This window comes from Hyaena hyaena, unplaced genomic scaffold (genome assembly GCF_003009895.1).
Source record: "Hyaena hyaena isolate Hyena2069 unplaced genomic scaffold, ASM300989v1 scaffold_192, whole genome shotgun sequence".
Taxonomy (NCBI): domain Eukaryota; kingdom Metazoa; phylum Chordata; class Mammalia; order Carnivora; family Hyaenidae; genus Hyaena; species Hyaena hyaena.
In genome coordinates, this window is record NW_024080825.1 from 167,447 (window position 1) to 237,008 (window position 69,562).

Consider the following 69,562-nt stretch of genomic DNA (forward strand, 5'->3'; position numbering starts at 1 on the left):
GTATTTTGAAATACTGAATCTATCAGGATGCGTCCTGCTACAAGCAACATATCTCATTTTTTTTTTAAGAAAAAAAGAAAGAAATAGCTCATGTAACAAGGAACCAGAGGTAGGCAGGCTCTACGACTGATTGATTGAGCAGTTCAATGATGCCATCAAGGATCCAAGTTATGTCCAAGGTTCTACTCAGCCTTCCTCCTTGAAACTTTGTCTTTGGGATCCTTCTCCTCATGGTCCCAAGATGGCTGCCAGTAGCTACTGAGTGATGATCCTCTCTTCACATCCAGTGGAGGAAAGAGAAAAACATCCTGCCAGGTATGAGATACAAGTACTTTCCTTTAGACCATGTGGCTAAGGTCATTAGCATGACCAATCCTGGAGCAGTAACAGTTGCCAGGGAAAGCTATTGATTGGCTTAGGCCAATCATCTGATGTGGAGCAGACGCTGAGGATCAACTGCAATGTCCATCACAGGTATTGTTCGGGCTTCCCAGCACCATCACCCTGCACACATGGATGCACATGTACACACATTGTTTACAGCCCTTGCTTCCTCTCCCTTTCATTCAGTGGTACTTACTACCTCAAAGGAGACATAACACTGCAGAAAAACAGACAAAAGCTTTGGATTTCAATGTTTAGATTTTCAGGTGAGCACAAGTTTAAGTTTGGCAACTGTCACATCTGTGGCCTATGATTTGTACTGGATGTAAGGAAGAGCGATTGAGCTGAAGAGAAGTGCATGGGACCTCCCTGGTGTCCCACATGAGAAAATATGAAACCACTCAAGAACAGTGTATAAAGTGACAATAGAGAAGGGCCTTGAGGAGACTCCTAGAGTAGCAGTGAAGAGAATCTTGACAATGAACCAGCAGAGATGGAGGAAGATGACTAGGTGAATGTGGACTAGGTGAAAGCCAAGGCAGGAGAAGGCTTTCAGGAGGAAGTGACTGGCAGCACCAGAGGATGCTTGGAGCCTGGGGTTAGACAACAGTGTGAAAATCTGGGGTCTATCAACAAGCAAACCGTTAGAGACCTCAGGGAGGGCTGCTTCAGGGCAGGGGGGTGTCAGAAACAAAACATGGCCAACTGAAGAGTGAATTTGAGATCAGGAAGTGGAGAACTGACTAGTCTCTCCAGATATTTGATGAAAGACAAGAAAGAACCAGAGCAAAGGAAGACCTGTGTTTGAGAAGTGAAATTTTGAAGAAAGGAAAAACTAGACCCATAATTTTCAAACTGTGCCTCATGAACCATTGTGATATAAATTACTGGGTCAAGACCAACATTTCTAAAATGTTTATTTACTTTTGAGAGAGAGAAAATGGGCATGAGCAGGGGAGGCACAGAGAGAGACGGGGACAAAGGATCGGAAGTGGGCTCTGTGCTGACAGCTCAGAGCCTGACACGAAGCTCGAACTCATGAACCATGAGATCATGACCTGAGCTGAATTCAGATGCTTAACCAACTGAGCCACCCAGCTGCTCCTAACCCAAGACCAACATTTTTATTTTTTATTTTTATTTTTTTTAATTTTTTAATATTCATTTATTTTTTTCCCCAAGAATTTTTTTTTACAAATAATTTATTGTCAAATTAGTTTCCACATAACACCCAGTGCTCATCCCCAAAGTGCCCTCCTCCATGCCCATCCCCCCTCGCCCCCACATCCATCAGTCCTCAGTTTTTGTCAGCATTCAAGAGTCTCTCATGGTTTGCCTCTCTCCCTTTCCCCCACCATTTCCGCCCTTCTTCTCCCCCTTGTTCCTCCGTCAAGTTCCTCCTAATCCTCCTATACGTGCAAACATATGATATTTGTCCTTCTCTGCCTGACTTATTTCGCTCAGCATAACACCCTCAAGGTCCATCCATGTTGCTACACATGGCCAGATTTCATTATTTCTCAATGCCATGTAGTATTCCATGGTATAGATAAACCACATCTTCTTGATCCATTCGTCAGTTGATGGACACTTAGACTCTTTCCATGTTTTAGCTATTGTGGAGAGTGCTGCTGTGAACATTGGGGTACATGTGCTCCTATGCCTCAGCATTTCTGTATCCCTTGGGTAAATTCCTAGCTTTGCTATTGCTGGGTCATAGGGGAGTTCTATTGTTAGTTTCCTGAGGAACCTCCACACTGTTTTCCAGAGGGGCTGTACCAGTTTACATTCCCACCAACAGTGTAGGAGGGTGCCTGTTTCTCCACATCCTCGCCAGCATCTAGAGTTCTCTGATTTGCTCATTTTAGCCACTCTGACTGGTGTAAGGTGGTATCTCAGTGTGGTTTTGATTTGTATTTCCCTGATGAGGAGGGATGCTGAGCATCGTTTCATGTGTCTGTTGGCCATCTGGATGTCCTCTTTGGAGAAGTGTCTGTTCATGTCTTCTGCCCATTTCTTCACTGGGTTGTTTGTTTTTCGGGCGTGTAGTTTGGTGAGTTCCTTATAGCTTCTTGATATTAACCCTTTATCTGATATGTCATTTGCAACTATCTTTTCCCATTCCGTTGGTTGCCTATTAATTTTCTGGGTTGTTTCCTTGGCTGTGCAGAAGCTTTTAATCTTGATGAGGTCCCAACAGTTTATTTTTGCTCTTGATTCCCTTGCTTTTGGGGATGTAAGACCAACATTTTTAAAGAATATGAATAGGTGTTATGGTGGGGTGAGACTTTGCAATGTCTTTATATACATGTGTATTGACTCATCATATAAAATGCATTTTTTAGAATCTTGGATTGTGGTTAAAAATCTTTTTGGAAAAAAAATCCCCACAACAGATGTGAACATGTTTAAATGCTGGGGAGAATTGGAAAGAATCAAGTTGTCATGGGCAGGCCCAGCCACATACTGAAATGACACAAACTCAGACTTGGCTATGATTGAAGAGTTTCGGGGAAACTCCAAATCCAATTCTAACCAAGGAGATCAGATGTTAACCTCAGGAAGACAGGGATGGGATTTCACTGTAATTAAGAAAGCTTATACCACATTGATTTTATTGTACTCAGCTTGTTGGAAGCGGGGAGATAGTTCCATGACATCTATTAGAAGGTCATCTCAGAAGCAAGGATGTGGCCACGTTTATTTAGTAGCTCCTAGAGGGAGCCAGATGTGGTGGGCACGTGTCCGAGGCCCCAAGGGCCCCAGGGAGGTACCCACAACTGCAGCCAGGAGATTTCCTCAGGGGACACCTGCAGTGGTAAGGAGGAGTTCAGTTATCTGGGTTGCAAGGAACAAGAGACTAACCAAATGTCTCAGGCAAGGGGGAGTGAATTGCGGGCTTACACATGGAAATGAGGGGGGATGAGAATTGCAGCTGTCTGGGGCGGAGCATTGCAGGAACCCAGAAACACCTGGGTGACCTGGCCTCCCAGGGAGAATGGACTCTGTAGCCCGCAGGCCTCAGTGTCAGGGGAAGTGACAGGCCCCTCTGCAGCAGGAGCACACTGCTTCCATTGCTCCTGTCACAACGAGTAAATGTCCTCATCCTCCACCGTGGCTTTTGCCTGCTACAGTTCCTTCTTACTTCTGGCTTCAGTTGTCCTATGGCTTCCACGGCCTAATAGCAATTACATGCTGACTTCTGGGACTTTCTTTGGTTCTGCTTTCTCTTCCTTTCACAGAAGATGCCCACTTTACTGGCCCTAACAGATTAATTGACATTTCTCATTTCCTCTCTGAGAGGTACCAACAAATGTCCCCAACACTGAGCTCTTGGGGCCGACAGGCTGCTCTCGTCCGCTGTGCACTTCCCTTCCCACCGATTTACAAATGTTGATGCATGCATCACAGTTGTATGCGGTATTTGTTCCTAAACTTGTTTTGACACTTAAGCTTGTTATATAATTCCATAGTTTAAGCAAATATTTTTTAAACTAATAAAAGAAGGTGAAAAGTACAATTTTTATGTTAATAGAGGGCATGGTGATTAAGAATCTGCATTTAGGGGCATGTGGGTGGCTCGTTTGGTTAAGCGCCCAACTTCAGCTCAGGTCATGATCTCGCGGTTCATGGGACTGAGCTGCCAGGTGGGCTCTGCACTGACAACACAGAGCCTGCTTCGGATTCTCTGTCTCTCCCTCTCACTGCCCCTCCCCCTCTCTCAAAATAAATAAACATTTTAAAAAATTAAACAGGGGGCACCTAGGTGGCTCAGTCAGTTGAGTGTCCAACTCTTGATTTTGGCTCAGGTCATAATCTCATGGTTCATGGATTCAAGCCCCAGGTCAGGCTCTGCACTGACAGGGCAGAGCCTGCTTGGGATTCTCTCCCTCTTTCCCTCTGGTCTCACACACACACACACACTCTCTCTCTCTCTCTCTCTCTCTCAAAATAAATAAAATAAACATTTTTAAAAAATAAAATGGGATGACAGATCTCCTGGCAGCTCTAGAGAAGCCTTTTTAGTTTCTAAAGACAGCCCACGCTCAGTGGACAGACCATCTTCCATCTTCAAAGTGAGCCATCTCATCTCTGATCTCTGCTTCAGTTATCATGTTCTCTCCCTCTCCGAGCCTCCTGCTTCCCTCTAATAAGGATCCTTGTTATTACACTGGGTGCACCCAGATAATCTAGCATAATCTCTCCATCTCAAAATCCTTAATTTACTCACGTCATTAACATCCCTTTTGCCACATAAGAAAGTACTCACAGGTTCTGGGGATTGTGGTACAAACAGGGGAAGGCATTACTATGCTTACCACAGTCTGCCCTCTGGCCGCCAAAGATTCATGTTGGTCTCATATACAAAATATATTCACCCCATTTCAGAGTTTCCCCGAATCTCAACCCATTACAGCTAAAGAGCAAACCCTCATCCAGGTATCATCAACTCAAAAATCTCCAACCTCATCACTTAAATCATCCAAATTAGGTGTGGGTGAGGCTCTGGATAGAACTGTCCCTGGGGAGAATCTCTTCTCCATTCATGGACTTGTGACACTAGAAAACACGTAATCTGTTCCTAAAACACAACAGTAGAATGGGCACAGATACAGCTACAGACATTCCCACTTAGAAAGGGAGAAATGGAAAGAAAAAAGGAAGTTGTGATGCAAATCGAAAATCCACCTGGGAAAACGACATAAGGTTTCAAGGCCTGGGAATAATCCTCTGTGGCTCCTACTTTCCGGCCTCACGGCCTGACCTTGGAGGCTTCCTTTCTTTCTTGTGTGCTTTTCAGCTGCTCATTTCCTGGCTGTATGGTTTGGGGGGTCTGACAGCTTTCATCCATCTTACCCTCTCTCTGCCTCTTTCACTGCAAGGTGGCAATGTCTCTGTTTGCAAGACATTCTCAGGAACCATGTGGTCTCCTGTGTATGGCTCTGGGATTCACTCTATTAGACAAGAGGCACCGCCACAGATCTTTCTAGACAATCCCATTTCTATGCTTGGTTTCTGCTGAGATGGCCGCGGAAATCCACAAGTCACATGGCTAATCCCTCCAAAGAGGCCTTGTGTGATTGAATACTCTGACCTTTGATCCTTCCTAGGCACTAGCAAAAGATTGTCCAGGAACATCGTTGGAGTTCTCCTCAGAGCACACTTTCCTGACAGCAAATGGCCTAATTTTAGAATTGTTTGCAATCTGGGTAGGCTGAGAATTTCTAACATACCAAGTTCTGATGCCCTTTTGTCTCTTTTTTTCCTCTCAGGAAAAAAAAAATCGAGCCACACCTTCAACACTGGCAACACAGATAAATACTACCGTTTATCCTCACAAATTCTGCTTTTCATAGAACTGTAAAACACAGTTCTGCTAAGCTTTCTGCTACTATATAAAAACATATCCCGTTTCTTCCATCTTCCAATAACATATTTCCCATTTCCTTCTGAGCCCTCAATGCCCACAGGATCTTAATTGTCCATATCTCTACCAACGGTCTGTTTGTGGTGATTTAGGTATTCTCTTCCATGCTTCTTCGCTTCCCCCCGGGCCCTCACTAGCAAGTTGTAACATTCCTGTTTCTACTAACAGTCTATTCAAAGCAAGCTAGGCTTTTCCTATCACCCTCGGCAAAGTTATTCCAGACACTATCCATTACCTAATTCCAAAGCCACGCCCACATTTTTAGGTATTTGTTCTAAAAGCAGCCATTTCCAGGTACCAACACCTGCATCAGTCAGGATTCAACCAGAGCAATAGAACCAGCAGGAGAAAGATATTAAGCTATTAATTGCAAGGATCTGGATCCCACAACTGCAGGAGCTTGCCCCAGCAGGCTTCAAACCCCCGGGGGGCAGAGCCGGGTGCCCTCGGGAAGGGCTGGCCTCAGCGGCTGGCACAGACAGCGCTGCTGCCCACAGGTGGAACCGCTTGTCCGTCAAGAAAGCCCCAGCTCTGCTCTGAAGGCCTTTCAGCTGATTGAATCAGGCTCCCCTGCTGATCCAGGGTAATCTCCCTTAAAGTTCACTGACTGTGGATTTTAATTACATCTACAAAATACCTTCACGGCAACACCTACGTCAGCGTTTGGGGACTGTCGCCTAGCAGGGTCAACATACAGAACTGACCTTCGAGGGGCGCCTGGGTGGCTTAGTCGGTTGAGCGTCCGACTTTCGCTTAGGTCATGATCTCGCAGTTCGCGGGTTCGGGCCCGGCGTCGGGCTATGTGCTGACTGCCAGCTCAGAGCCTGGAGCCTGTTTCAGTCTGTGACTCCCACTCTCTCTGACCCTCCGCTGCTCACGCTGTCTCTCTCTCTCTCTCCTAAGAAATAGATAAAACATTTAAAAAAAAAAAAAAAGAAAAAAAAGAACTGACCTTCGAACATCCAAATCCGTAGAAAAGACAGAAAGCATATATCAACAAATTAACAAATACTTAGCCACATTCTAAAACAAACAAGAGCAAACAAAAAGAATTCTTAGTGGACCAGAAATCAAGATAATTCTTTTTTCCCCCTAAAGGTCCCATTTTATTGTTTTCAGTACAGTCTCAGTCCTGCCAGGGATGCATACCCTGGGTCTAATCATGAGGAAACATTAGACAATCCCAAATTGAGGGACATGCTGCAAAGAACGGCCCTGTAATACTCAAAAGTGTCAAGGTCATGAAATTCAAGAATGAAAGATTGTTCTAGATAGAAGGAGACTAGAGAAACATGACAACTAAATGCAACACATGATTCTGGGCTGGATCCTTTTGCTATAAAGGATATCATTTAGAAAAGCAATGGAACTCGAATGGGGTCTGAAGATTAGATAGCAGGAAAGTATCAGCATTCATTTCCTGATTTTGATGGTTGTGCTGTGGTTACGGAGGAGAATGTTCTTGTTAGCAGGAAATATACAGTAAAGCATTGGGGCAACATACTGGCAACTTACTCTCAAATGGTTTAGAAAAAAGTTTTGTGTGCTACCCAGGCAAGTTTTCTCTCAGTTTGAGATTGTTACACCAAATAAAGGTGAAAAAAGAGTTACTCTTTGGAGATACTTTTTTTTAAAAATTTTTTTTTTTAATGTTTTATTCACTTCTAGGAGAGAGAGAGACAGCGTGAGCAGGGGAGGGTCAGAGAGAGGGAATCACAGACTGAAACAGGCTCCAGTCTCCGAGCTGGCAGTCAGCACAGAGCCCGATGCGGGGCTCGAACCCACGAACCGCAGATCATGATCTAAGCAAAAGTCGGACGCCCAACCGACTAAGCCACCCAGGCGCCCCTCTTTGGAGATACTTTAAATGGTTTCCCAGGTCAAAGTTTCCCCTGGCACTGCTACTGTGTTAATATAATATTGAGAGTTCTGTAATGATGTAACAATGATGTAAGAAGAAAACATCAAAGAAAACAAGAATAGCAAAAAACCCAGCAAGGTGTAAAGACTGAAAGGGAATGGATGTTATTATTTTTTTTGATGTTTGTTTATTTTTGAGAGAGAGAGTGTGTGTGTGACCAGTGAAGGAGCAGAGAGAGAAGGAGACACAGAATCCCAAGCAGGCTCCAGGTTCTAAGCTGTTAGCACAGAGCCCCACATGGGGCTCGAATTCACGAATTGGGAGATCATGACCTGAGCTGAAGTTGGACACTTAACCAACTGAGCCACCCAAACACCCCTGTAACTGTTTTTTTTTAATTTTTATTTTTTAATGTTTATTTATTTTTGAGAGAGAGAGAGACAGAGTGCAATTGGGGGAGAGGCCGAGATAGGGAGACACAGAATCCGAAGCAGGCTCCAGGCTCTGAGAGGTCAGCACAGAGCCTGACCTGGGGCTCACAGAAGGTGAGATCATGACCCGAGCCAAAGTTGGACGCTTAACCGACTGAGTCACCCATGCGCCCCCTCTGTAACTGTTTTTTATTTGCAGAAGACATAATTATCTCTATAGAAAACCCAAGAGAATCAGTAGAAAAACTAGGAAAGCCAAGGAAAGAGGTCATTAAAATTGCCAGATAGAAAATCAAGTATAGGGGTGCCTGGGTGGCTCAGTTAAGAGTCCGACTTGGGCTCAGGTCATGATGTTGGGGTTCATGGGCTCGAGCCCTGCCTGGGACTCTATGCTGACAGCTCAGAGCCTGAGGCCTGCTTCAGACTCTGTGTCTCCCTCTCTCTCTCTCTCTCTGACCCTCCCCCATTTGTGCTCTCTCTCTCTCTCTCAAAAATAAATAAACATTAAAAAGAAAATCAATTATAGATAGGGGCACCTGGCTGGCTTAGTCCATAGAGCATGTGACTCTTGATCTTGGAGTCATGAGTTTGAGCCCCACATTGAGCACAGAGATGCCTTACAAAAGAAAGAAAGAAAGAAAATCAATTTTATTTCTTTGGAGGCCTAACTGAAACATTTGCAATGTTTAAAGTGGATATGGAATTAATATGCAGAATATATAGTAAAATCTTATAAATCAACAAGAATAATGACAGGAAAGACAACAGGAAAAAATGCACACGGGACATGTACAGGCATTTTAGAGAGAAGTACAGTTGGCTAACAAGAATATGAAGTAACCCTCAAACTCACCAGTATTTAGAAAAATGCAATTGTGAATAACCAGGGATACCTGGGTGGCTCAGTCAGTTAAGCATCTGACTTCACCTCAGGTCATGTTCTCATGGTTTGAGGGTTTGAACCCCACATCAGGCTCTCTGCTGTCAGTACAGAGCCCACTTTGGATCCTCTGTCCCCCTCTCTCTCTGACCCTCCCTTGCTCACACGTGCTTTCTCTCTCTCTCAAAAATAAATATTCAAAAGAAAAAACAAAAAGAAAGAAAGAAAACAACCAAAAGTCCACCTAATACCCATTAAAATTGTAAAAACTAGAAAGTTGTATAATATCAAGGGTTGGAAAGGAGAGAGATAGTAAAACTTCAAGTAATATTAAGAATGTATACAGTTACAAATCTTCAGAAAAATAATCTGGTGGTATTTAGTGAAGTTAAGTTTGCATAAGCCTTCTGACCCAGAAATTACACTCCTGGATATATGTCCCACAGAAAGTCTTGAACAGGTTCACGGAGGACCATTTAAGAAGATAATTCTTTAGCATTGTTCATAGATGTGGGGAATAGATAAGTAAAGTATGAGGGATGCCTACCGTGGAATCCTATGCAACTATTGTAAGCAATGGACTATATTAAATACAGAAATAAGGATGGATCCTGGAAACAGAGTTGGCTGAAAAAAGTAAAAACAAAATCATGTGGTAATGCCACTTATACAAATTAAAAACACAGACACTATATAAACCGTAGTAGGTTGAATAATGACGCACTCCCAAAGAGGTCCACGTCTCAATCCTCTGAATTTGTGGATGTTACCTTATATGGCAAAAAGGAGTGTGCAGGTGTGGTTAAGGACCTTGAGATAGGGATGTTATCCTGGATTATATGGGTCACCCAATGTTATCACAAGAGTCCTCATAAGACAGAAGCAGATCACATTGAGTAGTAGAGGTGATGAGAGAAGCAGAGGTTAGAGTCATGGAAGAGGAGGCCTCAAGCTAAGGAACGCTGGCAGCCCCTAGAAACTGGAAAAGGCAGGAAATAGACTCTCCCCTGAAGCCTCCAGAAGGAATGGAGCTGTGCCAACACCTTGATTTTAGACTTCTGACCTCCAGACCCATAAGAGAACAGGTATTGTTTTAAGCCACTAAATTTGTCGCAACTTGTTACAGCAACAATAAGAAACTAATATACAACTGTATAATACATATATACAAGTGTATGTGTTTTATAAGCACACATTCATAGTTAAGAACTTCTATCAAGTGCTCTCTCTGGCAGCACATATACTAAAATTGGGGGGAAAAATCTATCAAGCACATTAGAGTGCTGTTTATGGGGCAGAGGAATAGGGAAGCAGATGGGGAATAAGGGGTGGGTGAGTGATAGAATAAAACAAGAGAGGTGGCTTGCACCTTCCCACACACAGTGTCCAGCAAAGACAAATGGAAGCAGGTCGCTCTGGCCTCAATGTAGAAAACAGGTTGTATATTCTGAAAGGCACAGCAGATATTCTGGACATTGGCTCTTTTAAAGACTTCTCTGATATAAAAATCAGTCTTCCTACAAGGGAGATTGATTCTGTGAAGGTGATTCCGCCCTGATGAACAGGCATAAATATTTAGGTCAAAGGAAGGTATATCCTCTTGATAAATCACTCAATTTCTCTTATGAATTTGAATAGTGTGAGTCAGTCTCTAGATCCACTCTGGGTGGCCTGACAAACTCCCGTTTCCAGGTTTGCGAAGCTGAGGACGAGACCTGCACTGTACTGATTACCTTAAAATCATGCAAAACCACTATGCAGGCAGCCTCCATCCTGGTGCCTCTCCGTCTTCCAAACTTTTGCCTTATCCCTCCCTGTATCCCGAACACCTACCAAAGGGCTTTACACACAGTAGGTGCACAATGCTTGCTAGTAGCCGTTCTGTGGATCCTGTGGTTAGAATCTGGCACATTCACGATTCCTATCAGTGGAATGAGGTGACCTTCTCTTTCCCTCAACTCAGACCACCTTTCTAGTTTTATTTTCTACTGTTTCCTACATTTCATCTACCCCCTAAGAGCTCACTATTCTCTGAACACGCCATATTCTTTCAGGGTTTATTTTTTTCCTTTGCAAGTACTGTTCAAATGACTAGAATAACCTTCTTTTATTTTTTAGTTTTACATTTTAAAGTAATCTCTATACTCAACATGGGGTTCGAACTCACAACCCCGAGGTCAAGACTTGCATGGTCTACCAGCTGAGCCAGCCAGGTGACCTGCCTTCTCTCTTTTTAAAGAGGAAAATCAAATATTACTTCTTAGAGGTCTTCACTGTCACTTCATGCATTCATTTGATCAATTATTCATCCATCTGTTGAGTCATTCAACAAATATTGAGCACTTTACAAGCTAGGCACAATGCAAGGCATTGAAAATATGATGGTGAACCAAAATAAAAGGTCACCACCCTCATGGAGGTCTAGCAGAGGGGTCGAGTTTAATAAACACAATATAGTATGTTCACACTGATGAATAATCAATTGTCAACTGAGATGCATGCTCTGAGGAAACAAACACTGTTCTCTGAGAGCACATAACCAGGGAATCTTTTTAGAATTAGGGTGGGTTGTGAGTAGAGGGGTTCAAGGAAGGCTTCTATACGGAAGTAACAATGAGTATCAATTTGGAGGCACAAATAGGCCAAGTGGAAGCAAAAAAGGCCTTGCAGGCGGGGAGACCAGAAGGAACATGATCAGTTTGAGGAACTGAAAGTGGCAATGAAGTTGGGAAGCAGAGAACAAGGGAGAGAGTGACACAAGATAGGGACTGTGAGTGAGGAACGGTCAAGGCACGGTGGTAACATGACCAGAACTGCAATTTTGAAAGATTACTGAAGCTGCTGGATGGCGAAAGTATGAAAGTGGAAAAGGGCGCCAGGGTGGCTCAGTCGGTTAAGTGTCCGGCTTCGGCTCAGGTCATGATCTCTCCGGGTTCGGTGGGTTCAAGCCCCGCGTCGGGCTCTGTGCTGACTGCCAGCTCAGAGCCTGGAGCCTGTTTCGGATTCTGTGTCTCCCTCTCTCTCTGACCCTCCCCTGCTCACGCTGTCTCTCTCTCAGAAATAAATAAAACATTAAAAAAAGAAAAAAAAGAAAGTGGAGAGCAAGAGAGAATGGGGGTATGAGACTCTTGAAATTCTTTAAGTGCCATTTAGGTGTAAGATTAGGGTGGTCGTGATAAAGAGGAAGAAAAAATGAATTGCAAAGATATGAAAAATAGTAAGAATGAGAGAGAGATTGTATGAGGAGGGAAAGGAGTTGAAAAATAACTCCCGGTCCCTGGCTTGAGTAATAGAAACCACTGTCGTCAGGGAGAAAATCTACCAGAGCCCTGCACATTTGACACCATTGTCCATTTCCCCCGTCTTCCGTTAGAGGTCACCACTCCATTCTGACCGGAGTATTGGTTGTTTCACACCCCGGTAACAGGCAGGTGACACCCCTCTCCCCAGTCCTCCAGGCCTGTGGTGCTGAATGGGTTCCAGTGACACGGTTTGGGCTTATTTCTTATCAGTGAAATGGAGACCACACCTCACCGGGTCGTGAGGCTCCTGCGAGGAAAAGATGGTTTATTTTTATTTTTATTATTGTTAGGCTCCATTCTATTCCATCCAGCCTTCTCTGTCCGTTTGGAAGCGCTTTCTCGTCCCAGACACAATGCGTAAATGCTTGCTATACGCCTCTGGAACTGCGTCCCCAAAGGTTAACGCTGCAATCGGTCAGAGAGGTCGGCGTCTGGGGCTCGGGCCAGCCCCGAACACCGTTAGCCTCTTTCAGGACAGCGCACCCCTCCCGCAAAGCCCGGAGAACGGTCCTTCTCAGAGCAGTCCCGAGACATCGCGAGAGTTCGCAGCGCCCGTTGTGCCACGCCTTCCCCAGCCTCAGAACGCCCTCCTCCTTTCTCTTATCCCGCCTCCCATCCCGCGCTCCACTCTCGGATTGGCTGACTGAGTCGGGTCAGTTTTTTCCTGGCCAGAAAGCGGTTCGACTACTAGTCCTTCTTATGGCCCCGCCTCCGAAGCCTGTGGATTGGAGAGCTCAGCCAGGTGTCACGCGCCTTCGCGGGAGCGCAGAAGAGCCAATCAGGCGCTCGGCGTATTTTACAAACTGGGGAAGGAGCCGCAGAAGCCAGAGTAAGGAAAAAGCGGAGGAAGTGTGGGTGAGCCATAGTGGTTCCGAGGTGGGTGCGGCTTGGAGGTCTTGAACGGAATGGGGACTGCGGGGCTCCTAGGGAGGAGAGGCAGCTCGGGGTCCTGGGGCGAAAGAGTAGGCAGGCTCAGGAAGTCTGGAGGTGGCACCGCGAACAGTGGCCTTAGAAGCATCGGTCTTCTGGGCGCATGGGTTTGGGCCATGGTGGGAGCTTCAGGAATGTCAGAACCGATGCGCCAAACTGGCTGACCTTTGATCCCACATCCTTTCCTCCCCATCTCAGTTGTAGCCGTCATGACCACTCTCCAAACCACGAAGGATCCTCTCCCTAGGGGTGTATCTCCTACCCCTAGCAAGATTCCCGTACGCTCTCAGAGACGCCCCCCTCTATCCACAGTCAAACCCTGCGTCCTGGACCAGGAGAACCAAGATCCAAAGGTAAGAGGGGCCTGGTGGGTAAAGACAGTAGCTACGAGGAGACAGCACACACCAGCAATGCACCTCAAAGCTGAACCCCAGCTTTTTGTCCTCCCTTCCTGTAGAGATTGGTGCAGAAGCTCAATATTCAACACCCTCTCAACTCAGCAGGCCCCACGCTGAAAGTCACACATAAAAAGGAGAAATCAGAAGGATCACTGGGGAGCACTCAGCTCCGGAACCCCTTGGAGGAACTGAGGCCTAGCCCTGGGAGACAAAATCTGGAGTCTAGGCCCCCTCCCCAGACAGGTACCTGTTGGAGGCTTGAAAACACAGTCTCCTTGTGTGGGGGTAGGGAATGGGATGAGTGCAGTGGCCTTTGTGACCTTTCCACTACCCTGATCTCCCACTTACTGTAAGAGTCCTGGAATCTGCTCCTGGAAAACTCTCTACTCCGAAGCCCTCTCCTCCTTTCAGCAAAACGTCATCTTTTCTAAAGCCTTTTCCAGCTCCCTAGGTCACAATCAATTGCTCTGCGTTCTAATACTTTGTAGTACTTTTCTTATAACATGTCCAGACTTTGGCTTGAGTCTGTTACCTCTCTGTAGTTTGATGGTAACTTCTTTAGGATGGAGGCTGGGCTTTCTCACTCATCTCTGAGGCTCCAGTGCCTAGAATAGTATCTTACATAAAGAAAAGTTCTGTGAACTTTGGTGAACTGAGTTTAATAATATGAGTCTCTTTGGCTCACTCTTGCACCTCAAGGTAACTACAGTGGGGTCCGTGGCCCCTCAGCCTTCTTCCTTCCTGTTCCTTCTCACTCTTCCTTCTCTTGCAGAGGCTCCAGGGACCATAGAGTTTGTGGCTGACCCTGCAGCCCTGGCCACCATCCTGTCAGGTGAGGGGGTGAAGAGCTGTCGCCTGGGGCGCCAGCCCAGTCTCGCTCAGAGAGTACTGGTTCGAGGGAGCCAGGGAGGCACCATCCGTAGGGGCCAGGTAATAAGACAGGCTATGAGAAAATCAGGCTGGTGTAGACTGAGGACGGAATCCTGAGCCTGTGCTGATAGCCTCTTTTGTGGTGTCAGGGTGCCCGTGCCTCTGCATACTTAGCCCCTAGAACTCCCACCCACCGACTGGACCCTGCAAGGGCTTCCTGCTTCTCGAGGCTGGAGGGACCAGGACCCCGCGGCCGGACCTTGTGTCCCCAGAGGCTAGAGGCTCTGGTGAGTGCCCTTGAGGGGCTAATATATTCAGTGTTTCTGGGAGCACTTTCCTGGGACAAAGCTGGGCTTTAGGAGAGAAGTTACCTCATAATGAACCAGAGGGTTGTGGAGATGATGGGGCTGGTGATGAGGCCTGAAGTTTTGGGGTCCACCTCTGACTCTCTTTTCTTCTCTTGCTTGCATGGGTCAGATTCCACCTTCAGGACCTTCCTTTCACCCCTCTGCTCACCCCAGTTTCCAGGAGCTAAGAAGAGGGACAGGTGGCAGCAGCCGGTGAGGAAGAAAGGATCATTTGGAAAAGAATGATCCAATGTCTGATACAGGGGTCCCTCAGAGCTAGAGTCTTCCAGTAGCTTTAGGACTTCCCACCAACCCAGGAGGGAAGGAGAAAACTTGTGGATGCCTTGAGTGAACCCTTGGAATAGGGTTCAGCCTCCATAGCCAGGCCTCAGTGTGACACCAGTTTTTTCGGGTTGTGGGGGAAGAAGGAACAGAAATCAGAAATGCTACCTCTTCTATTTAGTGGCTAGAGCATAGATGATGCCAATAATTGGGATTTAGGTGTGACTTCTGACTCTCAGCACTACCCAGTTTTGTAAGTTTGCCCTAACCCCCAAGCTTCAGGTTTTTTTTTTTTTTTTTTAATCTGTCAAATGAGGATAATGTTTGTATCATTAGAGAGAGGGGTTGTTTTGCGAAGAATTAAATGAGATGATGTTTGTAAAGCACTTAGCAAAGTGCCCAGCTCATACTTGGTACTTAGTGACTGCTAGCTGCTGTCCTTATTATCAGCAGGACTTTGGTGAAGCAGACCTCAGGATTACCCCTGGAGACCTCAGTCCAGCCTGGTGAGTTTGTCTGGCCATGGGGAGAAAATAGGGGCAGACAGGCTACGTGCAAGACGGGAGAAAGTTCAGCAGGTCAGGGTGGGGGCTGGTAGAGAGAGGGGAAGGCCACATCAGAAGGAACCAGAGAGGAAGGGACCTTGATAGGCCAGAGGTTGCCCCATTGCACTTGTGTAAAAGGGGGTGGTGCCCACTGGAGCCCTCTCTCTGCCACTTCTGAAAGATTTACCTTCCACTCACTGTTCTGTCCTCAGCCCTACAAGCCATCAGCACACCCCTAGCCCACGCAGGTGCTCAGATTAATAAGTGATTACTGGGATAGTGCTGGGCTCCAAGGGGATGCTGGATGGGTCCTCACATCTGATGGTACAGTGGGGGCCGTCAAGCTGGCATACCCTCTTTGGAGGTTGCAGAACCCTATGCCAGACATCGGTGTGTGTTCTAGACACTACAGCAAATTTCCTGTCTCCTCGTAGCTCCCTCTCTCCCTGAAGGAGAACATGAAGTTGTTACTCACTCTGATGAAGGAGGAGGGGGCCCCCTAGGTCTGGCCCAGCGGGTACCATTAAGAGAGATAACCCACACCAGGGTGAGATGGGTCCCTTCTGGGACGGGGAGAGGCGGGGGAGATGTTTGGGGGAATTCTCTGGCAGCAGCCAGCCCTGAGGGTTGTGGGTGGGCCTTGGAATGCTAACTGAGCCTGTGTTTGCCCCATGGGCCCAAGGCCTCTCCAGAGTGGGACTAGCCTCTGCTTACCAGGTGGCAGGAGCCTTGGGCCAAGAGGTCACAGTCTGGTATATATTTGTATCACCATTAAATCAGTGCTGAGAATGAGACAGACCTGACATTCATTCACTCCACGGTTCTCTAGGTTCTGGATACACAGTAGTAAACAAGTTCATATTCAAGAAGAGGGAGATGAAAAATAAACCCATATGTAAAATAATGTAGCATGTCAGCTGGTGATAAGTTAAAAAAAAAAAAAGTAGGCACTGAAGGGGGTGGGGAAGTAGGGGAGTGAGATGTTGTAATTTCAGATAGATTGGTCAGGGGAATCGCATTGAGCAGATGAAATTCTAGTGAAGACCAAAAGGAGCTGGGGAGTGAACCGTGCAGGTATCTGGGAGAAGGACATTCCAGGCCAGAAGAACCGCCGCTGCAAAGGCCCTAGAGAGGGAATGTGCCTCATGTGTTTAAGGATTGGCAGAAAGAGGACTCCAGCCAAGCTGAAGCAGAGCAAGAAGGATGACAGGAAGCGAGGTTAGACGATGGCGAGATCAGGTTGGGTAAGGATTTATAAACCAGTGTGAGGCCTTGGCTGTTTTTTGGATTGAGTGGAAAGCCATGGAGAGGGGTCATGAACAAGAGAGAGAGAGGATTTGATTAGGTCTTCATGGAATGGCACTGGCTGCTGCAATGAGAAGACATAGGAATGCAAGGGGGGAGCGATCCCTCTTCCGCCTCGTTCCTCCCCACAGGACGGCCGTGCCTCCCACCTGATACCCTCTCCTGGCCGTGTGGTGACACCTTCCATGGCCCATCCATCACCTTTCGGACGGGCTCAGCGCGTACCCTCGCCTGGCGCCTCAGCTCCAGTTTGTATCCACAACTCCCGGGGGCTGGGCGAGGGCAGAGCCATCTGGCTGGGACCCCTGCTCGGTTGGGTTTTGTTCCTGCTCACCCATCCTCCTCTCTCCCCAGACCTCGTATTCAGTTTTGCGGCGTCTTGCCATTCGCCCCAAAATCCAGTTCACACCCATCCCATCGGCCCCCAGAGCTCAGCAGGTAAGGGAGAGAGGAGAGAGCGGGGGAGGTAGCTGGCACAGGCCAGGGCGGGGGAGGAAGGGGAGGGATGGGCACAGAGAGAGCTATGATTGTCTCACTTCTGTCTCAGGCCCAGTGTTTGAGTGGCCTCTCCCCTCAGCCTTGCCCTGAAGAGCCTGCCCTGCCCTGGGTAAGTATCTCAGGCTTTTCCATGCTGAGATCCCTCTCTGTGTCCCGTTGGTCTGAGCCCAGCAGTTTAAGGCAGGTGGGCTCTCTGCCAAAGCTTCCAACTCTCCAACTCTCCCTCCCCCTCTGCTGCCCCTCCTAATCTCCGTTTAGGGCCGCTCGCCTCACCACGTCCCTTCTTCGTGAGGGTGGGACTGGACTGGCCTTCCTGCCCCAGCCCGGCTTCCTCACGCGGCCCTGTCCTCCCATGTGGCAGGAGCAGATTGCAGTCCGGTTATTTGACCAGGAGAGTTGTGTGAGTTTGCACGAGGGGCCTGGGAAACCCGCTGTGGCAGCTCCTCATGGACCCCGCCCTGGCACAACCCCCAAGCTCCAGGAGCTGAAGATGCAGGTGGGTCTGTGTGGGCAACAGCTTTGATGCCTGATTGGCCAGGACACCGCTGGGAAGGGGATGCAGGAGGAGAGGGAAGTATGGGAATAGGACAGTGTGGGTGGAGACTTGAGCCCACACCCTGACATCATGCTGGGTACTCCTCTCCCCCCCACAGCGCATCAATATCCTGCAGCAGCTGTTGCGACAGGAGGTAGAAGGGCTCCCAGAGGGCACGTATGTCCCCCTGAATGGAGGCTCCACTCTGGATATGGTTGAACTTCAGCCCCTGCTGGCAGAGATTTCTAGTACTCCGAATGCCCCGAAGCAGAATTCAGGAGCCTTACACCTTCCTGGAGTGTTACAGAACCCTGGGCTACCAAAGCCCTGCCTTCCAGAGGAATGTGGGGAGCCACACCCCTGCCCAGGAGCAAAGCTGGAAATAGCTCAACCCTGCCCTGCAGCAGAGCCAGGACCCCCAGAGCCCAGCCATAGCAAGGAGCCTGGGATACCAGAACCCTCTGTCCAGGAACAGCCTGAGGTATCAGAGCCCTGCCCTCCAGGAGAACCTGGACCCCTTCCGGCAGACTCCCACGGGCAGATTGGACTCCTAGAGCCCTCCCCTAGGATAGACCCTGGGGCATCAGAGGCCTGCTCCCTGGAACCCAGAAGTCCAGAGTTCAGCCCAAAGCCCTGCTGTCGTCAGTGGGCTCCAGCGACCACCAGCCTGATCTTCTCCTCCCAACACCCACTCTGTGCCAGCCCCCCCATTCACTCACTCCGGTCAACAGGCCAGGCAGGTAAGGAGTCAGCCGGAAGGGCTTGTGAACAAAGGAGGTCCTCCTCTCTCACTGGGAGCGGGCCCCTACCTTGCACCAGCTGGTCCCATTGCTTGCATTTCCCCACCTACCCTGCCCCAGCCTGGCGCTCTCCCTTCAGGGAGAAGGGAGGAGTTGCGCCTCAAGCTGTGTGCTGCTAATGGTGTAGCCCTTGGTGGGGGAGTGGGGAAGCGCTGTATATGGTGGGAGTTTAGGACCCCAGAGTCTGTCCTCAGGTCTCTGTGGCCCTCGGCCCTCAGGCCCCAGCAACCTGGCCCCTCGAACACTGGCTCTGAGACAGCGCCTCAAAGCATGTTTGACTGCCATCCACGGCTTCCACGAGGCCCGCCTGGATGATGAGTGTGCCTTCTATACCAGCCGAGCCCCACCGTCAGGCCCCACCCGAGCCTGTACCAACCCTGTGGCCACGTTACTTGAATGGCAGGACGCCCTGGTGAGCCTCCCCTTCACAGCAGAGCTGTGCCTGCACAGCAAGCCTGTGGAAAGTAGGGTGGTGTGGGGAGAGGGAGGGCTGGGGGCAGGGGATGATAGCCTCTGCTTCTTTGCAGTGGTCAGTGGGGAAGGGTTGGCTACAGTTCAAGGATGGCTGGGCTGTGACAAGATCTCTCTCTCCAGTGTTTTATTCCAGTTGGTTCTGCTGCCCCACAGGACTGTCTATCATGATGCATCCACATCCTGTCCTGCCTTGCTCCTTCCTTTTAGCCCTTATTTATTACCCTTCAATAAAGTTTCTTTTTTAAAAATGTTTATTTATTAATTTTGAGAGAGAGAGAGAGAGAGAGAGAGAGAACTCAAGCAGGGGAGGGGCAGAAAGAAAATCCCAAGCAGGCCCTAGGCCGTCAGCTCAAAGCCTGACTCGGGGCCTTTCACAAACATGAGAGATCATGACCTGAGCCAAAACCAAGAGTCAGACGTTCAACTGACTGAGCCACACAGGCGCCCCAATAAAGTTTCTAAAGTGTCCAAATGTCTGTTTCCCTCTGGGTTGACCTAGGCCAGCTACGACTGTTGCTCTCCAATTGCCCACACGGTGGCAGTGTCCTCCAGCTTAGAGGTGGGCCCTGGGCTCCCCCAGACTCCCTCACCTAAGAGCTATCCTAAAGGGACAAACTGCTCCTCCCCATCCCCACCCCTCAGCAAGCAATATGGGGGTGGGGGGGCAGGGGGAGAGAGTCGTGAATGTGGGCCTTTGGGGATCTGCTCTTCTTGCTTCTTGAGATCAATGCCACTCCCAGGAGTCATCACCAACTCCTCAACCCCCCAGAGCTCCTCTTCTTATAAGTTCACCTGCATCAGGCAGAAAGCAGAAGGATGGGACCCATATCTCTGGAATCCTCCCTTGTTAGTGTCACCCTGGCTGGTGTCTCCCTGCAGTAGGTCTCCAAGCTCTCCTGAAGCTGATACACCTCCCTTCCCATATTTGAGTAGAAGAAGCCTTGGGCTACTCCCCTTTTCCACCAGAGACAGGCCTTGCCAGGAATAAATAAGTAATCCTTTACCTCTGGTGGAGAGTGGTAGGGTGAGAGTCCTTGAAAGGAGTGAGGGAAAGGGTCAGCCAATTTCCCCCAACTGTGCACCAAGTTAAGAGGCACACACATTCTCCAACTTCGCTTTATTGGAAGAGGCATCAGCAGCTGCAGCCCCAGGGCCTAGGCAGGAAGGGGGTGAAATGGGGACTGTACAGAATGAGTTTTAAATGCTAGGAAAGAATTCACTTGTTCCTTCAGTTCACAGGAAGGCTGCCAAGGCCAGTGCCTGGAGCCTGAAAAGAGAATGGTGAGAGAAAGTTGTGGTGACAGGGGACGAGCCTGACCCCCTCCAAACAAAAGTTTCCTGTCCTCCCACCCAGATGGGCTCCTGTTTCTGCTCTCCATCCCCGCACACACACCACCTCCACCACCAAATGCAGGGGCTTCCTTTCTGCTTGCGGCTCCGGGGGGTGAAGCTGTTCCCCAGCTCCTAGCAGAAGAGAGGGCCCGGCCTCCGCCCGCCTCGGGTTGGCTTTCATAGGCGCGCTCTCTGAAGCCGGTGGCCGCTTCCCGAGCCGCTCCGCTCCTCCCCAGCCCGGCTTCCTCCTCTCCCCGGCCGCGTAGATCCCAGGGCGTCCCCGGAGCGCCCGGGGTCCGCCCAGCACGGCCGCCTCCGGGGGCGGGAGGGCCCGCCCCACCGCCAGGCTCTGGAGGGATAGGGTGGCGCCTTGGGTGCGGCCGGCTGAAGGTGGGTGAAGAGGGGAGCGGAGGCGAAGGGGGAGCAGGGATCCGGGGCATGGGGCCCTGCTCAGTCCGGGTAGATGATGAAGCCAGAGAAGGTGCTGTACTTGTTGGTGTTACCGCCGTGCACCTTCCCGCCGTCCAGCTTGATGAAGACCTCGTCGCCCACATCCAGGTGCAGTATGACGCTGTTGCTGGCGTAGTCGTAGTTCTGGTCCGCGTCCTGAGCAATGGCGCTGGCCCGGACCTAGCAGGGGAGAACAGAACAGCCCACTCACGCCCCGTGCGGAGCTGGGGGTGGAGAGAAGCGTCGGAAGGAGTAGGTGCAGCTGGGCCTATGAAGACCGCGCCAGGGTAGCCGGCTGCAGGGGCTGGGGAGGACAAGGAGAGGGCAGGAGATCGCTGAGCTTCCCGGGCACTGCCATTTACTAGCTGTGCGACTCGGCCAAGTTCCATGCCTTCTCCGGTCGTCAATGTGAACTGTAAAACGGGAGGTAATAATAGAGCCTACCTCCTAAGGTTAGTAGGATTAAATGAGTTACTACGTGTGAAGTGTGTTAGAATAGTGCTTTGCTCCTAGATAACGCTATATAGGGTTTGCAATGATTTAAACAATAAAATCAGGCTGTCGGATAATTTCTAACATTCTGAACCCCCTCTGACCTCCTAAACTTGGATTCCCTTTCCTCAGTCATAGGGCACAGGTGTGTCTGTCTGTATGCAAGCAAGGGTGCGGGCCATGGGAAGGTGCAATGATGCATTCTCGCCTCTGGGTGCCCTTTCCCCTTCTAGCGCCCACCGGCGCCAACACATGGGGGTCCCCTTTCGCCCCAACAGGTTAGCCCTCCTTCCCTCTGGCCTCTCTGCTGGTCGCCTCCGGCGCCCAGCCCCTTTCCCAGCCCCCCTCTTCCCGTCCCGCGGGGGCTGGTTATTAACTCATTAATTATTCATCATTATTCTAATCACTATTTACCGTCCCCAGGGCCGCAGCGCCCGCGCCGCAGAATACAGAGTGGGAGCCGCACGGCCCCCGCTCCCTCCGAAACCGGCACACTCGAGATCGACACTCAGCCCCCTCCTCCTGCTCACAGACACCCTTCATAGACCACACACACCTACTCAGTGCCACATGCACATAGACGCTGCTCTATTCTCACACCTTGGCACCCTGCACCCACAGACACTCTCATCAGGCACACACACTCTCACTCTCACTCCCTTACACACATACAGCTCTCACTCCCATTCAGACACACAGATAGTCTCTTTCCTTGGGTTCCTGGGGCGGCCCTGCTGGGAGGAGACCCCAGTGCAGTGCCTGCTAGTCCTCCAGCTGGAGGGTGCTGTAGCCAGAACAGGACCTGGGTCAGGACACCAAGACCAGCAGGCCTGATGCGCCATGGTCACCACCACCCCATGGTGTGAGGCATTCAGAGGTCACCACTCAGCCCCAGTCTTACCTCCTGCGGCTTGTGGGGCCCAGGCACCTCCCCGAACCCCCACCTCTGCGGCTTCTCATTCACTCTATGTGTGTGCTGGTCCTCCAGCTGAGTCCTTGGAGCTATTCTCCCAAGCCAAAGTGCCAGTGACTCCAACTCTGCCCATAGAGACAGGGAGTAGCAGAACCTGGAGGCCAGAGGTTGCCAGGGAAGATGTGGGGCCTACAGAACCAGGCCCAGGGCCAAAGCTTCTGCTTAATCTGCCCTTTGCCTCTTTCCTCCTCCAAATCCCTTCCATCATGCCGCCTGGCTGCCCCTGAGCTGCCACATCATTTCCACCTCTGCCCACAGACTCAGTATTAGTAAGGGTAAAGCCAGTTGTAGAAGTGGTCCCAGGCCCTGGGCAAATGCTTTCTTTTTTACGTTCAACTCAAAAATCCAAGCTGAATGCCCCCCCCGCCCCCCCAAGAACAGCTGCTGACAGCCCATGGCCAGAGACCTAGATTCCATTCTAATTCAAAGGAGCCAGACACCAGGTAATTCAACCATTGTGAGGCTGGAAAACCCGAAAGCCAGAAGGCCTGCCTCAGGAGAGAAGGTGGCCCAAGACAGGATGAGAAAAGATGCTAACTGGCAGGGGAGACACCAAACAAATTTGATATAGGGTTGCCTATATAGTTGGAGTGTGAGATAGCAGCTGTAGAGACATTAAGCTTTGTGTCCTGAGTTCTGATTCTGACACCATTCCTAATGCTGGGTGAGACCCTGGGCAGGTCATTTCCTTTCTCTGGCCACTAATCCCTCTTTGGCTAGATGAAACGATTTATAAATTCTTGGCAGCCTGGCGTTTCTAGAGTCGGTGACGCTGTTGGGGGAGGGGTTCGAAAGCAGCCCTCGAATGTAAGGAGTGCAGGGAGATTTAGAAAGCTACCCAGTCGCCTCTGGGCCTGGGGTGGGGGCATCTCACCTGTCCATTCTTCATCAGGTCGGCCCACATGCTGGTGCCGTCACCGCCGCGCATGAGCACATGGTAAGCGAAGAAGTAGACACCTGGCATGGGGCAGGTGAACTTGCCGCTGGCCGCCTCATAAGCGTTTCCCACATTGGTCACCACGTCGTCGAAGCGCAGCACCTCGTAACCTTCGTGTGGCCGCCGCAGACCCGCGTAGAAGGCAATGCGAGGCACGTAGCCGGCAGGGGGCGCCACCCCGCCAGGGCCTGGGCCGGGAGGACCTGGTGGACCTGGCCTGCCGGGCTCTCCTGGAGGCCCTCTGGGACCTGGAGGTCCCGGTGGCCCTCGCAGACCTGCCTTCCCGCGCCTACCCACCTCTCCCTTGGCGCCCGGAGGGAAGGGGGGCACGGAGGCGGGCGCGCCGTCGGGTCCAGGGCCTTGAGGCCCGTGTGGGTCGCACACCATGCGGCAGCGACCCAGCATCTCATAGTGCGCCGGCCCGCGGGAGCTGTGCACCAGCAGCGGAATGGCCACCAGCAGCAGCAGCACCATGGCCACCCCGACGGCCGCGCCCGCCACCCGCTTGCGGCGGCTCAGCCGCGACGCGGCCAGGGCCAGCAGATCCTCCTCACTCTTGGGCGCAATGGCGGCGGAGGCCCGGGGCTCTCCGCGGGCCCCGGAGGCGGTGGCCGGGCTCGGGCTCGGGTCGGGACCCCCCCGACGGCTGCGCCCGGCCCCCCCGCCCCTGCGGGCTCCCGCCTCAGCGGTGCCGTTCCCCAAACCTTCCGTCAAGGCGGAGGTTCCCCCCCCCCGCCCCGTGAATTGGGCCAGGGGGCTCCCGACGGTTCAAAACCCGTGGTCCTCTATTACCCTCCTGAGCAGCCTAACGTTCCCGGGCGCCTGAAATCAGCGGCTTCTCGGACGGCTGGTTTCTTACAAATCTAGGATGCCTGTTCTCCGGATAGCTGCCTTCTTAAGGATGGCGGCGCCTAGGTCCCCGGCTACCCAGACGGATCGCTCCCGGCCGGAGCGGGGGACTACTCTCCGCGCTCTGGACGTCCCGGGCTCTGCGCTGCGGATGGCGCCCACCGGACGCGACCTCCTTGGAGGTTTGCGCTCTGGCTCTTGGAGAGCACTGACGAGCCTCTCTACCCCAGCCACGGCCCCAGCCCCTGCTAGAGCCTGGCCCCGCGTTTCTCTCCAGCTAGAGCTCTCCCTCTCTGCGTCCCTAACCTTCCTCCCCTCCCTCCCGGGGCGGCAGTGCGGGTGGTGTGAGCCGCTGCGCGGCGGGAGCCTCTATAAGCGGCCCGGGGCGGAGCGACCCCTGGCGCCCAGAGTGGGAAGCGCGGGGGCGGGGCAGGCAAAGGCCCCCACCCGCGTCCCCCCAGCTTCTCGGTGCCTGCCTGGTTCTGAGAGGATTCTGCAGGGGTTCACTGCCCCCACCCTATCCTTACTTTTGCCGCACCCTGAGTTCGGTATTCCTGGAGCCCAGAGGAAGCCAGAAATAGACATGGGATAAAAAGGGGTCTAGATACAGGCAGAAAGAAGACAGAGGTGGATTCCAGAGCTAAAAAGCACCCCTCACCAAAAGAAAAGAAAAGCCCACAAACATACAAAAAAAGGGGGTTAAAAGAAATTCGCCACCCCACGCCACTCAGTGCCCGTGTCCCAATAACATTTGGTAAAGGGTTCAACGAGTACATATTGGCCTGAATTGGAAAAGGCAAATTTCCAGCCACCTCTACCCTCGACCCCCAGCGTTGGGGTGGGGGCGCAGAGCAGAGAAGAGGGTGAGGGAGCGAGAGAGAAAACAGATCAGTCTGGGGAAGCGAGCAGGAAACCGACAGGAAAGCAGAGAAGGAGCGACAGAGAAATCAAAGAGACAGAAAGCCAGATAGAGACGCAGAGACAGAGACAAAGCTTCGAAAAGAGACTAACTGACAGGCCCAGAGGGGGAGAGGGAGAGACAGAGACAGAGAGAGAGAGACAAGAGCTGAGACAGGTTGACAGATCGAGAGAGAAATGTAAATGGCGCGCTGCAGAGAGACACCCAGGTCCGTGTTCGGACTCCAATGTGACATATCAACTGTGGGGAAGATGCGGGGGCGGGGCGGTTCTTCCAACAGAGTGGTAAGCTCTGGGTCTGTGCATTGTGACAGTGTGCTGGCAAGTGCGGTCAGGCCATGGGACCCTGGCCTTGTGTGTTCCTGGGTGAGTGGGATTGTGGATGTGTGTTGTCTTTGTGTGTGTATGTATGAGGGCTGTTTGAAGGGAGGTTTTTGTATTTGGCTTCCTCTTAGTGTCTAAATGTGGGACCCCATGAATGCCATCTCTCCTTAGGACTGAAGAGTAGAGAATCTACTGGGGAGAAAGAGTCAGAAAGCAGCTATAGTCTCACTTGCCCCGCCCTGCCCAGCCCAGCACCACCCCTGCCCCAGTTCCAGAACTTGTCCAGCCCCAGCATCTCTGCCTCTTTTCCCCTCCTAAAAGTCTGTGTTTAGATGGAAACCCAAAGAAGTTGGTCTCCATATAACACATGTTTGAGGGAGGGATTTGAAGTTGGTTATGCAAATTAACACAACTAAAATGCAGATTAAATGCTGGGCATCTTCCTGTGAGAGGTGACTGTTTCTGTCACTCTGAGTGACCAGGAGGGGACACAAGCTTTGATAGATCCCTCTCTGTGGGGGATCCGGGTCCAGGAAGAAAGCCAGTGGCTGCATCCTTCCTTAGGGTTTGGCACCTCTGGGGGGAATTTCTTGCTCACAAGGGACCCCAGGGCCAGAGGTTTGGAGAAGGGGCTTCACCTCTGGCAAAAGTGAGGATGTTTGGAGACCCTGGAGGTGGACAGCTGCAAAGGACCTCTTATTGACTAGGTTAAGCCAGGACTGTGATTTATAGGCATAAGTTGTGCAAAATAGAAGGCACAGGGCACACCAGGATTATTGGGTGGAAGGTGATTCCCCTCATCTCATTTTCTGTACCCCTTCCCTGCACCTCCTAGCCCATAATGGTGCAGGAAGAAAGAGGTTGCTGAGGCTGGGCCGGTGTGGAGAGAGGCCCCTACATGCTTGAAAGGGTTGGGAGAGAAAGGATTGGCAGTCAGTGGGGGAGGGGCCTCCTCCTCCAACCATAAATACAAATTTTATTCAAGGTCTTTGTCGCCATTTGTCTTCCTCGGGGGGCTGAGGGCCATGTCGGCCCCGTGCATGTCTAATTCCGGTACTGCTCCCCCAGGCTGGATGATGGATGGATCAGAGAGGAGAGAGCAGGCCAGGGCTCACGCTGGCCTACCCTGCCCGATCCTCAAGCCCCATCGTTCTCAGGTCCTGCCACCCTCTCCTTCCTCCTCCCCCTTCTCCTGCCCTCCCTCCGCTGACCAGAGACCCTCACTGCTCAGCCCCACTCCCCATCCCACTCTCCTACTCACCAAGGCCCTCTTTTTGAGCCCCTCACCTCAGCCCCTTTCAGGTCCCAGCCCTCTTCTCTCTGGAGCGTCCCTTCTCCTCCCGTCCCCGGCCCAGGCTGTGAGCTGCGGTGACCAGCAGGGCTGCAGGCGGCAGCGGGTCTGTGTGGTGGGGGGAGCTCACAGGGAGCTGAGGGGCCAGCTCCATGAATTTATTCATGTTCTGTTGCTCTTTCCCCACGCTCTGGAATGAAGCTGCCAGCTCACCAGGTCCTTATTGCTTCCCCTGCAGCTGTCACATTCGGCCGAGGAGGGACCTGGGTAGGGTCAAGGCCAGCCGGTGCTCCTGGGGCCAGAAGCCAAGTGTCTGAGCTCAAGAGGAAATGCCGAGGCCCAGGCTGGGGTCTGGGACGATTTATCCAGAGCTTCTCAGGCAGCCAAACTGAGAGGCCCCATGAAGGTGGTGTGGTTGGGAATGGGAAGTAGGCAGGGAAGGGTGTGCTGCAGGACGCAGCAAGGGCAGTGAAGGTGGGGGTGAGTCTGATGGGAGAAGGGGAGGAGAGAAGAGGCCTTTAAGGGGTCCCCTAGACTCCTTGCTTTAAAAGCACAGCCCAGGAGCACCTGGCTAGCTCAGTCCGTGGAGAATGAGACTCTTGACCTTGGGGTCATGAGTTCAAGCCCCACAATGGGCGTAGAGCTTACTTCAAAATAAATAAAATGAAAGCACAGCCCAGTCTGAATCCTACCTTAACCTCCATCCTTGATGCTGCACTGACCCTGATCCTAATTCCAAATTATACACTTGACTCCTCTTCAATACTAAAATGAACCCTAACTCTATAACCTGAGCCTAAATGGAATACCTCTCTTGTCTGGTTTGTCCTGAAACCCAGGGGTCTCCCAAGAATTTCCCCCAGAGCTTACAGCCAGGTGTGTGTCAGAGTTCTGAGGACCAGACTTTGGATTAGCATGTGATTAGCATATGATTTGCATATGGTATGTGCCTCCTACTTTAAGGAAGTTTTCATGTTAAAATTTTATGAAGTCTAGTGGAAAGGTCCTGGCTCCTTGAAGGTTCTCTCTTTTTGTTCCTTCTCCCACACACCTTGTCACTGACCCAGACCCCCTCAGGGGAAGAAGAGGAGTGAGGAGATGAGCAATAGAGGGCTCATGGGAGGAAAGATCCTAGCAGTGTGACCTGTTCCTGTCACTTGCAGTGTAACATCCACAAGCCTCAGTTTCCTCATTTGTGGGAGGAGAGGAACCAGCTGATTGATGTCACATTAAGAACTAGGAAAGCACTTTTGTTTTCTTGCACTCTCTCCTTCCTCACTTTTCAGGGTAATTCATAGTGTGGCCCTCATCCTCTCACAAACATTCTGGCTTCCTGCTCCCACATCTAAGACTATGCAGCACTGGAAACAACCTGGGTTGCCTGGTACCAGACCCCTGGTATGAAGAGAAAAGAACTTTGCCCACCTGACGGGACAGGGGATAACATGGAAAGGGAAATAATGCTGTATTGTAGGGCTTTTCTATGCAAGTTCTTACTACATCCTCAAAGCACCCCTGAGCAGTGGATATAGTGTCTCCATTTTTACAGATGAGGAAACTGGTCCCAGAAAGGAGAAATGGCTTGTCCTGTATCATCCTGTAAGCGGCGGGCCTAGGACTTTAGTTTTGATCTCGGTGCCCTGGAGAAGAGAAATGGCACCGGAGGCAGTGGAAGGGTAAACGAAGCAGGACAGGAGTGGGGAGGAGTGAGACTTGAACGAGTATCAGGGGAGACCTATGTGTGTGAGGCCAACATGGCAGTTGGCTCACTGTCCCTGACCTCTCACCCCAGCGCTGTGGAGCCTGACATCCAACAGGTGTTCAATTGTTAGCTAACAGTTGACAGAAGTTAGCTGCGGAGAGGCGCTGTTCAGAAGGAAGAGGAGTGGGCAAGGAAAAGGGATGGAGAATGAAACCAAACAAATCGGAGGAAAATGTTCTCAAGAGGCGAATAAGAGGAAAGCTGTCTGGGAGGGTGGAGGGCCGCTCTCCTCCTCCCACCACGGGTGGGAAGGAAAACAGTCATGGCCCAAGATTCTGCGCACACTCTGCCCCATTGCTCCGAGGGTCGGCAGACCTCGGCCGCGGGGCGAGAGGCGCACTGTGCTATTCGGCCTAGGGCTTCCGTTCCTCCGGGCACCGCAGCTCGGTACAGCCTTGGGCTCAAAGGGCCGAGCTAGCACCCACAGCGCTGAGGACAGGCTCCTGACTCCCATAGGGAGGGGTAGTGATTCTTTCCAAGGTGTTTGTCAGGCTAGATCGCGCTGCCGACTTACTTCCTTGACCCCTGGCCAGGTGCGTCTCCTAGCTCTAGCCTCCCTCTCCACCTCATTTTGCTCTCCCCTCGCCCCCACCATTCTCCCGCTCCAGCCTCCAGTTAATGAAATGTGGCGAGCGGCCGCACAGACAGCTGTCAGACCCCTCATTTCTCCGCCGGGATATTGGATCCGCGCTGGGAGACCGACAGGTGAGCAGAGGAGGGGTTGTGAGGGGGGCCGAAGGAGGGGCGCCAGCAGGCAAGAGCCGGGAGCCCTGGAGGCAGCGCCAGGCTGGATGCCTCGAGGGCAAGGCTAAGCGGGTCGGCCCCAGGATGCTCTTTCTGCTGGTGGTAACCAGCTCTTTGCTCTTCTCCAACAAGCAGGAGACTTAAGAAGCCCCATATCCACCGCGCCCAGAAGTGGGTCGACCCAGGACGCCCGGTCCTGCACCCTAGGCGGGCCTGGCTCGCGTGCGCGCCGCGCGCCGCGCCTCTGAGCCGGCGGCCGCCGCGGCCCGGTGCTTCCTCCCACCTCCTTCCATCCTTTCCTTGTTGCTCCCCCTCCTTTCCGCGCTCCCTCCCCGGCGGCCGCGGCCTTTATTAGGGATTCCGCGGCTGTCGGTCCCGCCATCCATCCTGTCCGCCGGCAATTAGGCGGCCAGACAAAGAGCAGCTTCGGATGGATGAGGGTCCCGGCGGATCGGAAATGTGAAGGGTCAGCGCTGCCGCCCGCGGCGCACCCCGCTCCCCCCTCCGCATAATCACCGGCCGCCCGTCACTCAGCCGGCCGCCCGGGGAGCTCCGGGGCCCGGGCTGGGGAGAGGGCGGGGGTGGGACTGCAGCCTAGGCGCCTAGGGCTAGGAGAGAGCGGACCCGCAACAGGGGCGCCTCCTGCGGGAAGACGGAGGACTGAGGGAGGCCGGAGGCACCTGCAGGAGAGAGAGGGCAGGATATGGCCCCTGGCTTGACCTGAAGGCGGACTGGACGACCGCTGCCTCGGGGGGCTTCAGTGCGGAAGCAGAGATCTGGCTGCAGAAAAGAGGGTGGTGGCTCAGGCGCCCCCTGCTGGGAGACTGGGGGACGAAGCCCCAAGGGCCTCTGGTCTATACACGTGGAACTGCGCCCAAGAAGAGCTTTCCTAGGGAAACTGAGGGTCTGTAGCCTGGTGCGCCTCCTATCGGAATAGAATGATATTGTGCTTCTATTCCCCGATCTCTTAAGCAAAATCCAACCCATCCACATCAAATCCAGAAAAGCTCCAAGGCTGGGCGAACCCGCACGGAGCCGAGAGGAAGTTCAAGGAGTCCGGGTTTTACTGCGGATTCTTTGGCTCTAGCTCCCAGCTGACAAATCAACATCTCAATCTGACAATTAGTGGTCGAGGTGGGGGGGAGAGGGGCTCTAGCCGCCTGGGCCTCTTAGCCCTCCTGGCGGGCGGCAGAGAGGTGGGCGGTGGCTGGCAGTGATGAACGACTCCAGGGGGGCCCGGGGCCCGGAGCGCGCATTCATTACTCGACTGACAGGCGGATGGCGGGCTGGGCGAGCAACGAGTGGACGTGCGAGGAAAGAGGCCAGTGACAGGAGGGAGAGTAAGGGAGGCGTTTAATAGCCCCACCGCCGGGTCAGCTCCCTGTTCGTCGCCTCAGCCCTGGTACTTGACTTCTTGAGCTCCGGCTCTCAGCTGTTGGAGCTGGCTCTGGTTATAGAATTTGGGGAACGGGGGCGGGGGCCTAAGCCCTCTTCTCCCTGATAGGCGATTTCAGGTCTAATATCAATAGAGTGTGTGGACAGGCCTTAGGACTGGGCGCTTCAGCCTGAACTGGGAGGAATCGTGCATGTCTGTGCACACAGAGGTGGTGTGTGTGTGACAGGGATTGATGAGTGTGGATCACACGTGGGAGTCCGTGACAGCGTGGGTCAGTGTTAGGAATGTGTCGACCTGATTTTGTCAGTGGTGGTGTGTTGTGTGTGTCTGAGGATCAGCTGCAGCTTGCTCCTTCGTGTCTGTGCTTCCCCCCCCCCACTTGCTGTCAGCTCTCTCTCTCTCTCCAGTTCTGTAGGAAATGGCAGTGTGCACAATGACAGCTGAGGTATGCTGCTGGGGGTGGGGGGGATAGATGTTAACTGTGAGGATGCTGGTCTGGACAACTGCTCCTTTTCACCATTTTCACCCAAAACGTCACCCTTTCCCTAAGCTTCCTGAAAGTAGTGGATGGTTTTTCCAAAGCTTGGAGACCCATTTGCTGAATCCTGAGGAAAGAAGTGGTCACTACTAGAGTTTTCTATCGCCCACACTCCTACATATACTCAATCTTCATCACATGCAGGATGTAATCTCCAGCCGATCTGGTTCCCTAGGCTGGTGGTGGTCAGAGAGGAGGAGTTGGGTCTCAGGCATGGGTCAGACCATCAGACCTCTAAGAGAGCCCTCCTCTTTGGAGCCTGGGCTAGTGGCCCGTGGGACCCTTACCTTTTAGGTCCAGTTACTAGTTGACACCTTGGAAGAATAATGCTGATTATAGTCTAATTCCTCTCCCCAATAACTCTCTTTCTTCACCTGGCTTTGTTCTCACCCACTCTCAAACACATTAAAAGGTCAAGCCTAACTTTCTTCCCAGTCCTGAATCTCCTGTGTGCCTAGGGCAGAGTTGGGGGTGACTCTGGATCTCCAGTTGCCTGCTTTGTTCAGTGTCTTTCAGCCACCTTCCCTTTGCCTAGCTCTTCCTCATAGCTAGGGTGTCTCTTGGAGCCTTTATATCTTTGTCTCTGTACCTCTCCTTGTGTCCATGTTTAGGGATCTCCTCCAAATTTGTCTTCCTACATTTTGGGTTATGTCTTTGTTCCTCTGGGGGTTCTCCCTTTGAGAATACGCCCGTGCAACGGTGAAGTCCATGAGAATGGGAGAGGGAGCAGGGCTTCCTTCCTGCCCCCATCTAGAGGCGACTAAAACCCAAGGATGGCCACACAGTGTCAGGGCCGGGCCACGACCAGGTCGCTTCTCATTCAGGGCACAAGCACCTGGTCGATGCCCTGCTGTTCCCCCCCCCGCCCCTCCCCCGTCACACTGCCGCCCCCCTCCAGCCCCTCCCCCGCCCCCTCCGCCTGCTTGGAAAAGGCAAATTTGACATTTTTAAATCCCGAGCCTTAGAGGGATCGATGCGGCCCGGGGGCCCCGCCCGGGGTCGATATTCCTGATTGGGAAGCGGCCGCTGCGCGGAGCCCGCGTGTAAATCACCAGGACTGGGGGAGGGGGCACGGGAGCCGTCCCAGGCACGCGGAGCCAGGCGGGGTCCCGGCCCGGCCGACCCTAGGGCAATGGAATGAGGATACCGACAGGCCTCAGAGACAGGGAGACAAGCCCGCCCAGGGGCTCTCCCGCCTCCCCGGCCCAGCTCTGCCAACTCTGCGGGCCGGCTCCGGTCTCGCTTCAGCAGCCGCCACCCTCCGTTGCCCCTGGAGCCGCCGGGGAGGCCGGTGTCGGAGCCAGCCATGCGGCGGCTCCTCTCAGGCCGCTCCCGCGGGGCCTGGGCTTCGGCGGCGGCTGTCACGAAGCCGACAGGCCGGGCGGGCCGGCAGGGGCGGGTGGCGGGGGAGCGGGGTGGGGGGAGGAAGGCTGGCGCGGCTCTGGCTCACAGTGGGCGCGCAACAGATGTTTGCGCCATTGAGGGGCAAGGTGGCTTGGGGCACCCAGCGGCGCGGAGCCTGGGGCTGGAGGGCGCGGGCGGGGCAAGGGGTGGCCTAGACTTATGGGGGGGGGGGGGAGACTGGCCACCCAGCGGTGGTGAGAGGAGCTCTGGGGACGGCTGAGCTGGGATAGACCCCCTCCCACTATGACCAGGGTATAAAGAACAAAACAGAATGGATGAGCCGGGAAGTTTGGGCCCTACCTACAACGGCCTCCGCAGCCCCTACCCTCCAATCCTCACAGTTCTCTTTTGGAGAAACTGAGGCAGCCGAGGCTAAGAAAGCCCGGGAGGGTTAAAAGCGGGATCAGCTGCGAGGCTGGGACACCAACCAGAGTTCCCGCGTGGGTCCCGGGATTCACCTGCCCGCCCCGGTCCTTTCGTGCGTAAATACTCCGCCACGTCGCCCACCGCGGTTCAGATCCTCCCTTCCCGCTTCAGCTTGTCAGGTCCCCCCACTCTCCACCCCCCGCCAGTTTATAGAACAACAATTTGGGGAAAACAATCCGGGCCGAGTGACGGCCCCCGTAATTGTGACAAAGTGAGTGCGGGCGGCTGGAGAGAGCGCTAGGGCGGGAGCGCGGCGGGGCGAGGCGGAGGCAGGGGCGCCTCCTGCCCGCCCCGCCGCCCTCTCGTTCTCATTCCGGTCACCTCCCATCCCTCTCCTTGACTCTTCTCCAATTCTTCTCCCGGCCCCTCGCGCCTCCCTTCGCTTGTTCCTCCATCGCTCTTCCCTTTCCTCTCGGTAACGGCTCCTCTCCCGCCCCCCATTCCCGACAGCCCCTCCCTCGGTGTGCTTTTTCTCCGTTCACTTCTCCCTCTCTCCTCCGCCCTCCACTCGTTTCTCCATCTTTTCCGCGCACTCCTGTCGCCCTTGGGCCCCTGGCTCCCACCGCACCATCTGCTTGCTGAGATGGAACCCCGAGCACCCGCCCCGACCGCCACTCTCTGAGAGGTCCGCTTAGCCCAGCAGTCCTGGGTTCCTCCGGCCTCCGAGCTGGCTGCGCGCCGCGGCCCCTGGCCGGGCGGCCAGCCCCTTCCCTCTGCGTCCCGCCGCTGCCTCCCCCACCCCGCTTCCAGCGCCGGGAGCGAGTTTGTTTGTCTAGCGGCGGCGGCCGCCGCCCGAGCTGTTTGCCCAGCTTAGCGCGCCGCCTCTCAGTGCGGGCCCAATTAAGTCTCATTCATTATTCAGCGCCCTGTCCGCCCCCGCCCCCCAGCGGGCAGCGCCCGCGTCGCTTTGGGGCCCCTCCCAGCCCTGGCCCCTCAGTGAGCCCTAAGGCGCCTTAGGAGAGCCCTCTTCCCTCCCCTGGCCGGGATAAGGGTTGAGGGGCTGGCCGTGTGAGGGCCACCAGGCCCACCCCACCCCCAGGTCAAAGCTGAGGCACTTTGGAGAGCCAAGCCTTTCTTCTACAGAGGAGGAAACAGGCCCAAGAAGCTACGTGACTTGGCCAAGGTCACGTAGCAGAGCCAGGATTGGAGTCCAGGGCACTGAAGCGAAGGCATCTCGCATTCCAGCTCCTTCCCTGCATTGAGATGGGAGGAAGGCAGACCACTTTGCTGCTCTCGCTCTGCTCTCCAGGTGGGACGCATATACCTTTCTGCTACTATTTCTGCCTCTAGCCTGTAGCCTTCAGGGAAGAGCAGGTTCGGGCACCCACTAGATCTGGAGGCCCCTCCGGTCTCAGGCTCAGTTCTAGAGGTAATCCTCCTGACTGGCAGGCCTGGGGGCGGGGCAAATGAAGCAAACTCAGGGCTGGGAGTCCTCTCTGCAGCCAGAGAGGGGTAAGTCGGCCTTAGAGGAATTGGAAGTGGAGCCATCCAAGGCAGTTTTGGAAAACAACGGAGTAGGAAGAGAGTGCATCTTGAGGTGAGGGACAAGTCTACCGTCTCATTTGTAGGGATGGAAAGGGGCGATCAAAGGCCTATTTTTGCGTTTATGGCGAACCACCCTGGGCTGCTTTGCCCCGGCAACTGGACAAGGTGAGTCTGGAGACCCGCCCAGACCCGCCCTTCTGTGAGCGGCAGCGCCACCTGGCGACGGCGGTGTAGCGGTGCAGGCGCGCTTCGGCCTGGAGTAGGGCGCTGCGCCAGCCGTTTTGAGCCTGGGGAGCCCTGAGAGCCTCACACCGAGTTTACCTGAGAGGGCGGGCGAGAGGAGCCAGAGGCTGAAAGGTGATCCCAAGGGGACCGGGTATGTGTGTGGGGGGGGGGGGGGCACTTAGGGAGGGGCCTGACCCGGACGGCCCCACTTCCGTGACACAGCAAACACAAAAAGACAAAGTCCATTTGGGTGGAAGTGAGAGCTGAGTGACAGGGGGCCATTTTGACTCTGTAGCCCAAGGAAATGACTGGTCTGACGGGGTCTGGGAGCCGGGGTACCCAGGTACGGCAGTCCACCCTGGGACTAGCGGGTAACTGGTGGGTGGTCTTGAGGCCTATTCTACGTAGAGGGGAGATCCTGGCAGGCACACTTTGGCATCTGACTTGGTATTCTGGGGATTCAACTGGCCTCTTTGGAGAGACTCCAAGTCTGCCCTGGAAGGGGTGCCAGGGTTTAAGTCAAAACATTTGTTTAACAGAGCTGTTTACTTCAGGACGTCTTTCAAGTTTGACTTGTGGGAAGATTTCATGGCCCGGAGAGATGGCAAGGCTGGAGAGAAATCTTGGCCATGTGTCTGAGGGCGGCCATATGCGAGTTGAGGAGGGCTGGGAGGCCAAGGGGCTTTCAAAATGTGTAGGAACTTTAGAAAGGTATTCTGTTCACTGCTGTTCATTCCACTCTCCCATGAATCATTCCAGGAATCAGTGGTCTGAAATTTAAGCTTCTGCTTTTCCTTCCATGTGCTGGGTTCTAAATCAACTGAAAACATTTAAAACATTTTTCTTCTCTAAATTTGGAGTTGGCTGTGCTTATAAAAAAACAGAAATAAGGCACCAGACCAAAGGGTATAGGAGAACCTGCATTTCAGGGACACTCAGGAAGATCTGCACTTGATTATTATTGGAAGGAGAGATAGTTACTCTTGGGGTCTTGGATATAGTCCCATGACTGTTTTTTTCTGTCTCTTAGGATCTGGGACCATGACTGCCATGTTTCTCACAGATGACCCCAGATTTCTGCCCTCTGGGCCGAATGTCAGGTGCCACTGGACTTGATCTGACACCCTTTACCTAAAGGATGGCCAAAGGGCTCCTGGTGACCTATGCCCTTTGGGCTGTAGGAGGCCCTGCTGGGCTCCACCACCTGTACCTGGGGAGGGACAGTCATGCACTGCTCTGGATGCTTACCCTGGGAGGGGGTGGGCTGGGCTGGCTTTGGGAGTTCTGGAAGCTCCCAAGCTTTGTAGCGCAGGCCAACAGACCCCAGGGGCAGAGGCAGAGCTCAGTAGGGAGGACACCCCCTCTAAGTTTCATTCGCTTTGTTGCCCAGGTGATAGTGGGCATCTATTTTGGCCTGGTGGCTCTCATTAGCCTTTCTTTCATGGCCAACTTCTATATTGTGGGCCTCCCACTGGCAGTTGGCTTAGGGGTCTTGCTGGTGGCTGCTGTTGGCAACCAGACCTCAGAGTTTAAGAATATTCTAGGGGCAGCATTTCTTACTTCCACTATCTTCTACGGCCGCCCCATAGCCATCCTGCCCATCAGTTTGGCTGCCAGCATCACAGCCCAGAGGCATCGCCGCTATAAAACTTCACTTGGGTCAGAGACGCTCAGTGTTCGGCTCTACCGTCTGGGCTTGGCTTACCTTGCTTTCACAGGCCCACTAGCCTACAGCACCTTCTGCAACACAACGGCCACCATCAGCTATGTGGCAGAGACCTTTGGCTCCTTTTTGAGGTGGTTCAGCTTCTTCCCCCTCCTTGGCCGCATCACAGAGTCTGTCTTCCTTCTGCCTTACCGGATCTGGAGGCTGCTGGTGGGGGATCATGGTTTCAGCAACGACTCCTTCCACGAGTGGGAGAAGCTCTATGAGTTTGTTAGCAGTTTTCAGGACGAGAAGCGTCAGCTGGCTTACCAGGTAAGTCTTTGTCCCCTCTCATTCCCATCTGGGACAGCTCTGGGAGGTAGGCTAAGCCTTATTGGAACTGATGCCCCATATATGGAAGTACTGTTTTCATGTCTGCTGGGGTGGGCCCTGAAAGGGTGTCCTGGTTTCTTTGGGCTTCTTTGTGCAATGAGTGAAGGTACAGAGTCACTAACAGTGAGTGGGAAAAAATAGGTATATATTGTTTACTTTTTATTGAGGTATAACATATATAAAGTAACATGTAACATATATGGTGCCTTGGTGGCGCGGTCAGTTGAGTGTCTCTCTCTTTTTTTTTTTTTAAATGTTTTATTTATTTCTAGGAGAGAGAGAGAGAGACAGCGTGAGCAGGGGAGGGTCAGAGAGAGAGAGGGAGTCACAGACTGAAACAGGCTCCAGGCTCTGAGCTGGCAGTCAGCACAGAGCGCGACGCGGGGCTCGAACCCACGAACCGCGAGATCATGACCTAAGCGAAAGTCGGACGCTTAACCGACTAAGCCACCCAGGCACCCCATCTGACTCTTGATATTGGCTCAGGTCGTGATCTCACAGTTGTGAGATCAAGCCCTGTGTCGGGCTCTATGCTGACAACACATTTTATGTATACATCTATGTAACCACCACTCAAATCAAGGTACAGAATATATCCAGCACCGAGAAGTTTCCTTTGTGTCCCTTCCCACTCTATACTCCTTTCCTTGGAAGAGCCTCTATTCTGACTTCCACTACCATAGATTAATTTTGCCCATTCTTGAACTTCATATAAATGGAATCATTTGGTATGTTCTCTTTTATGTCTGACTTTTTCTTTTTTAAATTAATAAATTAATTTATTGTTATTTTATGTTTTTAAAGTAGGCTCCACACCTTGCGTGGGCTTGAACTAACAACCCTGAGGTCAAGAGTCACATGCTCTACCAAGACTGAGCCAGCCAGACACCCCATGTCTGATTTCTTTCATTCAACATTATGTTTGTGAGATTTATTCATACTGTTGCATGCAGTATGAATAAATACTGTAACCATTATAAATTGTTTCCATTGTTGTGTAGTATCCCATTGTATACATACACTACACTTTATCTATCTTCTCCTATTAACCTAAATGAACATTTAGGTTAATTGCAGTTTGGGGCCATTCTAAATAAAGCTGCTGTAAACATTCTTGTACATGTCTTTGGTATACTTATATATGCTTATTTCTCTTATAAGGAAGAGATCTTATCAGGAATGTGAAGTCCCAGGTTAGAAAATGGGCAGCTGTGATTCAGAGCAAAGCTTGGTTCTTGCCATCAGATCCAGAGTGAGCCCATGTTTCAAAAGGCTGGAATTCTAGGGGCATCTGGGTGGCTTAGTCAGTTAAGTGTCCAACTCTTGGTTTCATTTCAGGTCATGGGCTCACTGTTTTATGGGTTCAAGCCCCATGTCTGGCTCTGCGCTGACCCTGCTGAGTCAGCTTGGGATTCTCTCTCTCCCTCTCTCTCTCTACCCCTCTCCCACCTGCACTGTTTCTGTCTCTCTCAAAATAAATAAATAAATACATTTTTTTAAAAAAAGACTGGAATTCTAATCTGAGGCTCTGGGCCTTTCTCTCAGGCAAGTAGAAGCCGATTCCAGAGATAGCACAGCCTGATTTAGCAAGGAAGTGGGGAGAGGCCCAGGTTCTCTGAAATGTATGGAATTTTAATTTGTCACCTTCTGTTTCCCTGAGGTTTTGAGTCTCTCAGAGGGGGCAACAAATGAAGAAATACATCGAAGATACCGGGAGTTAGTGAAGTTCTGGCACCCTGACCACAACCGGCACCAGACAGAGGAGGCTCAGAGGCACTTCCTGGAGATCCAGGCTGCGTATGAAGCCCTGAGTCAGCCCAGAAAACCCAAGGGATCCTGGAGGTGAGAAGAAATTGCCCCTTGAGGGTGGACTCTTCCTGGCAGAGCCAAGCAGCTGGTCCTGGTGCAGCCTTGCCCACACAGGTCATCCCAACAGCATTAAAGACATGGTCCGCTTGCAGTGGAGATGAGAAAACCTTAAAGGAGTGAGAAAGCTATTGTAGTGGAGTAATGTTTATGTTTTGAATTTCTGAATTCTCGGTTATTGTATTCCTAACAAATTCTTCTTAAAACTAGATAGTGAAATTAAAGGCATATTACAAAACCAATAAAATATCTTTTAGAGAATAAACAAACTTGCCCCACCCTGGTACATTGATGAGTGCTGGAGGAAGATTGTTTAACAATTTCTTTCCCTTTCCTTCCTTCCTCCCTCCCTTTCTTTCTTTCTTTCTTTCTTTCTTTCTTTCTGTCTGTCTGTCTGTCTGTCTGTCTGTCTTTCTTCTTTCCTGTGCAAAGTACTGAGTTAGGAGATTGTAGGAAAAATATGAAGGTTCTAATATTTCACAAACTGTCCTGTGGCAATAGGGATTTGATCTATTCTGTAAATTACCAATGGGTAAGAGAGGGGTTAAATGAAAAAATTGCAGAAAAATATCTTAATTCCATTTATAGGCGAGCTTTCTAGGAGATACGCTTTTCCCAAGAAGGAACAAACTGCTGTGCATTGGGGGTCATACCCCATCACAAACTTTTCTGCTCAGTGAAGTATTGTAGAGAGCCCTCAGATTTTACATGGGTGGTTGGACTGGCTGAATTCTCAGGTCTCCCCCTGAAGCTGAACTACATGCCCTGCTGCCTAGGAGCTTACAGTCTGGTGGAGGATATAACATACACAGATATTGAAGGTCGCCTCCTTCAGTGTTTTGAACTAAGTGTCATAAGAATTATAAGTGGAGTGCCCTGGAACATTGGAGAAAGGGCAGATGACATTGTTTTAGGAGGACTCAAGGGAAATTTCATGACTTTATATCTCATGTACCTTTATGGGGGCTCTGGGGAAACCTGAGAAAATCAGTACTTGAGTATCTCAACAGGGTCTTGTTTAATTTCCATGTAACCAGCCAAGTGTAGAAGAAACAGCTAGAATGCACAGGAAGACTGGAGAAAAGGACATGATATTAAAATTATATACTTTTACTCTAGCTTTCTTGCTCTTCTTTTGTGCTTGTGTGCATCCCTCAAACTTTTCTCCCTTTTTTTTTCTGGCAGCTAACTCTGAGTGATATATAGGTATATATATACATCTATATATATATATTTAAAGTAGAGTTATTTTGGCTAATATTCTTTGCAGATTAAAACAAAATATAGTCTGACCTGATCAATTGAGAGGAATGAAATTTGTAGATGTGTTTTTCTTTGTATTCATATATAAAAAAACTTAAACAGTTTCTGCCAGTGAATTTTTTAAAGTTTAGTTATTTATTTTGAGAGAGAGAGAGAGAGAGAGCATGAGCAGGGGGAGGAGAAGAGAAAGAGGGAGAGAGAGAGAATTACAAATAGGCTCTATGCTATCAGCACGGAGCCCAAAGCAGAGTTCGATCTCATGAACCATTGAGATCATGACCTGAGCAGAAATCAAGAGTCAGATGCTCGACAACTGAACCACCCAGGTGCTCCTACCAATGCATTTATACATCACGATTTCAAGGCCAAATTAACTTTTATACCTTTGTAAAGTTGCCAAAAATTGATATACATTTCCTTTTATAAACACTTAGAATCTGAAATCATCACATGGAATTTTAATGAGGCATTTTCATAGGCTATTGATTAATATCTTATTAACATGGTATGTAGTACTACTTCTCCAAAATGTAAATATATTAAAAATAGTCTATTAAGGAAAATGGACAAAAGAGTGATTAGGGGCTTTACTTAATTTGGAAAATTATTTTACTATTCTCAAATTTTGTTATGAGCTTTTATTATAAAAATATGGCTATATTTTAATTTGTTAAAACAGGAACTATTGGGATGCCTGGGTGGCTCAGTCAGTTAAGCATCGGACTTTGGCTTAGGTCATGATCTCACAGTTCGTGAGTTCAAGCCTCATATTGGGGTCTCTGCTATCAGCACAGAGCCCACTTTAGATCCCGTCTCCCTCTCCTTGTCCTGCCCCCACTCACACTCTCTCTGTCTCTCAAAAATAAATTAAGAAAAAAAAAGGAACTATTGAGGAGCAGTTTCTATTGTTTCAACATGAGCAATGCTACAATAAATATCTTCAAATGTGTGTACTGGTGTTTTTTGTTTTTTTGAGGCTGGGTTCCAATAAGTGATAATATAAGGTCAAACAGAATGTATATTTTAAATTTTCATTGATACTGTACCAGGTTACTTCTGGAAAATATTATAATAATTTATACTTCCACCAGCAGTATAAGGAAGTGGCCCTTTCCTTGTAATTGGAATGGACTGTTATCACTCTTTTAAATTTTTGCCAAGATGATGAGTGAGGAATAGTATCTGATGACTTTAATTTGCCTTTCCATGGCTCATAGTAAAGTTCAGCATGTTTTCAAATTTTTGTTGGCTACTTGCATTTCCTCTTTAGTGAAAGCCTGAATATAAGTATTATCTCCTTTTTTAAAAAATTATCTTCCGGGGCGCCTGGGTGGCTTAGTCGGTTAAGCGTCCGACTTTCGCTTAGGTCACGATCTCGCGGTTCGTGGGTTCGAGCCCCGCGTCGGGCTCTGTGCTGACTGCCAGCTCAGAGCCTGGAGCCTGTTTCAGTCTGTGACTCCCTCTCTCTCTGACCCTCCCCTGCTCACGCTGTCTCTCTCTCTCTCCTAGAAATAAATAAAAAACATTTAAAAAAAATTATCTTCCTTCTTGTCTTTGTGAAATCTATTTTGTTGGTATCCTTGGCATCCTTTGTCATATGTGTTATAGATATTTCCCCCCCAGTCTCTGGCTTGTCTTTTGACTTTAAGCATGAGCTTTAACATCAGAAGGATTAGGATTAGGATTTTAACCTGGTTCCATGATTTTCTAGCTGGGTGATCCTGGGTTTCTTTAGTCTCTCAGAACCTAAGTTTCCCCTAAAATTGAGATAATAGTATGTACTTTTTCTTAATGTTTTTTTTTTTCTCTCCTGAGAGAGAGAGAGAGACAGAGACAGACAGACAGCGTGAGCAGGGGAGGGTCAGAGAGAGAAGGAGACACGGAATCTGAAACAGGCTCCAGGCTCTGAGCTAGCTGTCAGCACAGAGCCCGACGAGGGGCTCAAACCCACGAACCGTGAGATCATAACCTGAGCTGAAGTTGGATGCTTAACTGACTGAGCCACCCAGGTGTCCCAATAGTATGTACTTTTAAAGGGTTGCTGGGATAAAGAAGCTAGCATATGTAGAGTGAGCAAATATAACTTTAATATAATCCTTTCCTCCTTTCAGCCCATGTAAGGAAACAGGGCTTGAGTGTCTAGGGGAGTTAACTGGTATGAAATGAAGGTTTTACCTGTAAGGCTGAATTTTCCTAGACTGCATTAGTGTATTTTCTATTAAAAAAAATTTCCTCTTAGTTTCTTGCAAATCACTGTATGAATGCTTAAAAATAAGAGTTAGAAAGAAACTAATTAGGAATGATGAATTGTATTGTGGTGGTATGGTACAAGTGGTACCTACTCTTTCCTAGACTGTCTGTCTCTTGTTTTACAATTAAGAAAAATTCCAGAGGTACCTGGTTGCCTCAGTAGGTTAAGTGTCCAACTCTTGATTTCGGCTCAGGTCATTATCTCACAGTTTGTGGGATGGAGGCCCATGTCAGGCTCTGCACTGACAGCAAGGAGCCTGCTTGGGATTCGCTCTCTCTCTCCCTCTCTCTCTGCCCCTTCCCTGCTCATACTCTCAATCTCTCTCTCACTCCCTCTCTCAAAATAAATAAATAAACTTAAAAGAAAAAATAAAAACCCCAGCCTTTTTTTTTTTAGCTATTCATGGAGAACCAGAGAAGTGGTTTGAAGTTTGGCTGTTCTTAGGCTATAGTTTTAAAATGGGCCAGAGCTCATCTGGGCCCAGTGTGATAGCAGAAGCCCTGAGAATGAGACAACTCCAAGGGTAAGATGAATCTCACGGGAAGGAGCTCACTGCTTGTAAGATGGCCCTTTTCACTTGTGGATTCTCCTTGCAGAACTCTCTTGTCATCCTTTGGCAGATTCATTTCAATTTAGGGAGGCTATTCCCTGCCATCTGCAGTCTCAGTCTTTCTATACAGAACAGGGAGGTATTTCTGCTTTCTGAGGTGCTATGGCATGGCGATCTGCTGCCCAACTCTTACCCACATTGGTTACTTTAGTGTGGATTAGTATTAAACTTTGCACAGGAGATATTTTTGTAGGTATGGGCTGGGGCACGTGGTGAGAAGCGAGAAAGACATTATAGAATGTTTATGTCTTAGTAGGAAAGACTCATTAAACAGTATTTGGATTTTATTTTCCTTCTTGTCCTGGCCTGTGAATGGGTTCTGAAATTGAGTCCTTACCAGGATTAGACTACCTACACTCCTCTCCCATCCATCCCAGGGGCATCTGTTTGTGTATCTAATAGCCAATGGTATAGCCCAGCCAGTTTTTGAAAAGAAATGACACAAAATTACGGGAGTTGAGAACTTCTGGAAGGGAATTCTGCTTTGCTAACAATCCTGGGACATTATTATCATGAAGAGACTTTTCTGGGGACATGCTTCCCAAAGCACCTGACATGGCAAACATCAGCTATAAGTAGAAATTCACTATAAAATAATTAAACGTTGCCTTGTTTAAGGAAGCACTGTAGTTTGGTAGGAAGAGACGGAGGGAGAGGTGTAGACATGGGCTCCTACCTCCACCTCTTGCGGGGCTAGCCTGCCTCTTGACCACTCTGGGCCGCAGTCTTTCCCTTGTAATATGGAGGAAGCTGGGTTTACATGACCTTTGAGATTGCTTTCCACACTGGATGCTGGGTTCTTAACTTTTCAGCTGAGGCTTGTGCTAAATGATTCTGTTCGTCATCTTCTGTGTGCCCTCTTGTGGACACTGTCTTGGGAAGAAAAGAAAATACTAAATTGCTCGAAGAACAATATAATGGCTACCCATCCACCCCCAAAATAAAACAATTCAACTGTCTGTTTTCACTTATTCATTTTCCACTTTAGTCCTCATCTGTAAATGTAAGTAATTTTTACATGATTGACTCCTATCAAGGACAGTTTTGTACTGCTTTTCCCCCCTCACTGAATCATAATCATTTTCTTTTTTTTTTTTTAATTTTTTAATGTTTTTATTTATTTCTAGGAGAGAGAGAGAGAGACAGCATGAGCAGGGGAGGGTCAGAGAGAGGGAGACACAGACTCCGAAACAGGCTCCAGGCTCTGAGCTGGCAGTCAGCACAGAACCCGACGCGGGGCTCGAACCCACGAACCGCGAGATCATGACCCAAGCGAAAGTCGGACGCTCAACCGGCTAAGCCACCCAGGCGCCCCAGAATCATAATCATTTTCTAATTTATTATGAAGATGTCTATATATGTGTACATATTTCTATGCAGACATACAGATATTTAATTGATATGTAATTCACATGCCATAAAATTCATCCTTTTAATGTGTATGGTTTAATGATTTTTAGTATATTCATAAGATTGTGCCACTATCACCCCTAGCTAATTTCAGACATTTTTGCCTTCCCCAAAACAAATCCCATACCCATTAGCAATCACTCTCCACTCTCCCCTCCCCCAGTCCTTGGCAACCACTAATCTACTTTCTGTCTCTATAGATTTTCCTATCCTGGACATGTTATATAAATGGAATCATACAATGTCTCCTTTTGTGTCTGTTTTTTTTTTTCCACTTAGGATAATGTTTTCAAGATTCATCCATGTTGTAGCATGCATTATCATTCTATGTTTTTTATTTTATCTTTTCAAATAGTGTATCATTATATTTTAATGCTGTATAATATTCCCTTTTTGGGGAAACATTTAGGCTATTAATATATATTTTTTGTTGCTATAAAGAATGCTGCATCGATATCTTCATGTTTCTAATTCATCTATTCTTTTGAATTATTTCAGAATAAATTCCCATGGGTGGGATTACTGGGTCAAAGGGTATGAACATTTTTATGGCTCTTGTCAATATTGCTCTTAAATTGTGCCCAGAACTAAATGCAATTCTCAGATGTGTTCAGACAGAACGGGGTACTGTGGGGCTATTAAGTTCTCAAGGTCTGGACAATATATCATCCTTTAAATCAAGCAGTCTAGGAATTTATTAGCTTTTTTGGTTGCTCATTGAGCTTATAGCCAACTAAGGCCCTTAGATCTTTTCCTAGGTACTGCATCTTAAAGCTATGCTTGCATCTACTCTAGGACCCAGGAGGCTTTTGAGGACTCTCTGACTTGAATTTAGTATTTCTTTGTTTTCTCTTTTCTTTACCAGTAGGTGGTCCTAACAAGCTAGCAGGAGCTTTGGGTTTATTGCAGTCTTAGCTAAGAACTGCAGATGGCGCCTTAAGGCTGTCACAAGGGTCAAATGTGTCCCTTCACTTTTTCTTTTGGATCTAGTAGTGGTACCTCCTTAGTAGATTTATTACTAGATTTCAGTCCTCCTTCTTTGTTGGGAAGGAGAGAGCAACTGTGAAGTTGGATCTGGGTGTTATTCAGGGCGATCTCTAAATGAAGTGTGTTTCCTAGATGTCATTTGATCTCCTGGGGGACTCTGGGGCAGTCTGTCTCATGTGAGAGCTTTGATTGAACACACATTTCATGCCACTGCTTTGGCTTTTGATGTTCACACCCCGAGAAGCTGAGTTTTTGGTTTCTCTACGTGCTCCTTGCCATCTTTCTCTTGGTCACTGTAAAAAACTGAAACATGTGTAACTACCTGGTTCTATTCATTTGTTTTGTTCAGGTGGGTTTTGAAAAACAAAAGCAAAAAATTTATGTAGGATTCTGCTGCATGAAATTTCATTTCAATAATTTGTTACTCTTTTTAAAAATATTTATTTATTGGGGCGCCTGGGTGGCTCAGTTGGTTGAGAGTCCAACTTCGGCTCAGGTTATGATCTTGCGGTTCATGAGTTTGAGCCCCCGCATTAGGCTCTGTGCTGACAGCACAGAGCCTGGAGCCTGCTTCGGACTCTGTGTCTTCCTCTCTCTCTGCCCCATTCCCACTCGTGCTCTGTCTTTCTCTCAAAAATAAATAAACATTAAAAAATTTTTTAAAAAATATTTATTTATTTTTGAGAGAGCGTGTGCCTGTGAGTGGGGGAGGGGCAGAGAGGGGGAGCGGGACAGAGGATCCAAAGCAGGTTATATGCTGATAGCAGTGAGATTGGTGTGGGGCTCAAACTCACAAACTGTGAGATCATGACCTGAGCTGAAGTCGGTTGTTCAACTGAGCCACACAGGCATCTCAATTTGTTGTTTTCTTTATTTTCATTTTTCTTCCCTTCCCAATTCTCTTCCTTCTCCCCATCTGTCATCCACCCTTTCCATTAGCCCATCTGCTTATTTACAAATGATTATAACTTTAAGCATGACCTTCAATTTTTTGGGTTTAAACCTCACTGACAAGTTTCAACAGTTCCCGGTATGGGAAAGTTGGAATCATTTAAAATCCATTCTGTGCCAGGCCTTAGTCCCATTTTGGACTGGGAAAGGTTGTGGGGAACATCACCTGCTGGGCAGTGAATGACTTAGCATGAGAGCCTGGCTTTGTGAGCACCACCTGAAGGGGCATTTTTCCTTGCATCAATAGGTCATTCACCTTTCAGATGAATTAGTATAAAGAAAGGAACAGGAAAGGCATGGGGGAAATATACCCATAACCACCAGTTTGGACTTGGCTTCTCTTGTTACTTCTCCTTTTCACTCCTGGGGTCCATGGCAGAGTGTGTAAATTTACTGTTTTTGGATTGGAAAGCAAATAGCTGTTCAATCTGGGCACATGGTGTCATATTATTTATATTCAGTGACTGGGAACTCATGGCCTCTCAGCAGTTGACTTTTCTTGCACAGCCAAGAGACTAATCATTTTTAGACCCATCTCCCTTCCAACTCTAATTCTTTTCCATCAGTGTGTTTCCTGTTCTTATGTTCATGCCTTTGCTGATGTCACTCTTCTTTCCTATAATTCTTTTTCCTCTCTGCCAATCCAAATCTTTACTCTTCTTTTACGTGCAGCTTAAGGTTTATCCCTAAATGATGCCTTCACTGATTAATTCCATCTCCAGTAATCTTTCTCCCTTGAATTCCTTCAGTATTCTTGTGTAGTTTGGACTGTTCTATCAAGCATTTTCCTACATATTACTACATAATCATTCTCTGTCTCATGTTTGCAAGTCTTGTCTCTTTAACTGTATCAAAGCCCCTTGAGGGCAGCAACTGTCTTCTCCCATGGAAGTAACAGGACATTTAACAATGCAAATAACAGGGTATGTTATTTAACAATTTAAAGCCTCAGTTTTCTCATTTGTTACATGGGGATAGTGATGCCTGCATCCACAGGGATGTTGAGACAATCAAATGAGACCCTGTGTTGAGAGCACTTTATAAACAATAAAACATTTTGCAAAGGTTAGTCATTATTAATTTAAAAAAATGGTGACAGACTGGGGTACCTGGGTGGCTGAGTCAGTTAAGCGTCAAACTTCAGCTCAGGTCATGATCTCACAGTCCCTGAGTTTGAGCCAGGCATTGGGCTCTGCACTGACAATGTGGAGCCTTCTTGGGATTCTTTCTCCCTCTCTTTCCAAATAAATAAATAAATAAACTTAAAAATAAATGGTGACAGACTATATAAATGAAAGAGCATACTGAAATTCCATGAATAAACTATAGTAAAACAGTATTTATTGGTCTTACACATAGAAACAAAGTCACTAAAGGTCAAATTCAGGGCACCTGGCTGGCTGAGACAGTAATGTATGCCACTCTTGATCTCAGGATTATAAGTTTGAGCCTCATGTTGGGTGGAGATTACTTAAAAAATAAAATCTTAAAAAAAAAGGTCAAATTCAAGTTTTTAATGACGGCATGAGACACTTTTGATGAACTGAGCTGAGTGTTTTAAATCTGAGTTTTTGTTCTGACGTTGCAACTAATTTTGTGATGTAACAATTCAACCTTTGATACTTTAAGGCCTTCCCAAGCCATAAACATCTGGTACACAATTGGCTATGTTAGTCCAGCCTTTGCATCTTGGTTTTGTTATCTGTAAAATGGGAAAAGAAACGCTGACCTAATCAAACCCCTTTAACAGAACTTTAGAAAATGAATGTTCAAAGAAACATGAATCATGGGGCGCCTGGGTGGCTCAGTAGGTTAAGTGTCCGACTTCGGCTCAGGTCATGATCTTGCGGTTCATGGGTTCTAGCTCTGCGCCGGGCTCTGTGCTGACAACTAGCTCAGAGTCTGTAGCCTGTCTTCGGATTCTGTATCTCCCTCTCTCTCTGACCCTCACCTGCTCACGCTCTCTCTCTCAAAAATAAAATAAAAACATTAAAAAAAAATAAGAACAAACAAAGAAACATGAATCCCATACAGAAGTCTCTTAGGGAAAAAAGCTTCCTTGGGGGAAAGCTGCATACTGTATAGTGCATTCATTTGATTGTGAACAAAGCACAGTACCATAAATGCTCTGGGAGGTCAAGAAACCAGCTTAACTTTATTTTACACAGTGTTTCCCAAACATATTTGGAACTGGAATAGTTTTTTCAGGTCTGTTTAGCATTCCATGATGTTAATTTTCTAAGACACATAGTTTGGATTTCCTTCATGAATATTCTTTTTTATTTTTTTTAATTTTTATTTATTTCTAGGAGAGAGAGAGAGACAGCATGAGCAGGGGAGGGTCAGAGAGAGAGGGAGTCACAGACTCTGAAATAGGCTCCAGGCTCTGAGCTGGCAATCAGCACAGAGCCCGACGCGGGGCTCGAACCCACGAACTGCGAGACCATGACCCAAGCGAAAGTCGGACGCTTAACCGACTAAGCCACCCAGGCGTCCCTCTCCTGAATATTCTTTTTTTTTTTTTTTTTAATATTTTTATTTATTTCTAGGAGAGAGAGAGAGACAGCATGAGCAGGGGAGGGTCAGAGAGAGAGGGAGTCACAGACTCTGAAATAGGCTCCAGGCTCTGAGCTGGCAATCAGCACAGAGCCCGACGCGGGGCTCGAAACCACGAACAGCGAGAACATGACCAAAGCGAAAGTCGGACGCTTAACCGACTAAGCCACCCAGGCGCCCCTCTCCTGAATATTCTTATTAGGTAGTAGAGGTGGGGCAATCAAGGAGAAAAGTACACCTTATTAGACATTCTCTGTTTTTTTTTTAATTAAATTTTTTTTAATGTTTTATTTATTTCTAGGAGAGAGAGAGAGAGAGAGAGACAGCGTGAGCAGTGTAGGGTCAGAGAGAGAGGGAGTCACAGACTGAAACAGGCTCCAGGCTCCGAACTGGCAGTCAGCACAGAGCCTGACGCGGGGCTCGAACCCACGAACCGCGAGATCATGACCTAGTGAAAGTCGGACGCTTAACCGACTAAGCCACCCAGGCGCTCCATGGTGGTCTTCTTGGCTATACTGGTTTGTAGTTTCAACTTTAGCCAACAGAGACTTCTAAGAAAATCATGTTTCTTAATTACAGTCATAAATTATCAAGTTTCCAAGATAATGAGTAAAATTTTTGGTTTCTCAGATTAAATTCAGCCTCTTTTTTTCCCAATAAAAATATGGAATCTTACAATCACTTCAGATACAAAATATCAACTCAAACATAAGAAAAATTCTGATTTCCAGGATCTATTTGAAAACATATCAAATTAGGTCTTGTTAATATCTGCAAAACTTATCTGCCAAGGTGAAGATTATGTCATGATTTATCTTTAATTCTAATTTTGCCCCTCGATCATTAGGTAACCTGGGATAAATTAATTCCCTTAAGGCTGAACTGAGACATATGGATGTTATTTCAAAATGATCCTCTTTTGCAATCCTTAGCAGTCACTTTAATCATTTCAGAAATCTGGTTGTTTTTGTGTTTTCTTTGGAGTATGTCACAAGTATTATATGTCGAATTTATTATACCATTTCTTGTCCTCCAGTACCTCTAGTATAATTTATAGACAAGACTTCAAACAATTTGCAATTATTTCCTTTTTTAAAAAGTTTGTTTTTAGAGAGAGGGAGAGAATCCCAAGCAGCCTCTGCACTGACAGCATGGAGTTTTGCAATTATTTCAAAGCAGTCAATGATTACTTTATTATGCATACACAATAGAAAATGTATATGTAAAGAACAATGATAAAATTAATCTTTACAATTCAGGTGCAAAAGATATTTTTGAAACATTTATTCAGTGTCTTTTTGGAGAGAGTGTGGCATGGAGAAAGGGTGAAGGTGGGCCATGAGTTATAGTACCCCTCTTGCAAACTCCACTTAGCAGGTTATATGCTCTATGTGACCCACTCTCCTTGAAGAACCATTATTTTTTGAGTAAATTTAGTTTTTGAAGGCACCTATTGCTTCCCCAGGGACTTAGCAAAATGTTCCTTTCAACCACACTTGACTCTCCCTTAGAGATCTGTTAAATATGACATTCTTCACATTGTCAGATTTCCAGTAATGTTTTGACAGCTCTCATAGGTTGGGTCTACGCATGCTCCTTAATTCTCTCCCTTCCATATATCTACATATGGGATATCCACATATAAAAACTGTCTCCCATTAGACAACTGGCTCTCTTAGGAGAGGCATCAGATGTCTTTAGTAACACTGTGAGATTTCTGAAAGTAGACTTTATTTTCCTCCCAAAGAAACTACATTGGTTCTGCAGTAACAAGGGACCCTATAATGGAGTTTCCTAGGCAACTTTTGGTAGGTGAAATCTGTCATTATGGATGGAAAGGATCTTGAATCCTGTTGGTTCAGGTCCCATTCTTCAGCAGCTTGAAGTTTCTCATTAACCAGGGTCATATCATTTAATTTCTACACTGTGTGGGAAAGAAGGGACATTGTGGAAGAATTGGTCACTCATTCCTGTGTTCCTACACCACTTTGCACTTTTTGTTTCAACACTTATCACGTGCTGTTATAGTTAATTATTTAAGAGCTTTTATCCTTCTTTACAATAGGATACTCTCCTTGGAGATAATCTTGTTTTATTCTTTGTAAGTGACCCAAAACCTAGAACAATGCCTTCCACTCATTGGGTACTTATGTCAATTTAGTGAATGAAAAGAGAGCAGAGATTTGGACAGTTTGCTTCTATTAGAATCTTTGAGAAAAGATGCAATAGTAAGCAACCTATTTACAGTGCCCTCACTTAGCTGGGTGACCTTTAGATCTGTAAATATGGTTGGATTAGATCAGACATTATTAACCAGGGGTCAGTGGGCTCCAGGGTATTTCTGACTCTCTAACGTCATGCAAAGTTAAACACAAAGGGCCAGATAACTTCGTAGAGATCTACTACATACACTACTTCATTGCAGGTACTGTGACTGCAGCAACAAACATGTGGAAAACAAACGTGTGCCCGTGGTGTCTAGCTATACATACTCATACACACTTTCAGGTTTGTCGCTGAGGCCTGTCCAGAGCTCTTTATGCTTTGGCCTCAAAAGCTAAGAACATGGGGACATATCCTGATTAATCTTTTCAAGGCTGACTGTCTAAATCCCCAGCCTCTGGCCGCTCCTAATCGACCACTGACCAGTTGACAGTGGGGTGAGTACTTCACACATTCAGGACACTGGGTAGAAGGTTGCACAAATACTACAGATGGTTCTGGCTCTGGAATCTGATCATTAAGTCAGAAGGGTATTAACAGAAAGATTCACTGGCGGCCTGACGACAGCCGCACGGCGCAACGTACTCGGCTGAGCAAACCAGAGATCCGACTCAGAAATGGACTTGGGCAGTGTCTGGCGGACGTGGTAGAGAACCTTCAGGTCTCTCCAGGGGTTATCCTGTCCCCGACCCCGTACCGGCCTCTACGGAAGCTGAGCGGCCTCGAAGTCCGGACGTCCAGGAGTTCCCTGAGGCCGGTGGCTGTGAAACGTCCTTTTGGAGTCAAACTTGGGCTGGGAAGCAGGCAAAGGAGAAGGTGCTGGGAGGCCTTGGGGCGGAGTCGTGAGCGGCGAAAGGCAAGGCGGCCTGAGAGCGCGCGTCACAGCCGAAACCTAGAGATTAAAGCCCCTCGCAAGGTTCCCCTCGACGCGCCCGCCTTCGGCAACCTCCGGGGGAGTTTCGGCTCTTTCCGGCAGTTTCAGCTCCGGCCCTTCACTCCCCGACCGCGCTGTTACCCCCTCCCCACGCCGCCCGGCTCTTTGTGGGCCTGGGCTGTTCTGCACGTGGGCACGAGCTCTAGTACCACCCGTCCCCACTTTCATCTAGTTTGTTCCCGACCCACTCCTCCAATCCCTACCCTTCCTCGTTATTCCCAGTTCCCGGCGACGCCCGAGCCCCCTCAACTGAGACTAGCGATCCGGCGGGCGGTGCCAGGCGCGAGGGGCTGGGTCGCGAGAGGAGCGGTAACCCGACAGACTGGAGCCCGCCTCCCGCCCCGCGCCTCACCACTCGCAGATCCCTGGCGCACGGGCCGCCTCGCGCCCGGCCTTCGCGCGCCGGTTGGCTGCAACGGCCTCGAGCTCGGCGCGCCGGGTTCGCGCCGGCGCGAGCACGCGCCCTGTGCGCTGGCTGGCTGGCGCGCACGCGCCCGAGCGGGCTCCGGGGCGGGGCGAACAGCGCGAGCCCCGGCGAGGTCGGTGTGGATCCGCTGGCACTCCGGCCCCCAGCCGCGGCTGCGATCCCCAGTCCGCCGCCGGGCCGAAGCGGGGAAAGGGGCGGTGGGGGCGGGGCGGCGACCGGCTCTGGGAGAGCTGGGGGAGGAGCGCGGCGGCGACGGCGGCCGCTCTAGAAGAGGAGGAGAAGGAGGCGGAGGAGCTCCTTTCCTCTTCTCAGACCCCGGAGCGTCCGGGACGCAGAGCCCGGAACTGGGGGACGCGACGACTGCGGGGGCCTGGGGTAGGTGAGGCTGAGGGTGCTGGGTGGAGGGGTTGGTGGGGTATAAAGGGGGGCACAGAAGTGCAGAGAGCGGGCTCGAGGGAGGGCACGGGGGAGGGGGAGTTGTTGGGGGTTGGGGTATGGAGAGGAAGGGGACATGAGCCCTTTGGGACCTGGAGTGCCCAGATGGTGAAAGGCTTCTGGGGTCAGTGGGGCAGGCCGAAGCACACGGGTCCGAGTTGGGGGGGTTTCCAGAGAACAGGCCGGGGAAACAATGGAGTAAGGGGGGACTCTGGTGTGAGCGTGTGTGGGATATTGGATTTTGAGAAACAACGAGGGATCGAAAAGAATGAAAGAACGGGTCATTAGGGTTGAGAAGTACAATGAATTGGGAATTCAGTGGGGATGCGTAAGGTCATTTGCGTGGGTGTCCGAGGTCCTCAGGATTTGGGGGCAAAGTGTGATTTGAAAAAAGATGCGGGGGGGGGCGGGCGGAACGGAAAATAAGGCAAAGGGTGGCAGAGAAAAGAAATAGATGTGGTTTGGGCTTGATTTGAAGCGGAAGGGTAGATCTTGTTGGAGTATAGGGTAGGTGGACTAGAGTGGCATCTTTCTCCTAATTCATCCAGGATGATTGGGTTCTTTTGGAAGGTGGATCTTTCTCAGGCATGTACCTCTGCTGAGGAGTACAAGCTATTCATTTAATAATTTCGTTATCATTTATGGTCCGTTTCATCGATAAAGCATGCCTGTAGTATTTATTTCTCCTATGTTCATCAGGTTAGTGTACGTAATTTACCTGTGGTTAATGAAACAGAGGAGAACATATCACCAAAAATAAATAAGCATCTTGCTTTGAATTAGGTCAGTGATAATGCAGAGTTCAGGGTGTTTGGGGGGAAGAGAACCAAGAGTTTGTTTTCATTTAGACCTATAGGTGATGAATAGCCTTGATAAAATCGAAGTTATCTATACTTTGTTAGAATTGCAGTTTCTCACTGAGAAATGTTCATATACCATCTGCTACTGGTTTTATGCTCTTGAGAGAGTTTGGGTTCTGCCTCAAGAAATTCTTGATGCTGATATCAAATTATCAGGCTGCCTTATACCTTCCAATTTGAATTAAGGTGATTTGAAAATACTGTGGGAAAGTATTTCTGGGTCATGATCTTGGCATTTCCTTAATACTTGAATTTCCAGACCAAATATTGAATGGTTCTAGATACAAGATTGCTGATTTTAAAATTGTAGTTACCATTATGTGTTCATAAACCGTTGATGTTAATCTTTTTATTTGTTGAGTATTAAGTTTTGCTGACTCACCTAAGATTTCTGGGAATTTATCCATTTATATTTCTCAGCTAGGTCTTGGATAGTAGCATTAGACTACTTTATAAAGGCCCAAAATAATTACCACAGTTGTCACTTTTCTTATATCTTACAAAAACTGAATAAAGCAAGGAGTGCCTTCATTAGTGATAATGTGGCTTTTTTTATTGACCTCTTACAGTAGATGAGGCAAGGTGCTAAGTTTGTTTTGCATGCATTATCTCATTTAATTGAATCCTCACAATTATTTCCTGTGTTATAATTAAGAGGTTAAATAACTTGCCAGGGTCACAGGTAGTAAATAAAGCTGCATTCACACAGTGGTCTGTTGGATGCCTTCTTTAAATCTTTACTGTTCGTTCTACTTGCCTGTCTTCCTCCTCCTAAATCTTGGTTGTAGTACAAGCCGCATTAATTGGTTGAATCTTGGGTCTGATATGGTAATGGTGATTTAGATGAAGATTGGGTTAGTGGGCTATATCTGTATACTTCGTAAATGTTTATTGCTCTTGTGAGTTAACAGATCTTCTGGGGTCCTGTTAAGAAAGCTCTTGCTAAGGGTTTGACCTGTGAACACGATTTTTTGTTTAGTCTAGTGTACTGCCAAAGTACTGTGCCTAGGTGGCGCTCTTCCTTGTAGAAGTGAAGACAACCAGTTGTGGAGTCAGAACCAATTAACTCTGGAAAACAATTGCAAACTGCTGAGAGCTCAAGTGCCCTCCCAAGCACCTGTTGAGTCCGCAGTTGGTACTGGCATTATCTCTAAATATAGACAGGATGCTCTTAGAAACCAGGAGTGAAACAAGTAGAACTGAGAGAAACAACTGGGGCCTGAGGGAGGAGCCATAGGTTGCTGGCCAAAACATCAGCATAGCCCTTGGGGGCTGATCCAGGAGTTGCAAAGGGCTCCAGATACTAGTGAATGGCAGGAGGGGAGGGAATTATTTGTTGAACATTTACGTATTCTTGGCGCTGAACTCAGTGTTTTGTATATATCACTTCATAAGATCTTCAAACAACCCTTATAAAGCAGATGTAAGCATTATCCCTATTTTTCAGATGAGGCTCAGGAAGGTTTAGGTAACTTGTGCAAAGTCACTTAATAAAAGCAATAAATGAAATTATTATTATTATTATTATTATTATTATTACTGCTGGTTGCTGTTTTCCCATTGTAGTGGTTCCAGAATTAAACTTGGGAACTTAAAGTCACTCTTTAGGATCCATTGTGCTTCTTGTTAGAAGTACAACTAATTATTTCAGTCTTGTTACTTCCATTGGAGAGTAGAAGGTAGAGCTTGATTTTTTTCTGATTTAATTGTTAGCAAGGAGAGCCCATTCATTATTTAATAAATGATCTCCTGTAGAATATAATTCAGCTTCCTTAGTTGCTTGGTGTAAATCTGTAGCAGCATGAAAATGGCATGTCCATCCCTCCTATTCCGAGGTCTTGACCTTTAGGTAAGTTATCTAGGATCTGGAGGATGCCAGTGAAGCATGCTTGTTACACACTCTTACCACTTTTCTTGATGTTTTTGTCAAAACTTTGACCATCACTCTTAGTTACTTTAAAAAATTGTGGTAAAATATAGATTATGTGAGATTTCCACATAAACCATTTAAAGTGTATGGGTCAGTGGCATTAAATACATTTACATTGTTGTGCAGCCATCACTACCATCCATCTCCAGAATATTTTCATCTTCCCATACTGAAACTTTGTACCAATCAAACAATAACTCCCATTCCTCTCTTCCCTCAGCCATTCCCTTTCTGTCTCTATGAATAGGACTACTCTAGGGACTTCTTACAAGTAGAAGAGGTAGAATAATAGTATTTGTCCATCTGTGTCTGGCTTACTTCACTTAGCACGATGTCAAGTTTCATCAACATTTTAGCATATGTCAGAATTTCATGCCTTTTAAGGACCGAATAATATTCCATTGTATGTGTGTACCACATTTTGTTTATCCATTTAGACACTTAGGTCATTTCCACCTTTTGGTTATTGTGAATAGTGCTGCTAGGAACATTGGTGTACAAGTATCTGTTCCAGTCCTTGCTTTCAGTTCTTTTGGGTATATACTAGAACTGGGATTTCTGGGTCATATGGTAATTCTCTGTTTCATTTTTTGAGGAAGCGTTATTACTTTTTTTTTTTTAAATGTTTTATTTATTTCTAGGAGAGAGAGAGACAGACAGCGTGAACAGGGGAGGGTCAGAGAGAGAGGGAGTCACAGACTGAAACAGGCTCCAGGCTCCGAGGTGGCAGTCAGCACAGAGCCCGACGCGGGGCTCGAACCCACGAACCGTGAGATCATGACCTAAGCGAAAGTCGGACGCTTAACCGACTAAGCCACCCAGGCGCCCCGAAGCGTTATTACTTTTAAATGGTGGTTTTATTTGTGTTCACCTGAAGGTAGCACTTGGCCTTATGTTTGAGGAATGATGTTTCCTTTATTGACTTTTTCTGGACTGTTTGTAGGCCACTTGTACTGGAAATGATTCAAAAGGAAATGATTTACCTAGTTGTCACAGTTCTCTCTTAGCTTCTGCCTATTTATGTTTATGTATCATGACATCTGGCAAACACATTGAAATACATTTCAACTTAGCAATAAAAGTACTTTTGAAAATCTTCCAGACAGTTCCACTGATGAGGAAAATGGGAATATCAGTTCTAAAGTGTGAAATATATCCAATGTGGAAGGAACCATTTTTTATATATAGATCTTTCCAGTCATGCCTGTAAATGTAGATAATCATTTAAAAACATGATCTGTGGGGCGCCTGGGTGGTTCAGTCAGTTAAGCATCCTACTCTTGATTTCAGCTCAGGTCATGATCTCTAGGTTAGTGAGATTGAGCCCTGTGCTATTAGCCTGGCACCTGCCTGGGATTCTCCCTCTTCCTCTCTCTCTGCCCTTCCCCCATGTGCGTGTGCTCTCTCTCTGTTTCTCAAAATAAATAAACTCAAAAATATTTTAAAAACCCATTATCTTTGTGTTTGAAAGATGTATGTTTGATTATATGTGTGTTTGAAAAATGCGTCAGTAGTGTAGAGCATTTTCAGTTCTCTTTCATGCCTTTGAAATCCAGGGTAGTTTTTTCATCTAAAAATGTTTTACATGCTGCTGGTTACTGCTCAACTTGTGCATCCCTTCATTCATTGAAAAAAGTTTGAGTGCCTGCAATATGCTTTAAATGTTTCAAGAAGGTAGCTGTAATGTAGGAAGTAAAATTGGCTCTAGTAATATTTTTTCTCCATTTCTCTCTCTCTCTCTCTCTGAGTTTTCACATAGTACCAAATATAATAGATTGAAATGGCTGCAGACTGATAGTGAACTCTCTCTTAGGATGGGTCTAGCCTCCCATTTCATTTTTTCTAAATGTCACAAGGAGGTTAATTATCCCTGCATCTTGCTTCTTGAGATTATTTACAAACGGACTTCAGGCTCATATGCCATTTTCTGGGAGCTTCATAAAAGAGCCCACTCTTACCTTAGAAGTGGTCTGTTGGTTCTGAAATACAGTTGACCCTTGAACAATATAGGAGTTAGAGATACTGACCCCTGTGCAGTGGAAAATTTGTATATAACTTTGGACTTCCCAGACACTTAACTGTGTATTATATATTGTATTCTTTTTAAAAAAATTTTAATGTTTTTATTTACTTGTCTGTGAGAGAGAGAGACAGCGTGGGTAGGGGAGGGTCAGAGAGAGAGGGAGATACATAATCTAAAGCAGGCTCCAGGCTCTGAGCTAGCTGTCAGCACAGAGCCCGACACAGGGCTCGAACCCACAAACTGTGAGATCATGACCTGAGCCGAAGTCAGATGCTTAACCGACTGAGCCACCCAGGTGCCCCTGTATTCTTACAGTAAAGTAGCTGGAGAAAAGAAAATATCAAGAAGACCATAAGGAAGAAAAAAATTTTTTTAGTACTGTACTATATAAGAAAAAATCCATGTATAAGTGGACACATGCAGTTCAAACATGTGTTGTTCAAGGGTCACCTGTATTTTTAAAGATTTAAAGTTTGTAAACACCTTATCTTTAGATTATTGGATATTAAGGATTGATTAGAAGCCAGCAATTTGTTCTCCATATTCAAATCTACCATGGTGGTTCACAGTTTCTGCAGAGTTTGAGGATACAGCCATTAGCTTAAAGGCAATTTCTACAGTCATTGTCCTATGACTAATTTGTGGTTAGAGGTTACATAGTGCTTCTTTCTAGTTCACCTAAATAACAACCTTGGATTGCTGAAGGATTTTTTAATATTACTTAATCAGCAAAATAACATGATTACTAATGTGGAATGTGTGTGTGTTCTTTAAAATTTGCCAAAGGGTATTGGGCCTGGGGGAAGGAAATTTGTGATGAGGACATTTTATGATTTATTTGAGGAGTAAACAGGAGAGAGAGAATCCTAAGCAGGCTCTACACTATCAGTGCAGAGCCAAACGATAGGGCTCGAACCATAAACCGTGAGACCATGACCTGAACCGAAGTCAGGAGTCAGATTCCCAACTGACTGAGCCACCCAGACACCCCTGTTCTATGATTTAGATGAGTCATGGTAGGTAAGTGAAGATGCGTCCCAATGATATTACTTCCTGTTGACCTGTAAAGGACTGGAAAGACCAATGTGTACAACTTGCAGTCTTGAGGATCCTCTATTGGGTATATGTGATATGTCCCAGAGTAAATTATTTGCTGTTGTTTTAAGGCTATCATCAGTAGTAGAGCAATGCTTGTCTTTAAATTACTCATTTCGTCTCTGATTACATGTCACTGTGGTCAGCCCATTGCTGGCCCTTCCTGGTTATCTTCTGTTACATTGATTTGAAATGTGCATTAGTGTGTGGTGGCAGCGACTCTTCTGCTTATTTTGTTTGGTCGACCTCTTGGTCGTTAGAGTAAATTGCCTTCATTGCCTACCTGCATATCCTGCACAAGCCCTCAGTATGAGGATCTCATCATGAAAAGATCCCTCAGATTTGATGAAAACAGTCAAATACATTTATAACTAAGATGAAATTGCACAAAACTAAAGTATTGTACGTGAATGGCAGGCGATAGAGAACCACCACAGACTAAATTAGCCATAGCTTAGATACAAGCTTAATGTTTTGTTGAATCTTTACTGGTCAGTACATACTAGGTTTATTGAGATGGTTGCTAATTTCTTGTTGACAGTGCTTTAAACCAGGCTTAGTTGGATAATCTTTTTCATCTCTGTCACTACACAAATGTTGCATTTTATGTTGGGTTTTAAAAAGTTGATATTTGACATTTGTCAAAATTGTCTGCTCATTATGTTATGATGAACCTGTAAGTTAGACTACGAGGTATTATTATGTGATGTTATTGTAATATGGGAGCATAGGAAACAGTGCAACATCAGTGATTACCAAATCTGTTTAGGCATCTAACCTGAAGAAGTAGAAAAAGGTCCTGAAAATGGAGGGTATTTGGTATTTTCATGCTAATTACTTGTTACCTGAAATCTTAGCATTTAAGTAAGATTAGAGTTACGTTCAATTTTTATGTGATTACATTTTTGATTTGACAGTAAAGCTGAGAACATATGATCCTTTCATACTCTACTGGCTAATTATTTCTGTTGTGAAATAGCCCCAAGCATATTATTTTTTTTTTATTATATGTAAGCTATTTTATTTTATTTTTTTTTAATTTTTATTTATTTATTTTTTACAAATAGTTTATTGTCAAATTAGTTTCTTTTTTTTTGTTTTTTATTTTTTGTTTTTATTTATTTATTTTTTTAACAAATAGTTTATAGTCAAATTAGTTTCCACATAACACCCAGTGCTCATCCCCACAAGTGCCCTCCTCCATGCCCCTTCCCCCTCCCCGCCACATCCATCAGTCCTCAGTTTTTGTCAGCATTCAAGAGTCTCTCATGGTTTGCCTCTCTCCCTTTCCCCCACCATTTCCCCCCTTCTTCTCCTCCTTGTTCCTCAGTTAAGTTCCTCCTAATCCTCCTATACGTGCAAACATATGATATTTGTCCTTCTCTGCCTGACTTATTTCGCTCAGCATAACACCCTCAAGGTCCATCCATGTTGCTACACATGGCCAGATTTCATTGTTTTTCATTGCCATGTAGTATTCCATGGTATAGATAAACCACATCTTCTTGATCCATTCATCAGTTGATGGACACTTAGGCTCTTTCCATGTTTTAGCTATTGTGGAGAGTGCTGCTATGAACATTGGGGTACATGTGCTCCTATGCCTCAGCATTTCTGTATCCCTTGGGTAAATTCCCAGCAGTGCTATTGCGGGGTCATAGGGGAGTTCTATTGGTAGTTTCCTGAGGAACCTCCACACTGTTTTCCAGAGGGGCTGTACCAGTTTACATTCCCACCAACAGTGTAGGAGGGTGCCCGTTTCTCCACATCCTCGCCAGCATCTAGAGTTCTCTGATTTGCTCATTTTAGCCACTCTGGCGCCAAGCATATTATTTTTTAAAATATTTTAATTTATTTTTTATTTTATTTTATTAAAAAAAATTTTTTTTTATTTTTTAAAAATTTTTAATGTTTTATGTATTTTTGAGAGAGAGAGAGAGACAGCATGAGCAGGGGAGGGTCAGAGAAAGAGGGAGACACAGAATCTGAAACAGGCTCCAGGTTCTGAGCTGTTGGCACAGAGCCCGACACGGGGCTTGAACCCATGAACTGTGAGATCATGACCTGAGCCAAAGTTGGATGCTCAACCGACTGAGCCACCCAGGGGCCCCTACTTTAATTTATTTTTTGAGAGAGAGAGCAGAGTGTAAGCAGGGGAGGGACAGAGAGAGAGGGTCAGAGGATCTGAAGCAGGCTCTGCGCTGACAGGCTGACAGCAGTGAGCCTGATGTGGGGCTTGAACTCACGAACCGTGAGATCATGACCTTAGCTAAAGTCAGACGCTCAATTGACTGAACCACCCAGGTGCCCCAGCCTCAAGCATGTTATTAAACTTCTTGGTAGCTTTGCTTTTGATGCCTAAGATGTGGATCTACTGAATAGTGTTAGTTATGATCAGGCTAATGCTAATAGTATACTTATAATATTTCTATGCTGTATTATTTTTCTTCTAATTTTTTTTAAATTAAAATAGGGAAGCTGTTAGAGTGCAAACCTGTTGTATCACATAGGAGTTGCTAATATGTTGGATTATAGATAGTTGGCATAAAATTAATTTTTGGGGTAGGAGCTTCATTCTGTCAACATCAAAACAGAAAAAAGGATCACAAGTCTGGTGTACAAATACACTTTGAATCTCTGTTCCTCTACCTACTCCCTCTGTGGACTTGGTCATCTTTTAATTTCTCTGAGCCTCTGTTTCTGAATTTGCAAAATTGGTGAAGTAGTAATTCCTACCACAGAGTTGTCATGACTATTAGATTTTTTTAGGTGAAATTCACATAAAATAAAATTAACTTTTAAGATGTGTAGCTCAGTGGTATTTAGTCAATTCACAGTGTTGTGCAACCATCACTCTATGTAGTTCCAGAACTTTTACATCACCCCCAAAGGAGATCTCATACTCACTAAGTAGTTATCCTTCATTTTTTCCTTGACGTATCTCTTGGTAACTACCAATTGGCTTTCTGTCTCTATGAATTTACCTATTCTGGATATTTCAAATAAGTGGAATCCTGTAATATGTGACCTTTTGTGTTTGGCTTCTTTTACTTAGCATATGTTTTTAGGTTCATCCATGTTGTAGCACGTATCAGTACTTCATAGGTTTTTATAGCTGAATACAATGCCATTGTATGGATATATTACATTTTGTTTATCCTTTTATCTGTTGATGGAAGGATGTGTCATTTTCACTTTTTGGCTGTTGTGAATCATGATGTTATGAACATTCATACACCAGTGTTTGCCTATCTGTCTTCAATTGTTTTGGGTCTGTAGTGGAGAATGGAATTGCTGGGTCACAGAGAATTTTTATATTTAACTTTATTTTTTATTTTTTAATTTTTTTCTTTCATAGTTTATTGTCAAGTTGGTTTCCATATAACACCCAGTGCTCATCCCAGCAAACGCCCTCCTCCATGCCCATCATCTCCTTCTCCTTCCCCCCGCCCCCATCAGTCCTCAGTTTGTTCTCAGCATTCAAGAGTCTCTCATGGTTTGCCTCCCTCCCTCTCCCCAACTATTTTTTCCCCTTCTCCTCCCCCAGGGTCCTATATTTAACTTTTTGAGGAACTGCCATACTGTTTTTCACAGTGGCTTTACCATTTTACATTCCTAGCGGCAATGTTTGAGGGATCCAGTTCTCTACATCTTTGTCAACAGTTGCAGTCTTCCTTTTTATTTTTTTATTGTAGCCATCTTGGTACCTGTGAAAGGATACCTTATTGTGAATTTTATTTGAATTTCCTTAGTGACTGCTGATGTTGAGCATCTGTTTGCTTGTTCATCATTTGTGTATCTTCTTTGGAGAACTGTGTATTAATCCCTTTGCCCAATTTTTCATTGGATTGTCTTTTTTTTGAGTTCTGATTGTTGAATTTTAATGGGCATAAAACAGTGAGTGCACATAGTATGCACCTCAGTAAATATTTTCAGCAAATAATTTTTTGCTACTTGGGACCTGAATTGGATGGGGACTTTGCCTAGCTTTTGCAATAGGAGTGCAAAGGCAACAAAACCTTTGTTGTCAGTCAAGTTTTGACTATGTCAGTGTTGATACTTTGTTTTTAATTGATGTCCCCAAATCAAGATTAGAAACATTTATGTAAAAATCAGTTTATCTTTGGCAGAAATCAGTATATCATCAATGTTTAATTTATTCCTAAGAACTATAAAGTAGTAGTGCCGTTTAATTATATCTGGGATTTAGATCGTCTTTCTTCATTCTTCCTTGTTATGAGGTATTTGTTATAAATGCCACAATCAAAACTTTTTGAAAACTGGGTCAGGGAAGCCATCTTTTTATATTTAATGGTATGGGTTTCCTTTGCTATCTGAGAATAGAGCGTTCCTGTGAAACTTTTTGTAAGTCTAAATGGCATAAAGTGAAGAAGTGTTTACCATTCATGTATATGGAGAATTTTTTGAGCATTCTCAGACCCAAAAAATAACCTCTTAGGCTTTTCTGCTACCTTAGGACACGTTTTGTTAATGGATGCACAAAATAAATTGAGATAAAGCACTGATGCTTACAGACTGTTCAAAGCTGTGGCAGCTTTGATGTTGGGATGCTGAGTGTAGTTCCCAGGGAGGGTGCTTGAGGGCGCCACTCAGTGTGCACTGCTTCTATAAGAGTTGCTGCAAAACAAGTTTTTGCTTTTTTTAGAAGTTTGTTTATTTAAGTAATCTCTGCACCCAACGTGGGGCTCAGACTCATGACTCCCGAGATCAAGAGTTATATGCTCTTCTGACTGACCCAGCCAAGTACCCCTTGCCTTTTTTTTGTAAAAGTGAAAATCCTCTTCATATTTCCTTCAGTTAGTGGAAACAGGTACTAATGTAGATCTTTTGTAAAAGTGAAGTGGTATAAGGTGAACTTTCGAAAAGCAAGGGATACTTGTATGTGGTTGATGTATTATCATTGTTTTCATGTTTATTGTAACTTGGCTTTATGGGCTGGTCAAGAGAAGATAGATGAGAATAGGAGATCAGAGTAATTAATTTAGAATTGATTGGGCTGTACCATCTTGAACTGATGAATATATTCTGGAAAGTTTGGAGTATTTCATTTCAGTATGTCATGATTTGGAGTGGGGCAGTACTTTTAAGCAGAACATACCGAAAACTGTATGCAAGTCTAAATTTGGTTATTTTCTTGGGAAAGGTAACAAAGGGAAGTGTTGGCTTTTGGGGACTGGTGATTGTTCAAATCCCTCCTAAGTCACTCTCCCCCTGTACTGCCAAACTTTATGTTCCATATGTTTCAGCTCTGAATCCTCATAGAGTTTTCTGTGCCTTTTCCCATACCATAAATTCTGCCTGGCATGCCTTCTAAATCCATTGGTGACTCTCCTTCCTGAAGTCTCAGGCAGACTAAATACTCCTTCTTCTTCTTCTTCTTCTTCTTATTTTTTTTCTAATATTTTATTTATTTCTAGGAGAGAGAGAGACAGCGTGAGCAGGGGAGGGTCAGAGAGAGAGGGAGACACAGAATCTGAAACAGGCTCAAGGCTCTGAGCTAGCTGTCAGCACAGAGCCCGACGCGGGACTCAAACTCATGAACCATGAGATCATGACCTGAGCTGAAGTCGGACGCTTAACCGACTGAGCCACCCAGGCTCCTCTAAGTACCCCTTCTTTTGAGCTTTGAAATTGGTTACACACTTTCATTATAGCACTTGTCATAGTTTACTTTAAAAAATGCACATGAAATTTTTAAAACTTTGTTAAATTTTAAAATTACAAAGTTTAGAAGTAAATGGTGAAAATGGTTTCCCCAGTTCTCTTCCCCAAAGGCCGTCACTCATAGTACTTTCTTTTATATATTCTTACAGTGTTTTTCTGGCCTATACAAGAATCTTTATAGTATATGAAATGCTTATTTACTTCCTTATTTTTTTATTGCAGAGTAGTTTAGAAATACTGATACAGATTTAAGTATTACAGAGATATATAGACTGAAAAGTGAAAGGTCCTCTTTATCTTGATCCTTAATTCTTGTCCTTACCAAATAATAACCCTCCTCTTCAACAACATTCTTCTCTCTAGAAGCAGTTCTGTTGTAAGCCTGGTGAATACTCTTTCAATTGTTCGACTTACATTTATGTACTTACATAAAACTTATTTTTGGTGTGTTTTGTTTTTATGATATTTTATATATTCTAAAACTTCCTCTTTTTAAAAGTTTATTTATTTTGAGAGAGAGAGAGTGCGCACATGTGCGCATGAGCATGCAGGGAAGGGGCAGAGAGGGGGAGAGAGAGAGATTCCCAAGCAGGGTTTTGCACTGTCAGTTTGGAGCCCCACATGGGTTTCAAACTCAGGAACTGCAAGGTCATGCCCTAAGCTGAAGTTAAGGGTCAAATGCTTAACTGATTGAGCCACTCAGGCGCCCTTGTAGCTTACTCTTCTTAATATATCTTGGAGATTTTTTTCACATCATTATGTACAGATCCATTTTATTCTGCATGGTGTTTATTCCATAATATGTATATGCCATTTTATGTAATCATTTCTCAGTTGATGGATATATATATATGTATATATATGTATGTGTATATATATGCATATCCCTTGCAGTTTTCTAACAATGCTTCAATGAATATTTTTTTATAAACTTTTTTTGGACCTATGTGAGTGTTTCTCTGGGTTGCTAGAAGTGAAATGCTGGGTGGAAGGGTATAAAAGGGTATATTCTAAAAGTTCTGATGAATTATGCTAATTGTTTTTTTTAAAAAACCCTTTTAGGGGCGCCTGGGTGGCTCAGTCAGTTAAACATCTGACTTGGGCTCAGGTCATGATCTCAAGGTTCATGGGTTAAAGCCCCGCGTCAGGCTCTGTGCTGACAGCCAGCTCAGAGCCTGTAGTTTGCTTCAGATTCTGTATCTCCCTCTCTCTCTGACCCTCCCCTGCTAACTCTGTCTCTATCTCTCTCTCTCTCTCAAAAATAAATAAAACATTAAAACAAACAACCCCCCCCCAAGAAAGTAAAAAAACTGTCTTAGCTTGAAATAATTTTAGGTTTGCAGAAGAGTAAAGATAGTACAGAGCTGTCATATACTCTTCCCCCAGCTTCCCTTAATGTTAACATCTGTCATAACCATAGTGTATTTATCAAAGCTAAGAAATTAACGTTGATACAATAGTATTAAATTGTATAACTATTTGGATATCCCCAGTTTTTCCACTAATGTCCTAAAAAGTTCCAGGATCCAACTCAAGATCCGGTGTTACAGTTAGCCAGTGTGAGTCTTTAGAGTCCTGCAGTCTGTGACAGTTTCTGTTTTTTTCTTGTCTTTTTCACCTTCTTGACTCTTTGAAGAGTACTGGTCAGATATTTTGTAGAACATCCCTAAATATAGGTTTGTCTGATTTTTTTTTAAGTTTTTAAATTTATTTTGAGAGAGAGAAGGCGAGTGGGGGAGGAGCAGAGAGAGGGAGAGAGAGAATCCCAAGCAGGCTCTGCACCAGCAGCACAGAGTCCGACTCGGGGCTCGATCTCAGGAAGCATGAGATCATGACCAGAGCCGAAATCAAGAGCCAGACACTCAACTGACTGAGCCACCCAGGCTTCCCTGTTTGATATATATCTGACACCCAGACAAAGGTTATGGATTATGGGTAAGAATGCCATAGAGGTGATGTGCCCTTCTCATTACAGCATATTAGGGGGGGGACAATAACAGCATGTATTATTATTAGTGATGTTAACTTTGATGAGTTGATTAAGGTGTTCTCTGCCAGATTTATTCACTGGAAAATTTCTGCTTTTCTCTTTCCATTCTCTGTTGTTAAAAAGCAAGTCATCGAGTCCAGCCTATACTCATGGAAGAGAATTAAATTCTGTCTCTTGGAGGGAGAACTATCAAAGAATTTGGACACATGTTTAAACCTCCACAGTAATAAATAAATATTTTATGGAGATACTTTAAGACTATCCAAATATACTGTTTCTCTTTAAAAGTCCCACCTATTAATTTTAGCATTCCTCAGTGAATCCTGCCTATAGCAGTTATTACTGTGGTCTTCTTCTTCTTCTTTTTTTTAATGTTTTATTTATTTCTAGGAGAGAGAGAGAGAGAGAGAGCGTGAACAGGGGAGGGTCAGAGAGAGAGGGAGACACAGACTCTGAAACAGGATCCAGGCTCTGAGCTGGCAGTCAGCACAGAGCACGAAGCGGGGCTCGAACCCACGAACCGCGAGATCATGACCTAAGCGAAAGTCGGACGCTTAACCGACTAAGCCACCCAGGCGCCCCATTACTGTGGTCTTCTAATGGTTATTTTCCATTTCTCTCATTATTCCTGTGTTTATTAATTAGAAATTTTCTGTAAGGAGATTTGTACTTTGTTACTCATTTATTTATGTAATTTATTTGCATCATTATGGACTCATGGAATTTATTCTTTGGATTATAACCTTTTTTACTTTTTTGCTCATTAAATTACTTGCAAAATTGTTATTAAAATTTTTAAAAATGTTTTCATTTTATTTTTGAGAGAGAGACAGAATACAAACAGGGGAGGGGCAGAGAAAGAGTGAGACACAGAATCTGAAGCAGGCTCCAGGCTCTGAGCTGTCAGTGTAGAGCCTGATGCGGGGCTCAAATCCATGAACTGTGAGATCATGACCTGAGCTGAAGTCCAGCACTTAACTGACTGAGCCACCCACGCGCCCCTACTGTAAATTAAAAAAAATTTTTTTTTAGTTTTTGAGACAGAGAACACAAGTGGGAGAGCAGCAGAGAGAGAGAGGGAGAAACTGCAGGCTCTAGGCTTTGAGCTGTCGGCACAGAGCCTGATGCAGGGCTTGAACTTACAAACTGTGAGATCATGACCTGAGCTGAAATCAGACGCTTAACCAACTAAGCCACCCAGATGTCCCTGCTCATGAAATTATTTTAAAATAAAAGTTTCCAATTTACATTCCTACCAATAGTAGATAACACTTACACCACTGGCTGTTATCTGATGAATTAAAGCATTTTTTCCCCTGATTAAACATAAGGCCGAATATGTTGTATATCTTCATTGACTATATTTCTTTTTTTAAAAAACAATTGTTTGTTTATTTATTTATTTTGAGAGAGAGACAGACAGCAGGGAGGAACAGAGAGAGAGAATTCCAAGCAGGCTCCTCACTGTCAGTGCAGAGCCTAATGTGGGGCTTGAATGCAAGAACTGTAAGGTCATGACCTAAGCCTAAACCAAGAGTCTGGCGCTAAACTGACTGAGCCACCCAGGCACCCCCATTGACTATATTTCTTTGTGAATTGTCTTTTTATATACTTTGCCCATTTCTTTTTTTATTTTTATTTAAAAAAATTTTTATAACATTTATTTATTTTGAGAGACAGAGCGCAAGCTGAGTAGGGACAGAGAGAGAAACACACACAGAATCAGAACTAGGCTCAGGGCTTGAACTCACAGACCTTGAGATCATGACCCGAGCTGAAGTTGGAAGCTTTACTGACTGAACCACCCAGGTGCCCCTGCTTTGCCCATTTTTAAATTGTTTTTCTTTTGTTTGTTTAATGAAAGTTTTTTTACACTGGATATTAATCTTCTGTTAAGTATATATATTAAATATATATGTTATATATATTATATATTTAACATATATTAATTAACTAATTAATTAATTAACATATTATAAATATATTGTATATTTAACATATATATACACACACACATACACACACACACACACTTTTCCTTTTGGGAAGAAAATGTTTTCCTTCTTTTTTAAATTACAAAAGTAATATACCTGTTGTAAAATGTGTGAAGTGAATAGCAAAAGTCTCTTCCCTGTCTCTTCAGTTTCATTCCCCATACATATTACCTTTTTTATCTCACAGGCTAACAGTTTGGTATTTTTCTTCCATAATTTTTATGTAGAGCAGAAACATATATGTATGTGTTGTAAGTATATGCAAGTGTGTATATACATACAAAAGCATATACTTTTTGATAAAAATGGAATCATAGAATATTCTTCAGTTTTGCTTTTATCACAAATTATAGAATCTTAATGTGTTGAAATGTATGTTTCATTCTTTCTCTCACTAGATTGATTAGAAGCTCCTTTGTACAGAGACCATGATTCTTTCCACTCTAAAGGTATTCCTTTTCTATGTAGATGACATCATCATTTATCCGTTTGCTCATATGAGAGACACTTCATGTTTAAACAAAATTTTATTGAGTGTTTACTCTCTGTCTGATACACAGGAGTGAACTAAGCATAAAAATCCTTGCCTGTGTGTAGCTTATATTTTAGTAGGGGAAGGCAAGTGTTAAGCAAAGGAGTAGAATGTCTCTAACTTGTCAACATTCCAGTAAAATTCAACTATTCTTAAGGAAAATAGGGGCGCCTGGGTGGCTTAGTCGGTTGAGCGTCCGACTTTCGCTTAGGTCATGATCTCGCGGTTCGTGGGTTCGGGCCCCGCGTCGGGCTCTGTGCTGACTGCCAGCTCAGAGCCTGGAGCCTGTTTCAGTCTGTGAGTCCCTCTCTCTCTGACCCTCCCCTGCTCACGCTGTCTCTCTCTCTCCTAGAAATAAATAAAACATAAAAAAAAAAAAAAAGGAAAATATAAATTCAAACCTTTAAAACATTTTTCATTGTAGTCCTTTTTTTTTTCCCTAAAAATAAACCACAGTAAACATATCAAAGGAGCATATCTTGGTTTTGGAGGTGGAGGAGGCATGTTGCACTGACAGAGACATTTGACCTTGGGTGATGGTGGTAAAGGCTCACAAGGAGGTAGTGGTGCTCTTTCTCTTGATGGGTTGATGATGATTGGTATTAAAAATAAAAAACACCCAAATAAAAAACAAGAAAGGGACACTGTGAGCATGTGACTGTGTGTGTGTGAGAGTGTGAGAGAGA

At 47.0% G+C, this 69,562-nt stretch overlaps 4 protein-coding genes across 11 annotated transcripts in view; 3 read left to right on the forward strand and 1 right to left on the reverse strand.

Annotated features, from left to right (window-relative positions):
* Positions 1-13,041: 13,041 nt before the first annotated feature.
* LOC120237860 (trophinin associated protein) lies at positions 13,042-19,508 on the forward strand. Of its 5 annotated transcripts, none has more exons than XM_039241306.1 (15): positions 13,042-13,115; positions 13,415-13,569; positions 13,674-13,857; positions 14,387-14,544; positions 14,634-14,771; positions 14,962-15,044; positions 15,564-15,619; positions 16,093-16,205; positions 17,095-17,211; positions 17,318-17,401; positions 17,511-17,570; positions 17,823-17,957; positions 18,115-18,736; positions 19,015-19,208; positions 19,391-19,508. In XM_039241306.1, the coding sequence occupies exons 2-15, from the start codon at positions 13,426-13,428 to the stop codon at positions 19,436-19,438; spliced, it is 2,136 nt and encodes a 711-aa protein (XP_039097237.1). In that variant the 5' UTR covers positions 13,042-13,115; positions 13,415-13,425; the 3' UTR covers positions 19,439-19,508. The 5 variants fall into 5 exon arrangements, with proteins under 5 accessions (XP_039097237.1, XP_039097239.1, XP_039097235.1 ...); XM_039241308.1 differs by lacking the exon at positions 19,391-19,508 and having other exon boundaries at positions 13,042-13,162; positions 18,115-18,477; positions 18,564-18,736; positions 19,015-19,202; XM_039241304.1 differs by having other exon boundaries at positions 13,045-13,162.
* Positions 19,509-20,923: 1,415 nt separating this feature from the next.
* On the reverse strand, positions 20,924-23,928 carry C1QL4 (complement C1q like 4). The gene is made up of 2 exons (XM_039241458.1): positions 23,392-23,928; positions 20,924-21,232 (listed from the first exon to the last, which is right to left on the reverse strand). The coding sequence occupies exons 1-2, from the start codon at positions 23,926-23,928 to the stop codon at positions 21,053-21,055; spliced, it is 717 nt and encodes a 238-aa protein (XP_039097389.1). The 3' UTR covers positions 20,924-21,052.
* A 10,272-nt stretch (positions 23,929-34,200) lies between these two features.
* On the forward strand, positions 34,201-38,849 carry DNAJC22 (DnaJ heat shock protein family (Hsp40) member C22). Of its 4 annotated transcripts, none has more exons than XM_039241453.1 (3): positions 34,201-34,355; positions 35,847-36,794; positions 38,515-38,849. In XM_039241453.1, the coding sequence occupies exons 2-3, from the start codon at positions 35,955-35,957 to the stop codon at positions 38,698-38,700; spliced, it is 1,026 nt and encodes a 341-aa protein (XP_039097384.1). In that variant the 5' UTR covers positions 34,201-34,355; positions 35,847-35,954; the 3' UTR covers positions 38,701-38,849. The 4 variants fall into 4 exon arrangements, with proteins under 4 accessions (XP_039097384.1, XP_039097387.1, XP_039097383.1 ...); XM_039241456.1 differs by lacking the exon at positions 34,201-34,355 and adding an exon at positions 34,840-34,967; XM_039241452.1 differs by lacking the exon at positions 34,201-34,355 and adding an exon at positions 34,840-34,948.
* Positions 38,850-52,593: 13,744 nt separating this feature from the next.
* The window catches only part of SPATS2 (spermatogenesis associated serine rich 2), a 154,140-nt gene continuing 137,171 nt past the window's right edge, over positions 52,594-69,562 (forward strand). Inside the window, exon 1 of the mRNA XM_039241438.1 lies at positions 52,594-52,707. The gene's annotated coding sequence lies outside the window, so the exon portion shown is untranslated. The remainder of the gene's footprint in view (positions 52,708-69,562) is intronic.

What these genes read in the sequence shown, in the direction of transcription:
- C1QL4 (XM_039241458.1), bottom strand. Translation starts at nt 23,928, where the DNA reads ATGGTGCTGCTGCTGCTGGTGGCCATTCCGCTGCTGGTGCACAGCTCC. An exon ending in ACCTGATGAAGAATGGACAG is followed by an intron (nt 21,233 to 23,391) that starts GTGAGATGCCCC and finishes CTCCCCTGCTAG; the next exon opens with GTCCGGGCCAGCGCCATTGC.
- LOC120237860 (XM_039241306.1), top strand. Translation starts at nt 13,426, where the DNA reads ATGACCACTCTCCAAACCACGAAGGATCCTCTCCCTAGGGGTGTATCT. An exon ending in TAGGCCCCCTCCCCAGACAG is followed by an intron (nt 13,858 to 14,386) that starts GTACCTGTTGGA and finishes CTTCTCTTGCAG; the next exon opens with AGGCTCCAGGGACCATAGAG. An exon ending in GGAGACCTCAGTCCAGCCTG is followed by an intron (nt 15,620 to 16,092) that starts GTGAGTTTGTCT and finishes GTCTCCTCGTAG; the next exon opens with CTCCCTCTCTCCCTGAAGGA.
- DNAJC22 (XM_039241453.1), top strand. Translation starts at nt 35,955, where the DNA reads ATGGCCAAAGGGCTCCTGGTGACCTATGCCCTTTGGGCTGTAGGAGGC. An exon ending in AGCGTCAGCTGGCTTACCAG is followed by an intron (nt 36,795 to 38,514) that starts GTAAGTCTTTGT and finishes TGTTTCCCTGAG; the next exon opens with GTTTTGAGTCTCTCAGAGGG.